General features: G+C 39.8%; 2 protein-coding genes and 2 non-coding genes across 4 annotated transcripts; 2 read left to right on the top strand and 2 right to left on the bottom strand.

The window, feature by feature from the left end:
* Positions 1-2,026: 2,026 nt before the first annotated feature.
* On the bottom strand, positions 2,027-2,134 carry LOC148568291 (small nucleolar RNA R71). The gene has a single exon (XR_015881556.1). It is a non-coding gene; the product is annotated as a small nucleolar RNA R71 (small nucleolar RNA).
* An 18,376-nt stretch (positions 2,135-20,510) lies between these two features.
* On the top strand, positions 20,511-24,264 carry LOC148568292 (uncharacterized). Its single transcript, XM_088484676.1, has 3 exons — positions 20,511-20,593; positions 20,826-23,402; positions 23,496-24,264. Exons 1-3 carry the CDS (start codon positions 20,586-20,588, stop codon positions 24,262-24,264), a joined length of 3,354 nt encoding a protein of 1,117 aa, XP_088340802.1. The 5' UTR covers positions 20,511-20,585.
* Positions 24,265-24,649: 385 nt separating this feature from the next.
* LOC110268732 (uncharacterized) lies at positions 24,650-27,453 on the top strand. Its single transcript, XM_088485267.1, has 6 exons — positions 24,650-25,409; positions 25,521-25,768; positions 25,853-26,059; positions 26,156-26,248; positions 26,340-26,447; positions 27,064-27,453. Exons 1-6 carry the CDS (start codon positions 24,650-24,652, stop codon positions 27,451-27,453), a joined length of 1,806 nt encoding a protein of 601 aa, XP_088341393.1.
* Positions 27,454-63,558: 36,105 nt separating this feature from the next.
* On the bottom strand, positions 63,559-63,665 carry LOC148568293 (small nucleolar RNA R71). The gene has a single exon (XR_015881485.1). It is a non-coding gene; the product is annotated as a small nucleolar RNA R71 (small nucleolar RNA).
* Positions 63,666-72,089: the final 8,424 nt, after the last annotated feature.

Raw genomic sequence — 72,089 nt, forward strand, 5'->3', positions numbered from 1 at the left:
GGATTGTTCGAGTTTGGACAACTGACGGTTCATCTTGTTGCTCAGATTAGGTAATTTTATTTTAATTTTAAGATTTTTATTTCTTATTTTCGAAAAAAAATTACAAAAAAAAATTTCTTCTTTTTCGTTTTTTCCAATTAATTTTTGAAAAATAAATAAAATAAATAAAATCATAAAACCAAAAATATTTTGTGTTTCTTGTTTGAGTCTAGAGTCAAGTTTTAAGTTTGGTGTCAATTGCATCTTTTTAATTTTCTGAAAATTATTTTCGAAAATTTCATGCATTGCATTCTTCATGATCTTCAAGTCGTTCTTGGCCAGTCTTCTTGTTTGATCTTCATATTTTCTTGTTTTGTGTCTTTTCTTATTTTTCATTTGCATTCTTGAATCATTAATGTCTAAAGAAAAAATTTTTTCTAAGTTTGGTGTCTTGCATGTTTTCTTTTCTTGAAAATTTTTTAAAAATAAGTTCTTGATGTTCATCTTGACATTCAAAGTATTCTTGGTGTTCATCTTGACATTCATAGTGTTCTTGCATGCATCACATATTTTGATCCAAAATTTTCATGCATTGAGTCTTTTTGATGTTTTTCTCTTTCATCATTAAAAATTCAAAAAATCAAAAAAGTATCTTTCCCTTTTTCACTCATAAAATTCAAAAATTTGAGTTGACTTTTTCAAAAATTTTTAAAATCAAGTTGTTTCTTATGAGTCAAATCAAATTTTCAATTTAAAAATTCTATCTTTTTTAAATCTTTTTCAAAAATCAAATATTTTTCAATTTTCTTTCATAATTTTCGAAAATTTCAAAATGATTTTCAAAAAAAAAAATCTTTTTCTTACTTCTATTTCATATTTTCAAAAATCTCACTAACAATTAATGTGACTGATTCAAAAATTTTAAGTTGTTACTTGCCTAGTAAGAAAGGTCCAATCTTTAAACTCTAGAATCATATCTTTTTAGTTTCTTGTTAGTCAAGTAATCAACTTTAATTTTCAAAATCAGATCTTTTTAAATCTCTTTTTCAAATCTTTTTCAAAATAAGTTTCAATCACATCTTTTTCAAAATTAAAATTCAAATCCTTTCCAACTAATCCTATCTTTTTGTTTCAATCATATCTTTTTCAAAACTACCTAACTAACTCTCTCTCTAATTTTTGAAAATCCCCTTCCCTCTTTTTCAAAATTTCCTTTTAATTTTAATTTGATTTAATTTTATTTTTTTAAATTTTCGAATTTTTATTTTAAATTTAAATTAAAAACAAAAATACTTTTATTTTAATTTGTCTAATTTTCAAAAATTCTTCTCCATCATCTCCTTCTAATTATTTATTTATTTACTAGCACTCCTCTTCATCCAAGAATTCGAACCTATTCCTCACGCTTGTGTTTGGATTCTCCTTCTTCTATTCATATCTTCTTCTACTCACATAAAGGAATCTCTATACTGTGACATAGAGGATTCTATATTTTCTTTTCTGTTTTCTTCTTTTTCATATGAGCAGGAACAAGGATAAGAACAATCTTGTTGAAGCTGATCCTGAACCTGAAAGGACTCTGAAGAGGAAGCTAAGGGAAGCCAAAGCACAACTCTCTAGAGAAAATCTGACAAATATTTTCGTAAAAGGAGACATGGCCGAAAATAATAACAATGCAAGAAAGATGCTTGGTGACTTTACTGCACCTAATTCCAATTTACATGGAAGAAGTATCTCAATTCCTGCCATTGGATCAAACAACTTTGAGCTTAAACCTCAATTAGTTTCTCTGATGCAACAGAACTGCAGGTTTCATGGACTTCCATCTGAAGATCCTTTTCAGTTCTTAACTGAATTCTTGCAGATCTGTGATACTGTTAAGACCAATGGGGCTGATCCCGAGGTCTACAGGCTTATGCTTTTCCCATTTGCTGTAAGAGACAGAGCTAGAATATGGTTGGACTCTCAACCTAAAGATAGCTTGAACTCTTGGGATAAGCTGGTCACGGCTTTCTTAGCCAAGTTCTTTCCTCCTCAAAAGCTTAGTAAGCATAGAGTGGATGTTCAAACCTTCAGACAAAAGGAAGGTGAATCCCTCTATGAAGCTTGGGAGAGATACAAGGAACTGACCAAAAAGTGTCCTTCTGACATGCTTTCAGAATGGACCATCCTGGATATATTCTATGATGGTCTGTTTGAGTTATCTAAAATGTCATTGGACCATTCTGCAGGTGGATCTATTCACCTAAAGAAAACACCTGCAGAAGCTCAAGAACTCATTGACATGGTTGCAAATAACCAGTTCATGTACACTTCTGAAAGGAATCCTGTGAGTAATGGGACGCCTATGAGGAAGGGTGTTCTTGAAATTGATACTCTGAATGCCATATTGGCTCAGAATAAAATATTAACTCAGCAAGTTAATATGATCTCTCAGAGTCTGAATGGATTGAAAGAATCATCCAACAGTACTAAAGAGGCATCTTCTGAAGAAGAAGCTTATGATCCTGAGAACCCTGCAATAGCAGAGGTGAATTACATGGGGGAACCCTATGGAAACACCTATAATCACTCATGGAGAAATCACCCAAATTTCTCATGGAAGGATCAACAAAAGCCTCAACAAGGCTTTAATAATGGTGGAAGAAACAGGTTTAGCAATAGCAAGCTTTTTCCATCATCCACTCAGCAAAAGACAGAGAGTTCTGAGCAGGATCCATCTAGCTTAGCAAACATAGTCTCTGATCTATCTAAGGCCACTCTAAATTTCATGAATTAAACAAGGTCCTCCATTAGAAATTTGGAGGCACAAGTGGGCCAGCTGAGTAAAAGAGTCACTAAAACCCCTCCTAGTACTCTCCCAAGCAATACAGAAGAGAATCAAAAAAGAGATTGCAAGACCATTGATTTAATCATCATGGCCGAACCTACAAAGGAGGGAGAGGACATGAATCCCAATGAGGAAGACCTCCTGGGACGTCCAGTGATCAACAAAGAGTTTCCCTCTGAGGAACCAAAGGAATCTGAGACTCGTCTAGAGACCATAGAGATTCCATTAAACCTCCTTCTGCCCTTCATGAGCTCTGATGAGTATTCTTCCTCTGAAGAGGATGAAGACATTACTAAAGAGCAAGTTGCCAAGTACCTTGGTGCAATCATGAAGCTAAATGCCAAATTATTTGGTAATGAAACTTAGAAAGATGAATCTCCCTTGATCATCAATGAACTGAGTGATCTGGATCAACTGACATTGCCTCAGAAGAAACAGGATCCTGGAAAGTTCTTAATACCTTGTACCATAGGCACCATGAACTTTGAGAAGGCTCTATGTGACCTTGGGTCAGGGATAAACCTCATGCCACTCCTGTAATAGAGAAACTGGGAATCTTTGAGGTGCAAGCTGCCAGAATCTCATTAGAGATGGCAGACAACTCAAGAAAACAGGCTTATGGATAGGTAGAGGACATGTTAGTAAAGGTTGAAGGCCTTTACATCCCTGCTGATTTCATAATCCTGGATACTAGGAAGGATGAGGATGAATCCATCATCCTTGGAAGACCCTTCCTAGCCACAGCAAGAGCTGTGATTGATGTGGACAGAGGAGAGTTAGTCCTTCAACTGAATGAGGACAACCTTGTGTTTAAAACTCAAGGATCTCCTTTTGTAACCATGGAGAGGAAGCATGAAAAGCTTCTCTCACTGCAGAGTCAACCAGAGCCCCCACAGTCAAACTCTAAGTTTGGTGTTGGGAGGTTCCAACAATGCTCTGAACATCTGTGAGGCTCCATGAGAGCTCACTGTCAAGCTATTGACATTAAAGAAGCGCTTGTTGGGAGGCAACCCAATGTTATCTAATTATATTTATTTTCTATTGTTATTTTATGTTTTCTTTAGGTTGATGATCATGTGAAGTCACAAAAACTACTGAAAAATCAAAAACAATAAAAAATAGAATGAAAAATAGCACACCCTAGAGGAGAACAGTCTAGCATTTAAACGCCAGAAACAGGCACCAAGCTGGCGTTTAACGCCAGAAACAAGCATCTACCTGGCGTTAAACGCCAGAACAGAGCATGGAAGTGGCGTTTAACGCCAGAAACAGGCAGCAGTCTGGCGTTAAACGCCAGGATTGCATGTCTATAGGGCGTTTTACACGTCTAAAGGGTGCAGGGATGAAAAATCCTTGACACCTCAGGATCTGTGGACCCCACAGGATTCCCACATGATCTATGGATCTCACAAGATCCCCACCACTTTTTCTCTCCCCTTTACACCTTTTCATAACTCTCTTCCCCAAATACCCTTCACCAATCACTTCAATCACTCTTGCCCATCACCCCCTCACCACTCACATCCATCTTCTCTTCCCCATAAACCCCACCTATCTTCCAATTCAAAATATTTTCCCTCCCAAACCCAACCCTAATGGCCGAAACTTAACCCTCCCCCCTCCTATATAAACCCCTCATTCCTTCTTCATTTTCACACAACACAAACCTAACTTCTCACCTTGGCCGAAAACACCTCACCCTCCATCTCCTCCATTTTCTTCTTCTTCTACTACTTTCTTTCTTCTTTTTCTCGAGGACAAGCAAACATTTTAAGTTTGGTGTGGTAAAAGTATAGCTTTTTGTTTTTCCATAACCATTTATGGCATTTAAGACAAGAGAAACCTCTAGAAAGAGGAAAGGGAAGGCAATTGCTTCTACCTCTGAGTCATGGGAGATGGAGAGATTCATCTCAAAGGTCCATCAAGACTACTTCTATGAAGTTGTGGCCAAGAAGAAAGTGATCCCTGAGGTTCTGTTCATACCCTGGGTCAAGATGTTCGACCCGGGATGTTTAGCAACAAGCCGACCGACCTCTTCAGGTCAGACTATTCGACCTCTTCTCAAAGAGCTCGGCCAATGACCGACCTCTTCACAAAGAGCTCGGCCAAAACGCTACAGAGGCCCAATGAGGGCCCAAATAGAAGGAACACAGCCCAATCCAAAGGCGGCTCAAGCCTACAGAGAGAAGGGCGGTTCCGTTGAAGATAAGCTGACCTCGCCCAAAGATAAGATAAGATAAGATAAGATGACTAACTTATCTTATCTAAGAAGGTCACTTCTCACCATTATAAATATACTGGAGCACCCAGGTATAAATCATACTCTGATTCTACAATAAACCTGTTTAATACCCATGCTAACTTAAGCATCGGAGTCTCTTGCAGGTACCCCCCACCCTCCGGTGGCCAAGGATCAGCAGTGCAGCAAGTCGGATACAACAGCTCCGGCCGTCATCAGCCAGCCGGACACGTCATCTCCGACCAGTACAGAAGATCTCATCCGAGATCGACCTCCAGTTTTAGGTAATCATCGGAACATTGGCGCCGTTGCCGGGGAACCTGGAAGTCATCCCATCACCATGGCGGACGACCATGACAACAACCATGATTCAGATCTATAGAACAGAACGCCGCACAAGAACACAGATACTACACCAAAAGATACTCCTCAACCGAACAAAGACAAGAATTTGCCAAACGAGGAGGCCATGGAGGCACTTTAAGATCGCTTAAAATAACTCGAAAAAGAGGTGGAACATCAACAAGAAGCTGAGAGAGACCTACGAAGGGAAGTTAGGCGACGCCACGAGTTAAAGGACAAGCTCCTAAAACTCGAAGCAGATCTCAAGGCCAAAGCTACTCGATCCTCTCAGGAGGACAGCTCCCACAAAGATCAAGACCCATTCACCAAAGAGATCATGAAAGCTAAAGTCCCAAAGGACTTCAAAGCTCCCGACATGACTCCGTACGACGGCACATCGGATCCAAGCCATCATCTTAGCAATTTCAGAAGCAGGATGTATCTCACGGAGGCCTCAGATGCAATCCGTTATTCTCCATCCAGAAGGATAAAGCCGAACACGCTCCAAGCTTACTAGGGATCAAGCAAGGAGATCGGAAAAGTCTTCGCAACTACATCGAAAGATTGAACAAAGCGTGCCTGGACATACAAAGTCTGCTAACAAAGCAGATATCATGGGTCTCTCATCAATGGCCTACGAGGAGGACCTTTTAGCCACTCAATATCCAAGAAGCACCCAACATCTCTAAACGAGGTACATGAACAGGCAAAGAAACACATCAATATGGAGGAAAACTCTCGACTAGGAGAGAGCTCAGAAACCGAATTCTCCTAACCCACCACAGGACAAGGATAAAGAGTCCAAGAAAAAAGAAGATCAACCTGGGAAGCCTAGAAAATACCGCAATTACACCCCTCTTCGGGTGTCTTTTGTGGAGGTTTACCGAGAAATATGCAACACGGAGAAGATCCCACCACCTCGCCCAATCAAAAACAAAAGAGGTTGGGCAAGTTGAAGGTCCACCTCACACCAAAGAGGTCGGACGAGTTGAAGGTCCACCTCACAGCAAAGAGGTCAGACGAGTTAAAGGTCCACCTCACACCAAAGAGGTCGGACGAATGGAAGGTCCACCTCACATCAAAGAGGTCGGACAAGTTAAGGTCCACCTCACACCGAAGAGGTCGGGCGAGTTAAGGTCCACCTCACACCAAAGAGGTCGGACGAGTTAAAGGTCCACCTCACACCAAAGAGGTCGGACGAGTTGAAAATCCACCTCACACCAAAGAGGTCGGACGAGTTAAAGGTCCACCTTACACCAAAGAGGTCGGACGAGTGGAAGGTCCATCTCACAACAAAGAGGTCGGACGAGTTGAAGGTCCGCCTCACACCAAAGAGTTCGGACGAGTTGAAGGTCCACCTCACATCGAAGATGTCGGGCGAGTGGAAGGTCCACCTCACAACAAAGAGGTCGGACAAGTTGAAGGTCCACCTCACACCAAAGAGGTCGGACGAGTTAAACGTCCACCTCACACCAAAGAGGTCAGACGAGTTGAAAAGGACAACGGAGTGCGAACAAGCCTTCCGAGATTTCAAAATTCTTGGGGCAACCACCCATTCTTTCCAGACCACGGGAAAGTGAAGAACTCATATTATACCTCGCAGTAGGAAGTCGTGCAATAGCCTCAGCACTAGTCGGAGAAGACGAAAGTGAGCAACAACCCGTCTACTTCATCAGCAAAGCTCTACAAGGGGCCAAACTAAACTATCAAAAGATAGAAAATGTTCGCCTAAGCCCACATACTCACCTCTCGACAACTCCACCCATACTTTCAAGCTTACACTATCAGAGTTCGGACCAACCAGCCCATAAAAGGCATCCTACAGAAAATAAACCTAGCTGGAAAAATCCTACAGAGGACAGCTCGGATAATTCGGGGGACCCTGGACAAAACCAAAGAACATCTCGGACAATTCGGGGGACCCTAGACAAAAACAGAAAACAGCTCGGACAAATCGAGGAAAATGAAGTCCGAACACATAGAATGCCCGAGCTGATACATTTTCAAAACCAGCTAGCACCAACAGCTCGGACAATTCGGGGATATGAGGTCCGACACATGCCTCGGGAGCAGAATGCCCGAGCTGATGCATTTTCAAAACTAGCCAACACCAAACCAGGGGGCAATAACAGAAGCCTCATCCAGACTACATTACAAGACCACAACAAGTCAATCTCGAAGGCGGTATAAGGGATGTACTCAGGGTCAGCCACGGTAACACGCATTAAAACTATGGAATTCAGCCAATCAGACATGCCGTCCGGGATCTTAGTATACATCTCAAAGACATAGGTCGACTATGGGATTGCTACCAAACAAATCGGGCAAATAAAGAAACAACTCGGACAATAATAGCAGAACATCAAGTGACAGACGTGGCAGTAAAAGAGAAACCCCAAGACTCACACGAAAGTCCAGGGGCACCCTTTGGAGGCAACAACAGGGCAAGAACACAGAGAAAAGAAGTCGACAATCTATACCCAAATAGTCCGAACACCTCTCAAACAAAAGGTCAAAACAAAAGCTAGAACTTTTGTACAAAAGAAGTCAGGCAACGATAAAAAGAAACAGGAACAGCAACCAAACCCTAAGCAAAGTACACATTCTTCTCAAAGGCGAATGACAAAAGAAAAGTGACAACAAACGATCAAAGATGCAAACTTTTTGCAGAAAGAACCAAAGTTCTGCAGAGCAAATACAAAGTCAAAGCTTTACATGCCAACTTCCCTATAGCCCCACCTGAAGAGCTCCCACAAGTCCTATGGGCATATCGGACAACCCCACACTCCACTACAAGGGAATCATCCTTCCGATTAGCTTACGGAATGGAGGCAATGATCCCAATAGAGATTAAAAAAGGATCCCCCAGAATGATCCTCTACAATGAAGAGGTCAACTCCCAAATCCAAAGGGAAGAACTCGACCTACTTCCAGAAGTCCGAGAAAAAGCTCGGATTAGGGAGGAAGCGTTAAAACGTCAAATGGCCTCAAGATACAATCGGAAGGTAATCTAACAACAATGATCTCATCATAATCCGAAATAATATCGGAACAACTTGACCTGGAGAAAGAAAGCTAGCAGCAAACTGGAAAGGACCCTACCGAGTCATAGAAGTACTTGGGAAGGGCTACTACAGACTGTCCGAACTCAAGGGGCGAGAGCTACCAAGGTCATGGCATGCCTGCAATCTAAAAAGGGCGCCAGGCCGAGATCTAAAAAGATTGCCCGACCTAGAAAGGTAAGTACTAACATGTACACACTCTTATCTTCATTTTAATGTTTAAAAGATTGCAGATTCCCTAAAAAGTTTCCTACCAAGACGCCCGACTACGGCAGGTCGGCAAGGTGAACACTAAAATCACCGCCCGATCACGACAAAGTCGGCAAGATGAAAACCAAATTCATCGTCCGATTACAAAGCGACAAGTCGGCAAGGTGAAAACCAACTTCACCGCCCGACCACGATGAAAACTGAATTCATCATTTGATTTCGACAAAGTGAAAACAAAATTCACTACTACACCAAGACGCATTAATCTGAAGTATTCATCATCCGATTATAAAGCAACAGATCGGCAAAAAGTGAAAAACAATTTCACTGCACGATCACGATAAAGACAATCGTCCGATTAAGGTGAAAACGCGATTCACCCAAAAGACGATCTAGAGATGACAACCACTTTCTACAAATCGGCAAAGATGAACACAGAATAATGTACGAAGTTATCGAAAGTGATCCAAAAAAGAACCTGACGAGGTCTTACGGATTGCTAAAATAATAACTTAAAGACTGGCCGACATTAAGAAGTCGGACCAAGTCAACCCAAGTTATAAGTAAACCCTGGAAAGAGGTCTGGCCAACCCTATTAAAGAGGATTACTTTAACTTAGAAGGGCCCGACATAACAAAACCAGCCCAAAATGAAAAAGTTATAAAAGTAGTCCCTGAAAGAGACCTGACAAAGGTCCAAAAAAGAGGACTACAAAAATAACTTAAAGGAGACCGACATAACGAAGTCGGACTCCTACTACTAAAAAGTTATAAAAGTAATCCCTGAAAGAGATCTGACAAAATTCCAAGAAAGAGGATTACAAAAATAACTTAGAAGAGACCGATATAACGAAGTCGGACTCCTACTACTAAAAAGTTATAAAAGTAATCCCTGAAAGAGACCTGACAAAGGTCCAAGAAAGAGGATTACAAAAATAACTTAGAAGAGATTGACATAACGAAGTCGGTCTCCTACAACAAACAAGTTATAAAAGTAATCCCTGAAAGAGACCTGAACAAGGTCCAAGAAAGAGGATTACAAAATAACTTAGAAGAGATCGACATGACGAAGTCGATCTCCTACAAAAAAAAAAACAAGTTATAAAAGTAATCCCTGAAAGAGACCTGACCAAGGTCCAAGAAAGAGGATTACAAAAATAACTTGAAAAAGGACGACGAGAAGAAGTTGGACCAACGAAAGCTACAGCTTGGACCGACATGAAGAAGTCGGACCAACGAAAGCTACAGGTTGGACCGACAAGAAGAAGTCGGACCAACGAAAGCTACAGCTTGGACCGACAGGAAGAAGTCGGACCAACGAAAGCTACATCTTTGACCGACAGGAAGAAGTCGGACCAACGAAAGCTACAGCTCGGATCGACACGAAAAATCGGACCAATGAAAAGCGTGCGCTAAAAGGGACATAGCTTTGCCCAAAAAGCCACAGCTCCACGACAAAGCTATCAAAATTTTTCAGACTGACTAAAAAGTGTTCTACAAGAACACTAAAAAGTCGTCGTACAAGTTAGCCCCAAGGACCACCTCGACCAAGCCAAAAGTGGACAAAACCAGAAATGATCAAAAGAGGTCGGACAACAAAGTACCGACACTCTACAAAGATCCACAAAAAGGGACAAAGACATCTCACAAACGCCAAGGAAAGGTCAAAAGACCAAAGCCAGAAGTGCTTCGCTGAAAAGTACGAAGTCTTGAAAAAAGACACTACTTAAAAAGCGAAAAGCACAGCCTCAAAGACAGAGCTAAAAAGTCATCCAAACAAACTATAAAAAGGTTCCCCATCGGAACACTACCTAAAAATTTGTTGGATTATGACTAAAAAGCTCGAGCAGTGAAGACAAACAAGTCGGAAGAAAGCTGAAAAGACCTCTCAACAAACTAAAAAAGGCAATACTAGACTCGCACAAAGGAGAAACTACTCAAGATCGACCAAAGTCAGGATGCTTGAGCACGACTTCCTCAAAGAGATCGAAGCTCCGAAAGCACGATCTCGCGGAAAGGTCCAAACTCAAGCAGGGGCAAAGTCGTATAGGTCGACGTCAGCTAAGAAGAGGCGCAAGTACGATCTCAAAAAAGAATAAGCCAAAAGGTTAAGAAATAACTTAAGGCTCAAATGTTCTTAGCTAAAAGGGATACAGCTCCACTCAAAGAAGGCACAATCTCAAACAGGGCTACGTACGTCATCCGAGACTAAAAAGGTTCAATATAAAGAACACTAAAAAGTCATTGGACAAGTCACTAAAAGCCCGGATATCAAGCCGTAAGGATAACTTCGCCAAAGCAGAGGGTTGTCAACACAAAAGCAAGGCGTGATCCAGAAGGCAAGGGTAGAAAACCCACACTACCACTCAAAAGAGGACGGACTGTGAAGTACCAAACCTCTAGAAAATCTGCCAGAATTACAAAGCAATGAAGAAACAAGCCAGACAGATGCTTGTGATCTCACGGAAAGATCGAAGCTCGATCTCACGGAAAGATCGAACTCAAGAAGGGGCACTGTTCATACCCTGGGTCAAGATGTCCGACCCGGGATGTTTAGCGACAAGCCGACCGACCTCTTCAGGTCAGACTATCCGACCTCTTCTCAAAGAGCTCGGCCAATGACCGACCTCTTCACAAAGAGCTCGGCCAAAATGCTACAGAGGCCCAATGAGGGCCCAAATAGAAGGAACACAGCCCAATCCAAAGGCGGCTCAAGCCTACAGAGAGAAGGGCGGTTCCGTTGAAGATAAGCTGACCTCGCCCAAAGATAAGATAAGATAAGATAAGATGACTAACTTATCTTATCTAAGAAGGTCACTTCTCACTATTATAAATATACTGGAGCACCCAGGTATAACTCATACTCTGATTCTACAATAAACCTGTTTAATACCCATGCTAACTTAAGCATCGGAGTCTCTTGCAGGTACCCCCCACCCTCCGGTGGCCAAGGATCAGCAGTGCAGCAAGTTGGACACAACAGCTCTGGCCGTCATCAGCCAGCCGGACACGTCATCTCTGACCAGTACAGAAGATCTCATCCGAGATCGAACTCCAGTTTCAGGTAACCCTCGGAACAGGTTCCTTTCAAGCTCAAGAAAAATGAGTATCCGGAGATCCGACTTGAAATCCAAAGAAGAGGTTGGGAAGTTCTCACCAACCCTATTCAACAAGTCGGGATCCTAATGGTTCAAGAGTTCTATGCAAATGCATAGATCACTAGGAACCATGATCAAAGTGTGAACCCGAATCCAAAGCATTGGCTTACCATGGTTCGGGGGAAATACTTAGATTTCAGTCAGGAAAATGTAAGGCTGGCGTTCAACTTGCCAATGATGGAAGAGAACGCACGCCCCTACACAAGAAGGGTCAACTTTGATCAAAGATTGGACCAAGTCCTCATAGACATATGTGAAGAAGGAGCTCAATGGAAAATTGACTCAAGAGGCAAGCCGGTTCAATTAAGAAGGCATGACCTTAAACCAGTGGCTAGGGGATGGCTAGAGTTCATTCAACGCTCAATCATTCCTACTAGTAACCGGTCTGAAGTTACTATAGACCGGGCCATCATGATCCATAGTATCATGATTGGAGAAGAGGTGGAAGTTCATGAGATTATACCTCAAGAATTCTACAAGGTGGCTGACAAGTCCTCCACTTGGGCAAGGTTAGCCTTTCCTCACCTCATTTGCCACCTCTGTAATTCAGCTGGAATTGATATAGAGGGAGATATCCTCATTGAAGAGGATAAGTCCATCACTAAGAAAAGGATGGAGCAAACAAGAGATCATGGACCTCAACATGAGCATGAGGAAATTCCTCACCATGAAATCCCTGAGATGCCTCAGGGGATGCACTTTCCTCCATTGAATTATTGAAAACAAATCAACACTTCCCTAGAAAAATTAAGTTCCAACATGGGACAACTAAGGGTGGAGTATCAAGAACACTCTATCATCCTCCATGAAATTAGAGAAGATCAAAGAGCTATGAGGGAGGAGCAAGAAAGACAAGGAAGAGACATAGAGGAGCTCAAAAGCACCATTGGTTCTTCAAGAAGAGGAAGACACCACCCTCACTAAGGTGGACTCATTCCTTAATCTCCTTGTCTATTTATTTTCTATTTTTTGGTTTTGAGCTTTATGTTTTATTTATGTTTGTGTCTTCACTATATGATCATTAGTGTCTAAGTGTCTATGCCTTAAAGTTATGAATATCCCATGAATCCATCACCTCTCTTGAATGAAAACTGTTTTAATTACAAAAGAACAAGAAGTACAGGGTTTCGAATTCATCCTTGAAACTAGTTTAATTATTTTGATATGGTGACAATACTTTTTGTTTTCTGAATGAATGCTTGAACAGTGCATATGTCTTTTGAAGTTGATGTTTATGAATGTTAAATATGTTGGCTCTTGAAGAATAAAGAAAAAGGAGAAATATTATTTGATAATCTGAAAAATCATAAAAATGATTCTTGAAGCAAGAAAAAGCAGTGAATACAAAAGCTTGCAAAAAAAAAACGAAGAAAAAAATGGCGAAAAAAGAGAAAGAAAAAGCCAAAAGCTCTTTAAACCAAAAGGCAAGAGCAAAAAGCCAATAGCCCTTAAAACCAAATGGCAAGGGTAAATAAAAAGGATCCAAGGCTTTGAGCATCAGTGGATAGGAGGGCCTAAAGGAATAAAATCCTGGCCTAAGCGGCTAAACCAAGCTGTCCCTAACCATGTGCTTATGGCGTGAAGGTGTCAAGTGAAAACTTGAGATTGAGCGGTTAAAGTCAAGGTTCAAAGCAAAAAGAAGAGTGTGCTTAAGAACCTTGGACACCTTTAATTGGGGACTCTAGCAAAGCTGAGTTACAATCTGAAAAGGTTCACCCAGTTATGTGTCTGTGGCATCTATGTATCCGGTGGTAATACTGGAAAACAAAGTGCTTAGGGCCACGGCCAAGACTCATAAAGTAGCTGTGTTCAAGAATCAACATACTAAACTAGGAGAATTAATAACACTATCTGAATTCTAAGTTGTTATAGATGCCAATCATTCTGAACTTCAATGGATAAAGTGAGATGCTAAAACTATTCAAGAGGCAAAAAGCTATAAGTCCCGCTCATCTGATTGGAGCTAAGTTTCATTGATATTTTGGAATTTATAGTATATTCTCTTCTTTTTATCCTATTTGATTTTCAGTTGCTTGGGGACAAGCAACAATTTAAGTTTGGTGTTGTGATGAGCGGATAATTTATACGCTTTTTGGCATTGTTTTTACATAGTTTTTAGTATGATTTAGTTAGTTTTTAGTATATTTTTATTAGTTTTTTAATAAAAATTACATTTCTAGACTTTACTATGAGTTTGTATATTTTTCTGTGATTTTAGGTATTTTCTGGATGAAATTGAGGGACTTGAGCAAAAATCAGATTCAGAGGTTGAAGAAGGACTACAGATGCTGTTGGATTCTGACCTCCCTGCACTCAAAGTGGATTTTCTGGAGCTACAGAACTCCAAATGGTGCGCTCCCAAGTGCTTTGGAAAGTAGACATCCAGGGCATTCCAGCAATATATAGTAGTCCATACTTTGATTAAGGATAGATGACGTAAACTGGCGTTGAACGCCAGTTCCATGCTACATTCTGGAGTCAAACGCCAAAAACAGGTTACAAAGTGGAGTTAAACGCCAGAAACAAGTTACAAACTGGCGTTCAACTCCAAGAAAGATCCCTACACGTTTAAGGCTCAATGCTCAGCCCAAGCACACACCAAGTGGGCCCAGAAGTAGATTTCTGCATCATTTACTCATTTCTGTAAACCCTAGTAACTAGTTTAGTATAAATAGGACTTTTTACTATTGTATTTACATCTTTGGATATCTTTGGATTATCTTTTGATCCCTTGATCACGTTTGGGGGCTGGCCATTCGGCCATGCCTGAACCTTCATCACTTATGTATTTTCAACGGTAGAGTTTCTACACACCATAGATCAAGGTGTGGAGCTCTACTGTTCCTCATGGATTAATGCAAAGTACTACTGTTTTTTTATTCAATACAAACTTATTCCGCTTCTAAGATATTCATTCGCACTTCAATGTGAATGTGATGATCGTGACAATCATCATCATTCCCAACTTATGAACGCATTCCTGACAACCACTTCCGTTCTACCTTAGATTGAATGGGTATCTCTTGGATATCTACAGGGGATCGAGTCCAAGATATTAGAATCTTCGTGGTATAAGTTAGAACCCATGGATGGCCATTCCCGAGATCCAAAAAGTCTAAACCTTGTCTGTGGTATTCCAAGTAGGATCTGGAAAGGGATGGCTGTGACGAGCTTCAAACTCGCGAGTGCTGGGCGTAGTGACAGACGTAAAAGGATCAATGGATCCTATTCCAGTATGATCGAGAACCGACAGATGAATAGCCGTGCTGTGACAGAGCATCTTGGACCATTTTCACTGAGAGGACGGGAAGTAGCCATTGACAACGGTGATGCCCAACATACAGCTTGTCATGGAAAGGAGTAGGAATGATTAGATGAAGACAGCAGGAAAGCAGAGGGTCAGGTGGAACGAAAGCATCTCCATACGCTTATCTGAAATTCTCACCAATGAATTACATAAGTATCTCTATCCTAGTTTATATTTCAATTATGTTTTAATTATCAAATCTCTATAACCAATTGAATCCGCCTGACTGAGATTTACAAGGTGACCATAGCTTGCTTCAGGCCAACAATCTTCGTGGGATCGACCCTTACTCACGTAAGGTTTATTACTTGGACGACCCAGTGCACTTGCTGGTTAGTTGTGCGAGGTTGTGATAAACAGTTGAGATTACAATTGTGCGTACCAAGTTGTTGGCGCCATTGATGATCACAACTTCGTGCACCAGCTACTGAGGGTGTTCACCCTTTTTTCTTGGATGAGAACAATGAGTCCGCCTTCCCATTAAGCTGGCAAAAGAATGTGGTAGTAGCTAGGTATTCTTGGGAAAGCTTGGATGAGGTCGAGCAGGCCTTTGTGAATGTGTTAGTGGAAAATTGGGGAGAGCTCCTGCTAGTAGAGAATTTTATAAAAATAGTCGCGTTGTAGATATAGTTTCTAAACCAACAGAAATCCCTTCGTGCAAACGTTTTGGTTGTCATAAGTAACAAACCCCTTTAAAATTGATAACCGAGTATTTAAACCTCGGGTCGTCTTCTCAAGTTACTGCAGGGAAGTATGTTCTTATTATTGGTTCTGAGTTTTGTAAATTGGGGGTTTTAAAAGTAAGGAACATGTAAATTAAACGACAAGTAAAATAAATAAATAACTATAAAATAAACTCTTGGCAAGGTATGACAATTCGGAAGTCCTATCCTAGTTCCTTATCAATGGTGATGAGACACTACAACATTTTTGGCCTAAGGTAACCCTTATTCGAAGCAACATTTAATAAAAGTTGCCTTAGATAGAAAAATACAACCTGTTTTAAGAGTTGCCTTTGAGTAAGGCAAAGATAACAAATTTTTTGGCCACCCACAAAAAATGTTGTCTTTGATATTTAAAGCAACACTTAAAAAATATTACAATATAAAATATTAAAGACAACATTTTTAAATAAAAATACAACATTTTATAAGGGTTATAAAAAAATTTGAATAAATAACTTTTATAAAAAGTTGCCTAAAATCATTCATAACTAAAAATTTTAGAGGGAAACTCTTAATCATATTCCCTCCAAATAATTATTTCCCAATCAAATAACTTAGAAAAAAAAAAAAGAAAACTACTAGCGAGATCATCACATTTCCATTGCTTCGTTCCTCACTGCCACCCACAGTTCGAAAAAAAGGAAAAGCCCTATTTCCCGAAATCAACCCAGACGGCGCGACACGACGGTAGCAGATCTCGACCCAGACGGCGCGACACGAACGGCAGCAGGTCTCCACCCAGACGGCGCGACACGACGGCAGCAGATCTTGACCCAAGACGGCGCGACACGAACGGCAGCAGGTCTCCACCCAGACGGCGCGACACAAACGGCAGCAGGTCTCGTTCGCGTACGAGAGCAGGTCTCTGTCGGCGACGGTGTGGTGCTCTCCTCCACAGGCGTCGGCGAGTTGCTCTCCTCCACAGGCGTCGGTGAGTTGCTCCTCCTCCTGTCTCAGCTCCACGTCGCAGTCACCTTCGAGAAACCCCTTTCCTTCTTCCTCCCCTTCCCCTGTCTCGCCTCCTCCTCTTCGCAAGCTCAGACAACACTACATGCAGCGGTAACCCCTTCTGCCTCCTCTGCGTATTGCTTGGTAAGAAGCTTCTGATTTTCTGATGATCTATGAATTGGATTTTCTGAATACTTTGATTTTGAAGGAAGATTATGAATGTTCTGAATTTTAGTATGAAAATAGAATTTTTGAATGCATTTATTCTAAATGTTTGCCATGGAAATGTTCTGAATGTACTGAATTTCAGTAATAAATAAAGCTGTTATATAATGGATTTCATGTTGATGCTGATTTTACATTGATTCTTGCAGTAAACCCCCAATTGAAGAGCTGCACCAGTTTCCAGTTGCCAAAGCTATATGTGAACCCATTAGGTAAACATTTTCTTTCTTGACCCTGGACATCTAGCTATTTTTTGGCTGTGTCTCTGATCCTAGGAAATCCAAGTTCATGCCCTGTGGATAGTGTTATTTAGCAATTAGCAGGAAAATAAAATATAAAGTATCATAGAAAAATTTGTAATAATTTTCAGTGTCTCTGGAATAATTTTGCAAGAAAAAATTTAGTAACTAATAAATAATTAATTAATACCTGTAGTGCAGACTTCCCTTGAAGATCCTCACTTGCTATTAACTCATGTGAAAGCAAATCTTTCTCATCGACTAGATCAAAATCAAGGTCTGGGAAGAAATTGTAATTCTCATCAATTTCCTGCTAAATTTTAACAAATTAAATCAGATATATACCACTATGAGTAATTGTTAAATTATATATATATATATATATATATATATGTTAAACTTCAAAGAAATTGTAATCCTTTACTATCTGTCCAAATTCGCTGACTTTTGAGTAATTGTTAAAGTGTTTTAGTTTCTGGACTACTATTAATTAATATATATAAACCGAGTATGAGTTTCTAATGCTATATTATTATCAATAATGTAGCTAGTATCACATCAATAGTTTTGTAAACTTAAAATAAAGAAAATAAAAAGTGTTTACTAAAACTTGAATCATCACAAACTAATCATTTAGTGCATGTACGAAACCAATTCTTTTAATGTATTTCGCAACCACTGCAAAATATTTATATTAGTCAATTTTTAGTGTACTTGTATATATATGTTATTTCAATTGACCACTTTTTCTTAACATTTAAAAATTAATATACAAATTATAGTTAAACACATGTTGATGCTGATTTTACATTGATTCTTGCAGTAAACTCCCAATTGAAGAGCTGCACCAGTTTCCAGTTGCCAAAGCTATATGTGAACTCATTAGGTAAACATTTTTTTCATGACCCTGGACATCTAGCTATTTTTTGTCGTTACCAAGCTGATTTTTTTTTGTGGGTGATGGAGGTTTGGTGCACAAAAAGTATGGTGCACACTGAATTTTATTTGAATTGTTAATATGCTGACACGTCATTTTGAATTCTTATTTTGTTGTTCTTTTCTGCCTTTCCTACAATTTTTGTCTCAAATTTTAATTCCCATGTAGGACACAAATAGAATTGTAATCTTTAAGGCCCTACACCAAGCGACTTGGATTTTCTCTATAACTATTAATATGAACTTAGATAAAACAAAATTGGAAGCATATATCAAGTATAGAGTCATCTTTTGCTTCTTACTTAGATTTTTTTCAACATCAGTTTGGTAAGAAAGCTTCTTAATTTTACTATGGAATGAATATTCTGAATGCATTGATTGTGAATGAAGAATTGGGACTGTTCTGAATTTTAGTATGTAAATCGAATTTCTGAATGCATGTCTTTTTGGGGCTTCTTAATAATTCTGAATTTAGGGATTTGCTTTCAATTTTTTTTGAATAATTTATCTTCGGTGAACAAGAATTATTCAAGGGCCAATTCACACTTGCATTGGGAACTCCCATGGTTATTTAGCAGTTTTTATATTATTTCCAAATAAAATTATCAAGAAATAAGTTAGTTCACGAATTTGTGTTTTTGAAATCTTAACCAATTTATGAATAAAGCTACATTGTGTTTGAGAATTTAGTAATTATTAAGCATGCACCGAAACCTGTCACATAAAATGTGGTAACTTATCTTTCAAAATAATGACGACATTTGAAATGTAACAGCATGCAGAAAAATTGAAACTCTGCATTAAAGAACATCCAATTGTACAGATATTAATAATCAATTACAAGTTGTTTAGGTTCTATATCAGGCTTAAGGTTCAAGGATGGATATATGTGGCATCCTAATACTTTCTCTAATTATAATGACCATTGTTTTTGACACACGGATATGACTTAGGTGCTGGGGCTGTAGAGTTTACTATATGCCATGCAGAGGTATCTGTATCCTTTGTAGAAGAAAAGAAAATACCGGATGTTCGCCTATTAAAATACCTTCTTTTTTAATATTGGTTTACTACTTTTGAAAGATTAGCTACCGTGTACAATACATTGACTCTTATCTATCTATCTTTTTCCTGAAAATGTTTCAGCTATTGAAGACATTTTCAAATACCACAAAGTATCTCAAGAGTAAGATGTTCCTTTGTTTCTATCCATTCCTTTAGATATTTGCAGTTGTTTCTTGTAATCTGATACTTATGGTTTGCATTTCCATCTTATAATTTTGGCTGGTTGATGTGTCCTTAGATTTTTAAGTCATTGCGCAACTACTTCACTGCAATTGGCAGAATTTGCATTTTATCTTTGCAGGAGAAAGATTTATAAATTGAGAAGATAGATAAAGTGAAAAGTAAAAGCTTACACATTATTTAATTTGTAATTGGAGTCTTATTTTTTTTTATTTTATCAACCTTGGTTTTTTTAGAAGAGCTTGATTCAGAAATAGTCTAGTAAGAAGAAGAAAAATTGAATTCTTGCTTGCTTAATCACCGAATGTGTTTTCCAAATTAAAATGCTCTTGTAAATGTAGTCATGACATTGCAAACTAAAAATGCTGGGACATGCATGTATTTAATAAACAAGTAGATAGACACTTAAGTTTGTGGTTGATAAATAATTAAGGGTTACTGGCACACTTATTGAATTATAATGACATAAGCAAGCTTAATGAATTAGACAGTAGTGACTCTAACAATATATTTTTAGATTGCATTACTAGTACTTCAAATATATAATTAAGTGGTTTCTCTGTTCATAATATTTTATAAAGTTGGAACATTTAAGATGGATGGCAACAACACTGGTGGAAAAAGTTGGAACATTTAAGATGCATTTAAGTCTTCATTTCTTTTATTATATATATTGTGTTCTTATGTGATATAGTTAATGGAGCAGTTTGATACTTTCATATTGAGTGTTTTCAAGCATAAAACTATCCTCCGTGTTAGCTTATCGACACATAGATATATAGTGGGTACGAAAAATAACTAGCTTTTTTTTTTTAACGTCTCTTCCAGTAGGTCAAAGACTAATTTATTACAAGTTATATATACGTATATATTTTTATTTCTCAGATTAATATAATATTACTCTTTTTCTTTTTCTGTTTTTTAAGGAAGGAATATTATTTTCCATTTCAAATATTTGGCATCGGACCCAGAGTTTCTTTCTTCCAGTAATTTTTTTTGAAAGTGCAGCATTTTTCAATGAGTAAGCAAATTTGTTATGTAAATTTGATACTTTCCTCTGTTATACAGAAATATTGCTTCAGAGGAGTTTGAAGAACATTCGTGGACATTCTAGGACTTGAAGATTGCAATTTGTTTAGCCATGACTCCGTAAGTTTTTTTTATCTTACTTATACTTGTATGTTTTCATATGTATATTATGACCTTTGTGCAGTTTTTTTTTTCATGTTGAATGTCTTTTATGTGTCTTTTTCATTGTTTCTTAATTTTAATAATAATATTTTTATGTGCCTTTTTTATGAATTTATATACTTACTGTGCATAAACATTATTATTTACATGGTTATTAGTTAAATAGTAGTAATAATATATGAATAATTAGGTTTTCCCAAGACCTAGAGAAAGATTGGATGAGTTTACCGAGAGATAAAGCTGAGTTTAGTAACGGTGTCAATGACTTCTTAGACTTTGCTTACTCCATCGGATACCCACAAGGAGAGGAAATCTTATGCCCTTGTGCAAAGTGTTGTAATTTCTTGTGGCACAAAAGACAAACAATTTATATTCATTTGATTGCCTTTGGATTCGTTAATGGTTATACGAGATGGATTCATCATGGGGAAAGCGTAGTCGGCATGGATGTTGATAGCGATAGCGATAATGAGATTGACAGTGAGAGTGAGACTAACTCGTACGACGACATGGACGCCTTGTTGAACGATAGATTTCGGGATGTGGCACAAGCAGAAGGGATAAAAGAAGGTATGAATGAAGATGCAAAGAAATTCTATAACTTGGTTGAAGAGGCTAGCAAAGAACTGTATCCCGGTTGCGACGGGTTTTCTACGTTGTCTTTCACCATCCGACTATACTTGTTAAAGTGTCAACATGGGTGGAGTAATGCCTCTTTTACTTCTCTCTTGGAGTTGCTAAAAGAGGCTATTCCTAACTTAAATATTCCTACTTCTTTCAATAAAGCCAAGACTATGGTGAGAGACTTAGGTCTTGACTATAAAAAGATTGACGCATGCCCGAACGATTGCATGCTATATTGGAAAGAGTACGAGAAGGACACATCTTGTCATGAATGTGGCGCTTCGCGTTGGATTGTGCATCCTGTAGTTGAAGCTGATGTTTTGCCTTCAAAAAAATATCACAATATTCCTGTGAAGACATTGCGACACTTTCCCCTAATTCCCAGGCTTCAAAGACTATTCATGTGCTCAGCAACAGCTAAAAGCATGAGGTGGCATGACGAAGAACGCAGAAAAGATGAGAAGTTAAGGCATCCCGCTGATGGGCAGTCATGGAAGGACTTTGACAATCGTCATACAAATTTTGCTCTCGATCCCCGTAATGTGAGACTTGGCTTGTCAAGTGACGGATTCAATCCATATCGAACCATGAGCATATCTCATAGCACATGGCCTGTTGTTTTAATGGCTTATAATTTGCCGCCATGGATGTCTATGAAACAGGAATATTTTATGTCGTCGTTGCTAATTCCTGGACCAAAGTCACCAGGAAATGATATAGACATTTACCTGCAACCTTTGATCGAGGAGTTGAAGGAGTTGTGGGAGGTTGGGGTGGAAACATATGATGCATCAAAAAATGAAACCTTCCAAATGTATGCAGCTCTTATGTGGACAATTAGTGATTTTCCGGCTTACGCAATGCTATCTGGTTGGAGTACAAAAGGGAAGCTAGCTTGTCCTTGTTGTAACCATGGGACTTGTTCTAACTATCTTAAATATAGTCGCAAGACATGCTATATGGGTCATTGTGCCTTTTTGCCCGAGGATCATCCATGGAGAGCTAATAAGAGATCTTTCAATGGAAAAGTAGAATATAGGCAAGCTCCACCATTATTGTCGGGTACTGAAGCTTTAAGTCAGTTGGAGTATGTGGATAATTCATTTGGGAAGCTAAAACCAAAGAAAGATGGTCCATGGAAGAAGAGGTCAATATTCTTTGATTTACCTTACTGGCAGTATAATACATCACGACACAATTTAGATGTGATGCACATAGAAAAGAACATAGTTGATAGTATTCTTGGAACTCTCTTGGATATTTCTGGCAAGACAAAAGATCACACAAATGCTCGATATGACTTACAAGAAATGGGCATTCGAAAGAACCTTCATCCCAAGAAAACAAATGGTAGGAAAAAGGTGAAGCTGGCAAAGGCAAGCTACTCAATGACCAATGCTGAAAAGTCAATTTTTTGTGACGTCTTGAAGACAGCAAAGTTGCCAGATGGCTCTGCTTCAAATATTTCTCGGTGTGTGAACCTTTTGGAGAGAAGAATATCTGGTTATAAGACTCATGATGCTCATTTCATGCTTCACTATTTGTTACAAATTCCTATCAAAGGAATACTTCCAGATCAAGTTGCAGTTCCTTTGATTCGACTTAGCTCATTTTTTCGTCAATTGTGTCAAAAGTCTATCACATTACAAGAGATAGATCAATTAGAAGAGGATATTGTCACAACATTATGCCAATTAGAGAGGATCTTTCCTCCTTCTTTCTTCGACATAATGATTCATTTGCCTATTCATTTGGCTAATGAAGTGAGATTGGGAGGTCCAGTTCAATTTCGGTGGATGTATCCTCCCGAAAGATACATGTGTACTTTGAAGTCCTATGTTCGAAACAAAAGTCGTCCTGAAGGATCTATTGCAGAGGCATATTTGATTGAAGAATGTTTGACATTTTGCTCGCGTTACTTACATTCTGGTGTCCAAACAAAATTGAATAGACAACCCAGAAATAATGATGAACCTAATAATTCTATGATGGAAACTACAGATGCATTTTCGAATCTATTTCCAAAAAGAGGTGTTCCTTTGGGTGCAAAGAAAGGTGAACCTTTTCTCCTTGACGACAAGTCCCGAGAGCAAGTTCATAGCTACATATTATTGAATTGTCACAAAATAGACGACTATGTTAGGTAACTCATACTAGTTCTACTATATTTTGGTATTTTAATTAGAAATTGATAGGTCTGTTTTATACTTACAAATATTATACTTTTGAGTTTTAGTGAGCATGAGACTTATCAACAAGGAACACGATGGATGAGAGCTAAAAACCATAGCAAAAATTTTTCTACATGGTTTAAAACACGTGCTTTGCGGCATGATGTTCCAAATTGGATAAAAGAGCTCTCTAGAGGACCAACCCAATGTGCAAAAAGATATTCTGGTTATTTTATCAACGGATATAGATTTCACACTAGGCAACGTGAGGTAAGACGCAAGACACAAAATAGTGGTGTTACTTTAGTAGCATTAACGACAAGCTTTGCAAGCACAAAGGATGCAAATCCAATTCATGAAAACGTTTCTTATTATGGTAGAGTGAATGATATCATTGAGTTGGACTACTATGGAAATTTTAAGGTTACATTGTTCAAATGTGATTGGTATGAGGCTAGGGAGGATGCTTATGGCTCGACATATGTGCATTTTAACAAAAAATGCTATCAGGAAGAGCCTTTTGTATTGGCATGTCAAGTGCACCAATGCTTCTATGTGCAAGATGCATTTAATAAAAATAAACATTATGTAATGAAGACTGTTCCAAGGGACCTATTTAGCATAAGTGATCAAGTCGCCATTGATGCTGAAGATACTTATGAAAATGAGCCATTTGATAATTCGACGGTTCCTTCTATACCTAATGATGATGGTGAAGTAGACTTGGTAAGGAATGATTTGAATGAAGTTCTGGTCGATGTCGCAAAAGAAGTCTATTTTTCCCAAGAGTATAACACAGGATTGGATGAAGAATATGATTCTGAAGACTTTTGAGTGACTTGTTTCCCTCTTTTATGGTATATAAGTCAAATTTATCGCTTTATGTTAGCAGTTTTCAACTTGTTTTTCCTCTTTTATGTTATGATTGTTGCTTCTTAGAATTTTCTGAATTTTTCTGCATCTTGATTATGAGTTTGTGTGGGACATATTTTTCTGCATTTTGAATTTTTCTGCATTTTTCTGCCTTTTGAGTGAAGAATATGATTCCGAAAACTTTTTGAGTTCCTTGTTTCCCTCTTTTATGGTATATAAGTCAGATTTATCGCTTTATGTTAGCATTTTTGAACATGATTTGCTGAATATTGTGATATAGAATTTGGTAATTGTTTGTTACGATTTACCTCTTCCCCTTATTAGATGCATATGCAATTGTATTTACATGGCTGTTTTAATATTTTTATACAGCAACTTAATGGAAAACGGAGCAACTTCAAAGAGAAAAAGACTGGTAAAAAAGTATCAAGCTCATGCAAAAGTTAAGGAATTTGAAATGAAGGAAGTATCTTCTGCTGCGAAACTAGTTCGGAATTTTATAACCAAAGGTGATAAAGGAAGTAATCAAGCCAAAATAGCACAACAGCCCAGGAGAAAAATTTCAGAAATTGGAGACAAATATAGTAGGGAGAATTCAATGGAAGGGAGAAATAAAACACTTGTAGACAATGTTATGAACCGGTCTTTGAGGTCTTCCCAAAACCAAGTGAGGAGTAATGTTCAACTAGAAGAACAACCAATTCCTAAGAAGATGAAGAGTAAGGCAAAGTGTCCAGCAATGGCTCTTGATGCCTTTTTGCATACAGAAGGAGTAGAAGTGGAAAGAGAAGAGGAAGATGACTTTGAGTCAATTGGTGAGGATGCTGGAGCAACTGAAAAAGAACCAGCTAACTTGACAAACTTAAAAAATAACTTAAAGCGTCCAGCAATGACTCTTGATGCTTTTTTGGGTGACCAAGGAATTCATGTGGAAAGAGAAGAGGAGCATAATGAAGTTCCAACTTCTGAGGATGCTAGATCTAGGCCATCCCCGAATAATGGAGAAAATGTTCATATCCCGTCTGAGGAAGATTATATTGGTGAACATGAAAGTGACAATTTTGATGTAGAAGGAGATCAAGTTATGGAAGAGGCTCATGTAGAAGGTGATGTAATTTAGTTTGTTGCTATTTATTTTACATTTTCTTTTTATCTATGAGCATGGGGCTGCCCTTTCCATACCTAAAGTTTGTACTATTTCTCAATTTTTAATTTAGATACTTCAAAGGTTAAAAAAACTCGTGGAAAAACAAGATGCCTAAAGATTTATGCAAGAACTTGGGAAGAAAGGGAGGAAGTGACTTTTGATCAGGGAGCAGCCGTGGGGCCAACAGCTCAAAGAGTGAAGGATTTAACTAATTTTATTGGAACAATGGGAAGGAATAGTGATTTTATTACCTTGATGTACACTAATTGGAAAGCTGTGCCTAAGCAAATCAAAAAGCGCATTTGGAAGTATATTAATGTAAGTTCCATTTATCTTTATGTTTATGCCATATGTTAATAATTATTTTATGCATATGATATGATGAAATTGATGTGTTTGTAGTCAAAGTTCATTCTTCCAAAATCTTCAAAGTTATGGGTGATGACTGGTGTTCAAGGAGCATGGAAGCGTTACAAAACAAGAATAAAAAAGAAGCATTTTGAACCCTATTCTGGAAATATTGAGGATATGTTGGTGAATCGTCCTTTGGAAATTCCAGAAATACAATTTCGGAAGCTAATTGCATATTGGAGTATTCCAACTGTCAAAGTGAGCTAGAGGATTTCAATTATTATTATTTGATATGATTAAGTATAATTCTTTCAATTTTTATATTTTTTTCATCATTGTTTATTTTAAACACAGGCCATGTGTGTTATAAATTCTGAAAATCGCAAGAAGCAACAATGGAGGCATAAAATGGGCCCAATCAATTTTGCAAGAGTGCGTGTTGATTTGGTAAGGTCACATTTGAGTTAAAATTCTCTACTTGTTACTTCTCCCTAATTTTAGTATGTTATGACTTTGTAATTGTTATCTTGATCTGTAGCGTCAGAAAAAAGAGAACAAAGAGGAACCAAATCAAGCTGAAATGTTTGTTGCAACTCGGAATGGACTAAAAGGGAAAACACTTGATGTAGAAACACAAGCTGTTATTGTAAGTTCCTCTATAATTTTCTTGTTTTAGTAGTTGTTTTATGACTGTCATGGATGCTATTTTTTTTTGCTGTTTTATACCTATCGTGATTATTGTTATGGTATCTATTTTGCGACTGTTTCATGGCTGTTTCATGGGCTGTTTCATGGCTGATTTAGTTGCTGTTTTATGGCTATTTTATGCATATTTTATGGCTGTCATGGCAGCTATTTTATGACTGTTTTATGGCCATCATGGTTGTTGTTTTAGTATCTACTTTGACTGTTTTGTGGTATCTATTTTGTGGCTGTTTCATGGCTGATTTAGTTGCTGTTCTATGGCTATTTTATGTCTGTTTCATGGCTGATTTAGTTGCTGTTCTATGGCTATTTTATCCATGTTTTATGGCTATCATGGACTGCTATTTTATGGTTATTTCATGGCTGTTTTATGGTTGATTTTATTGCTGTTCTATGACAATTTACAACCATGTTACATGGCTATCATGGACTGCTGTTTTATGGCTCTTTTATGGCTATTTTGGATTGCTGTCCCTATTAGTTAGCAATAGGTTTTTGGATTCTTTCATTGAATTTTTATCACTAAAAATAGACATATCATATATTTGTGTGTATAGGATAAACTTGATGATCTCCAAGAAGCTGGAGAAACTCCTACTAATGCATTTCAAAAAGTTTTTGGTAAAGAGAATCCAGGAAGAGTTCGATGTTATGGAAGAACTGTTACAAAAACTTCTCTTAAGAAAAATAAAGAAATAGATGAAATCAAAAAACAAAGTGAAGAGAAGGTAACAGCTTTAAAAACTGAATTAGACGACCATAAGCAACGACTGCAAGGATTGGAAGATATTGTGAAACTTATGTTGCAACAAACTTCTCCTGGTATGAATGTTGATGAAGCGCTTTCTCTCTTGCGATCTAAGCAATCGTCTGCAAATAGTGCACAAGATCCAAATTTAGTTCTTCGGCATTCTCCTCCATCGACTCATATACCAAATCATGAATAGGTATATGTATGCTAAATTGTTGTACCACTTGAGTATACATATTATTGTATAGCTGATGTTTTGACTATAATTATTTTGTTCATTTAAATTTGACTACAGCTTTCTTATTGTTGGAGGAAGTTTTCTGAAGACATAAAGACAATTCTTGCCACAATGGTGAAGCACAAAGTCTTCTTAGTTTTTAGTGAACAACTTAGTTTCTTTTTTGTTTAAGTTCATTAGCAGAAAAACATGTATTTTGCTTACTTAGGTTTATTATTTATTTGACTTGGTAACTTACTAGCAAGTATATATGTTAATTGGTACTTGGAAGACCTTTCTATATATATATGCAATATATATTATTATCTTATTCAAATGCGGGTGTTATATATTCTTCAAATATCATATAAATATAACAAAGATAAAAAAAATATTATTTTAGATATTAAAAAAGAGAATCTAAGAAAAATTTAATAAGGTGTTGCTTTAGGTATTAAAAAAAGACAACTGTAAATAAACCTACATAAGTGTTGCATTAGGTCTATAAAAAAGGCAACTTAAAAAAATTTGGACAAGTGTTGCTTTAGGTATATGAAAATGCAACTTAAAAAAACCTGGACAAGTGTTGCTTTAGATGGAGGAAAAGGCAACTTGAAAAAATTTGTACAAGTGTTGCTTTAGGTATATGAAAAAGCAACTTAAAAAACTCTGGACAAGTGTTGCTTTATATATTAGAAAATACAACTCGTAAAAAGTGTTGCCATAGCGTTTCATATAAAGCGTTGTGTTTGGGTGCTCTAAGGCAACCCTTTCGCGGAGTTGCTTTATTTGCGGAAAAGGCAACGTTTTTTGAAGGTTGCCAAAAAAAGAGTTCCCTTTAATATACAAAAGCGTTGCCTTAGACCAAAGGTAACGGCCGTATAGCCAACCCCCCAAAAAGCATTGCCTTTTGTCGGAAAGTGTTGCCTTTTATCAAAGGCAACACTTTCTCTTATTATAAGCAACGTTTTTAAAGGGTTGCTTCAGCCCGAATTTGTTGTAGTGAGAATTGAGTTTAATCCCACTTAGTTAACCTTTACTAAACAAAAGGAAAATCAAGTAGACTAATCAGTTTGATCCTCAGGTCCTAGTCAATTCCTAAGGAAAGACTAGAGTTATTGGAATTCGATTTGATTAGCAAAAATAACAATTATCAATCACGATGAGTTTGATAACTCAAGAGTCTCCAATTGATCAATTGAAGCCAAAAGGGGAAAATCTAAATTATTTATATAAATAAAGGAAAGCAATCACAATTCTGAAATACCTCAAGTTGCACTAATAAATATATCAAATGTAACATAGAAGAGTTCATAAATTAAATTAAGAAAATAATAAAAAGGAATATTGAACCTGATAAAGAGTCCGAATGCTAACTTGAATTAATAAAAAATCCTAATCCTAAAACCTAAGAGAGAGGAGAGAACCTCTCTTTCTAAAAACTACATCTAAACTATGAAAAGTGAATAATTCAATACATGCTAATGAATGGATGCATTCCCCCACTTTATAACCTCTAATCTGTGCTTTCTGGACTTGGATCTGGGCTAAAAAGGCTTCAGAAATCGCTGGGAGCATTTTCTGTAATTTCTGGTGCGTGGCGTCTGTCACGCGTCCACGTGGGTCACGCAGTCGCATCATCTGGAGTTTACCTTGTCACGCGTTCGCTTCGGTCATGCGTCCGCGTCATCTGTATTCTGCTTAAGGCGCCCGTCCGCGTCAGTCTCGCGTTCGCGTCGCTGCCTTTTTGGCGCTGGGCATGGGCCGCGTCGTCCATGCGTTCGCGTTGCTGCCAATTTCTTCAAAAACTCCATTTTGTGCTTTCCTTCCATTTTTGTATGTTTCCTTTCCATCCTTTAAGTCATTCCTGCCTTAAAGGATCTGAAACTTCTCAACACACAAATCACGGAATCGAATGGTAATAAAGGGTAATTAAAATAAATAATTTCAAAGCATAGGAAACATGTATTTTACATATATCACATAATAAGGAAGAGAAAGTAAAACCATGCAATTTACATGAATAAGTGGGTGAAGGATTGAATAAATCTCTTGAATTGAGCACAATATATGTCATAAAATATGGGTTTATCAACCTCCCCATCTTGATACAAAAAAATTTCTAGGGGATCCTTCCCTTTTTAAGGCTGAATTGGGTATAGCGACTTCTCTGTATTTGTTTATTTTGCCGATATACCTTTCTTTCTTGCGACATGATTTCACTTTTTTCCTTTTCTAGAGATGGTGAAGTCTACGGATTCAATGAAACACTTCCGTTGGGCTAAGAAAGCAACAGCTGCGCAAAATATCTCGGCAAAGGTTTATGGAGAAGGATCTGCCCAAGTTCCTCCTAAGAAAATGACCTCAGACACTTCTGGGCCGAGGAAGATCATCCCGACTCCTCAAGTTCGTGTGGTTCCTTCTGCTCCTCTCCAGTCATCCTCGGGTGCTGCCTTCTCTCCTATTGCTGGTCCTCCTCCTAAAAAACAGAAGACTGTGGAGCCTTATGACTTGGACGCACCTAATTTTGATGATGTGGGGTTTGTTGATAATCAAATTGCTCCTTATGGTCGACTTCTGATGGATGATGTATCCCTCCTTCATCACATGAATTTTATTACTAATAACATTATTCGGATGGCCCATATGGGAGCAGCTCTATTCCGCACTGTTCAGGGCTCCCCAGTCCATGCGATGAAAGATTTTCTTGAGGATGCCAAGTCGGAGTTTAATAGAATTAAGGGCTTGAAGGACGAGCTGGATGCTAGGGTGGCTAAGCTAGAGCTGAACTTGGAGAGGGAGAAGTCTTGGGCTATCAAGGCTGAGGCGGCTGCAAACTTGGCTGAGGAGATGGCAAAGAAACACAAGGAAAGTTATACCCGCACTTATGCTGAGGTGTTGGAGCTGAGGGAGAGGCTTGAATCTGCCCTTGTGAATTACGCCGATCTCCAGGGTCATCTGGTAGACACTGTGACGGGTGCTTATAAAAATTTAAAGGCACAGGTCCGAGTTCTTGCTCCTGAACTTGACCTGACTCTCTTTAGCCTGGACAATATGGAAGATGGTAAAATAGTGCCCTCCCCGGATGATGAAGATGACGAGCCTCCTCCTCCTGCACCCCCAGCCAATGCTTCGGCAGCCACGACTTCGTCAACTCCTTCTGCTGAGGTCAGCCATCCCGAACCTGATCCGGATTGTCAAATTCTTAATCGGGATGATGGGACTGTGGACGCCACCCCTATGAACATTATTCCTCCGTCTTCAGCCACCGATGCTGCTACCGGGGAGACCTTGAACCCCTTATGATTTGTTTGGTTTTGCCTGTACAGCCTGATTTGTGGGCTTTTTAAACTTTGTCTTTTGTGATGGTAGACTTCTTGACTTTTAGTTGCTCCTATGCAACTTAAGTTTTTGAAAACAAAACACGTTTAAACTCTTGAGGCTTGCCTCTCAGGTGGCCTTTTGAGTCTTTTAAATATTTTTATTTTGATGCGTATATTTCTATACTGTCCGTGCCTTTGCAGCTTTTGTAGATCTTTATAGACTATTGGTACTCTACTATCCAACCTCTTTTTGATTAGATCTTTTAAACCATCTTCTGTTTGGGGCGAGATGATCCTTGGGGCTAACTTTGTCCGATAACTTTGTCATGGAGCCGTGGCTTTTTGGGCTAGGCTACGTCCCTTTTAGCGTACGCTTTTCGTTGGTCCGACTTCTCTTGTCGGTCCGAGCTAAGTTATTTTTAATATTCCATTTTTAGTCAGACCTCGTCAGGCCACTTTTTTATGGATTATTTTTCATAACTTCTTGTATTAATCTGTTTTTATTGCTTTCATCTTTGCCGACCTTGTCGAAATTGGGCGATGAATTTGGATTTCATCTTGCCGACCTTGTCGTAATCGGGCGATGAATTTTTGTGCTCAGATTAATGCGTCTTGGTAGGAAACCTTTGAATCTGAAAAACTTTTATTCAAGTAGAAAATAGGCATATAGATAGGGATATATATACATATGAGTGCTTACCCTTCTAAATCGAGCAATTTTGTAGATCTTGGCTTGGCGCCTCATTAAAAAACCTTTTCAGGAAAAAGAGTGCACCTTGACCTAAGATCTTTATTACTTTCTAACTATAGTACCTTCTTAGGTTACAGGCGTGCCATGACCTTGGTAACTCTCATCCCTCGAGGTCGGACAACTTGTAGTAGCCCTTTCCCAGTACCTCTATAACTCGGTAAGGTCCTTTCCAGTTAGCTGTTAGCTTCCCTTCTCCTGATCAACCTGCTCCGATATCATTTCGGATTAGAATGAGGTCATTGTTGGTGAAGCTTCACTGAATTACCCTCTGATTGTACCTTGAAGTCATTCGACGCTTCAACGCTTCCTCTTTAATCCGAGCTCTTTCTCGGGCTTCTGGAAGTAAGTCGAGTTCTTCCCGTTGATTTTGGGAGTTGGCCTCTTCATTGTAGAGAATCATTCTGGGGGATCCTTCCTCTATCTCCACAGGGATCATTGCCTCCATTCCATAAGCAGGTCGGAAGGGTGATTCTCCTGTGGTGGAATGTGGAGTTGTCCAATACGCCCATAGGACTTGTGGGAGCTCTTTGGCCCAAGCTCCATTTGCATCCTGTAGTCTCCATTTTAACCCAGCTAGTATGACTTTGTTGGCAGCTTCTGCCTGTCCGTTAGCTTGTGGGTGTTCTACGGATGTGAATTGGTGCTTTATTTTCAAGTCAGCTACCAAGTTCCTGAAACCTGTATCAGTGAATTGTGTGCCATTATCTGTGGTAATGGATTAAGGGACCCGAAACCTTGTAATAATGTTCTTGTATAGGAATTTCTAACTTCTTTGGGCGGTGGCATTAGCTAGGGGCTCTACCTCGATCTATTTTGTAAAATAGTCTACCCCTACAATGAGGAACTTGACTTGTCCCGATCCTTGGGGAAAAGGTTCGAGGAGGTCTAGCCCCCATTTTACAAACGGCCAAGGTGACACTACACTGATAAGCTCTTCTGGTGGAGCGATGTGAAAGTTAGCATGCTTCTGACATGGTGGACATGTCTTGACAAATTCTGTCGCTTCCTTTTGTAAGGTTGGCCAGAAGAATCCAGCTCGGAGTACCTTTTTGGAAAGAGCTCGTACCCCAAGTGGTTGCCACACATGCCACTGTGTACTTCTTCCAAGACTTCCCTTGCATTTGAAGGCGCTACGCATTTTAGGAGGGATGTTGAGATCCCTCTCCTATATAAGACATTACCCACTATAGTGTAGTGCTGTGCTTCTCGTATCAACCTCTTTGCCTCTTTTTTATCTATGGGGAGTGCCTCTAACCTGAGGTAATTGATTATGGGGGTCATCCATCCTTGATCCTGTCCTGATATGGTTAGGACATTTTCTTCCTCTGAGATTGATGGGCTCTGCAGCATTTCTTGAATGAGGCTTCTATTATTGCCCCCTGGTTTGGTGCTGGCTAACTTTGAGAGTGCATCATCTCGGGCATTTTGTTCTCGGGGTATATGTTGGACCTCATATTCCCTGAGTTGTCTGAGTGATAAACCCCATTTTTAGGGTTTATCTTGTGTTGAATTTAGAGGGTTTTGTCAACTTTTCTCCCATGTATCTAATGAAATAGCATGGTTTTGTAAATTCTCCTTTAATTGTGCTTAAGAGTGAAAACATGCTTTTTGGGTCTCAAAATAGCTAAATTTAATTCACCTTGATTCCATTAGATGCCTTGATGTGTTTGCTAAGTGATTTTAGGTTTAGGAGGCAAAGATTGGATTGAGGGAATGAAGAAAAAGCATGTAGAAATGAAGAACTCATGAAGAAATGAAGGAATCGTAAAGCTGTCAAGCCCGACCTCTTCGCACTTAATCAATCATAACCTGAGCTACAGAGGTCCAAATGAGGCGGTTCTAGTTGCATTGGAGAGCTAACATCCGGTGCTTCAAAATGATCTAAGATTTTCCATAGTTTCTTGAAGCGTGGTGGAAACTAACCGATTAAGAAACTGATATAAGAAATACGTTGCGAGTATAGTTTTTAACCAGCTAAAATCCGCTCATCAATTTAGAAAGGTTGTCACAAAATTAGAATAAAAATACTGGGAGTATGAGTCTCAGGTCATCTCCCAACGAGTTAACAAAACGGTGCTATCTTATTAATCAGGAGTTTTCTGGGAAAATTTGAGTTTAGGCAATGGGCACAAGCATATGATTGTAAATTAAAGCAATGAAAGTTAAAAGAGATTTATATTATTCTAAATAAAAAGCCTTGACTGGGGGAATGATTAATTGAAAGTTCTATCCTTGTTGGAATTTTCTCAAGTGTAGTATAAAGAGGTTGTTGTTTTCACTTAGTTAACCCTTACTAAATAAAGGAACGTCAAGTGATTGAGCTAACTCTTATTCGCAAATCCTAGTCCTCTCTGTTGGGAAGGTCTAGCGTTAGTAAATAGAGAATTAGTCAACAACTTCCAATTTAACTAATCACTTGAGCATTCCAACTCTAGTGTCTCCTTTTAATCAACCCCCATGTCAAGTTGGGAGTCTACTCCATCAACATGGATGCCATCTTCGTTGTTGGGAGTTTGGAGTAGAAAAGAGACATGATAATTCAAATAAAATAGGGATTGAAAATTAATTAAAGGTAAAAGTAATTCTCTGTATTAATAAATCCAAAATAATCCAATTGCAACTCTAAGCAAGAATTAAGAATATGGAATAATAAGGGAATAAGAAAACAAACTAGAATAGTAACTTCAACGGAGGTGATGACTCTTCTCAATATCCAAAGCAAAAGCATAAACTATAAAACTATGAATGTAAAAGAAAACCTAGAGGAAGAGTGATTTCTCTCTAGATTCAGATCTTAAAATCTAAAACTATGCTAATGAGAATGTGTCTTGAGTCTTTGCATGTTCCCTGGCTCTAGTCTGTGTTTCTGGGCCAAAACCTGGGTCAAAACCCAGCCCGAAATTGCCCCTAGCATTTTCTGTTAATTCTGCAGATCGTGCATGTCACGCGTACGCGTCAGTCACGCGTACGCGTCACTTACGTATACGCGTCGCTGGTCATCTTCGCTTGTCACGCGTACGCGTCAGGCACGCGCAGGCGTCTTTCTACAAACTCCAATCCACGCGTGCGCGTCAGGTATGCGCACGCGTCACTGCAAAATTTCTCCATGTCGCGCGCACGCGTGAGCCATGCGTGCGCGTCGATGCTCGCTGGTTATCTCCTTAGTTTCTTGTGTTCCTTCCATTTTTGCAAGCTTCCTCTCCATTCTCTAAGCCATTCCTGCCGTATAAAGCCTGAAACACTTAACACACAGATCACGACATCGAATGGTATAAAGGAGAATTAAAATACACAAATTAAAGACTTCTAGGAAGCAAGTTTTCAACCATAGAACAAAACTAGGAAGGAATTGTAAAATCATGCAAATCATATGAATAAGTGGGCAAAGGATTGATAAAAACCACTCAATTGAGCACAAGATAAACCATAAAATAGTGGTTTATCAACCTTCCCACACTTAAACATTAGCATGTCCTCATGCTTAGCTCAAGGAGATAAAATAAATGAGTAGGAAAAAGTAAGACTCATGCAATGCAATGCAATCTATGTATGAATACAACTATATGCTAAGATGATTCTGTCTACTTGGTTAAAAGTAAACAAGTTCTCTAAGACAAAAGTAATTCAAATTCCACTAATTCAAATCATATAATAAAAGACAAGTAAACTTGTAAGAAGATAGCTCATAAAAGCAGGGAACATAGAATCAAGCATTGAACCCTTGCTGATAGTATATGTGCACTCTAATCACTCAAGTGTATAGGGTAATAACTCTAGTCTTCTCTAGTCATGCTTTTTAAACTTTGTTCCTCACCTAACCAATCAACAAATATTTAAAGTACCAATGCAAACATCATGAGGTCTTTTCAAGGTTGTAATGGGGCTAAGGTAAAGGTGAGGATATATATATGGGTAAGTGAGCTATAAATTGAATCCTTGATTAACCTAAGCTCTCACTTATACACACACACACTCTATATAACTTCTAAAATTATGCCTAGCTACCCAAAATTCCCACTTTTGCATTACATACTCATGCATCAACCCTTCTTTTAATTTTATCACATATGCATTGATCTTTTCATTAACTTAACTTAGCATTGGGGTAATTTTGTCCCCTTATTTATTTACTTATTTATTGAATATTTTTGGATTTTTTTATAATGGAAAAATAAACATAACTTATCAATGCACATGGATTTTTAATTTTTCTAGTCTCACATGAGTAGGTACCCAAATTCCCAATATTTTATCATTTAAGCACTGTACACTTTTATTAACCCAAGTTCCCACAGTTTTCCCACACTCAATTAACACACAATCTCTATCTTAAGCTAACCAAAGATTTAATTGGGGTGTTTAATTGTTTTTCCGCTTAAGGCTAGTAATGTGGTAAAATATAGAACAAATGGGGATTAAAAGGCTCAAAGTGGCTAACAAAGGTAATTGAAAGTGAGCTCAAAGTGGCTATTTGGAATAAGTGAGCAAAAACAAGTAATGGCCTCAATCATATGCATGCATATAAATATATTAAACATTGGACATATAGGATGGAACAAAATAAAAATTACAATCATGGAGAAGAAAACACACAAGAATAAAATATTATGGTTAAATAATGTAACCATGTAATTAAGCGCAAATCTCACAGGTTGTGTGTTCTAGCTTTAAAACCATGTTCCAATTTACATTCTTCAAACAAGTTTTACTACAAAAGTTTTGATTTAAATTATTGAAAATTTTCAAAAATAGGGTCTTAAGAAGAAACTTATTATTTTCCAACCAAATAGAACATGCATGCAAAAACCTATTACTATGCAATCTATCATGTCCTAACAAAAGAAAAATAACTTATTGGTGTTAAGAAAAAAGAAAAATTACCTCCAAAGGTCAGGTACTGACCGACCTCCCCACACTTAAAGTTTTGCACCGTCCTCGGTACCATCAGTCAGGAACAAAGGCGGGCTGGTAGCAGTATCTCCACAGTCGGGATTGTCATGGATCCCTGTGCTGGTAGATGAAGTGGAGTTCGGAGTGTTTGAGTCTTTTTCAGGTGGTTGGTTGCCAACAATCAGCTCCTTGAGGTATGTAAATTGGCGCTTGTTACGGCACTCCCTTCGCTTTGCCTGTCGGTCAAGCCGGTCCAACCTCTCCAGTATCTGAAGGAGCAGTTGATTTGTTGAAGGAGCTTGTGATGTGGAAGGAGAAGGAATATCTCCGGCCGGGTCTGCAGGCCGGCTAGTAGTTGCCGCTGGAGGTCTGATGTACTTCCCATTGGGGACAATCTGATCGTCCCGCGGAATCATGGCTTTGGTGTCTCCAGCTCTGTAGGAGACTCCAGCTACTGAGACTAGATCTGAAACCAGGGCAGAGAAAGATAGGTTACCCGCAATCTGTACGTGTCCCATGTCATGCCGGATGTGTCTTGGTAAGTTGAGAGGCTGGTCTGTAAGTATACACCAGAGGAGAACAGCCATGTTTGCAGTGAAGGAGGACTCGTGAGTGCTCGGAAAGACGTAGTGGGACATAATCTGTGCCCATACGCGAGCCTCCAAGGTGAGTGCTGAAGCCAATATGCCCTTAGGTTGGGATCGATGGTATCCATAGATCCATTTGCTGCCAGGTTGTGCTATAACTCTTAGGACGGTGTCCCAGTCAAATTGGTATGTCTGGCACTTAAAGGAGGCTTCTTGGAATGCGTCCAATCCTTCTGGAGCAGGGGAAAGATCTAAAGCTTGCTGAATGGCCTCTTCAGTTTTGAGGACTTGCTTCTGATGGACATAGACAGACTACAGGGTTGGCAAGTGAAAATTGGAGTAGAATTCAACTACCCATGAGAGATTAACCTGCCGTGGCTGTCGCCGTAAGAATCCCCATTGTCTGCGCTCAATCCGGGGCTCAACAAAATCAACAATATGGGTAGGAAGGATTAGTAGGTGCTCATTGTTATAGTTCTACTCAGCCAAGATGGGGAACATCTGCTCACAATAGCTGTTAGTGAACCATGTAGTGTCCCTTGCTGGAAAGGCTTTCTCTGTTTCAGTGACCTTGATGATCCTCTTGACCCTCTTTGTTGTCTGTTTGACTGCTGTTGAGGATGGTTCTGCAGCTAGTGCTCTTTTTGTTCCTCTCCTTGCTAGTGGCTTGGGAGCAGCTTTCTCTTTACCTTTCTTGGTGGCCATCCTGAAAAGTGAAAAGGAAAGTAACATGTAAAGCCAAGGGTTGAAGCAAGGAAGAGCACAGCACAAGTGATAATCAATGCCAAGGTAAAGAAGGATGTCGTTAACACATGGTCGTGACTACATGTGATCAGTTCATCCATGGAAATATAGCAAGTGCATATTATGGCAAGTAGATGCAAGATGTTTATTAGCATTCCGGCAAAGGCATGAGTAGCATAGATCAATCATTAATTGCCTAATTTGATTATCAAATGTTTCAAACTAACAATCTGTTTGTATTGACAATTATACTCAATCAATAAAATATTGAAAGGGGTTTTGTGAAAAACAGGCGTTAGGGTAGAAGGATAGAATAATTTTAAAAATGCACAATGCCATACGGCCATTTTCACAAACACTTAGCATGCATAGTAAATATGTTATTGAAAGTATTAAATTTGAACATGCAAGCAACCCTTAATATTAATTGTCAAACAATGCCTCAATATATTCACAAGCAAAATATAGAAGAAAACAATCATCCAAATAAATTTCTAACACCAATTAAAAGGATGTAAAAAGAAAAAGAAAGAAAAGGAAAACATAGATAATGAAAGTAAAAAGAAAAAGAAGAAGAAAACATAAATAAAAGTAATAATGGAAAAGTAAAAAGGGAAGAAGAAAAGAACCTTGATGAAGAAGATGAAGAGGGAAAGAAGAAAGGAAAAAGTAAGGAGGAATAAAGAAGAGAGAAGGAAGAAGAAAGAATTAAGAAGGGAGAAGAAAGAATTAGGATTGGGGAAGAAAAGATAAGAGTTCTGGTGCAGTTCTAGTTAAACTGTGCGTCGCATGCGACCGTGCGCGTGGAGCACGCAGACGCGTGGATCGCGCTAATTTCAACCGACGCGTGCGCGTCAGGGACACGTACGGGTGGCCTGGGTTGTGCGTTTGGCTTGGAGGCAGCCGCGCGCACGCACAACTCTCTGTTTCAATACGCACGTTGCCAAAATTGGAGGCGACGCGTGAGCGTGAGGGACGCGCAGGCGTGAATGGCCTGATTTAGAAAATGACGCGTACACGTCAGGGACGCGTATGCGTGATAGGGCTTGTGCTTCCAGCACAATTCCTGCCCCACACCATCATAACTCTCTGGCCATACACCCATTTTTGCCGATTTTGCAGGGGCACGTGTGCGCGTGGGTGACGCGCACGTGTGGAACGTTGATTTCGCAAGCGACGCATACGTGTCAGGGACGCGTACGTATGGGCGTGTTTGTGCCTAAGGCACGCTGATAAACCACTATTTTATGGTTTATCTTGTGCTCAATTGAGTGGTTTTTATCTACTCTTTACCCACTTATTCATACTATTTGCATGGTTTTACATTTGCCTTCCTAATTATGTGCTTTAATTGAAAAGATATTTCTTTGGACTTATCTTTGCTAATATTAATCCTCTCTTATTACCATTAGATGTCTTGATATGTGTGTTAAGTGCTTTCAGAGATTACAGGGCAGGAATGGCTCAGAGGATGGAAAGGAAGCATGCAAAAGTGGAAGGAATACAAGAAGTTAAAAGGAATTGCAAAGCTGTCAGCCTGACCCTCTCGCACTCAAACGGCTGTAACTTTAGCAATAGAGGTTCAAACGATGCGGTTCCAGTTGCGTTGGAAAGCTTACGTCAGGGGCTTCGATTTGATATATAATATGCCATAGTTACCCTGACGCTAGGCGACGCGAACGCGTGATCCACGCAGACGCGTCGCAGTGACGAAAAACCAGCGTGGCAGATTTCTCCTCCAGCAATTTCTGGGCTGTTTTCGACCCAGTTTGCGGCCCAGAAAACACAGATTAGAGGCTATAAAGTGGGAGAATGCATCCATTCATAATCTGGCTTTCAAATTCATAATTTTAGGAGTAGATGTAGTTTTTAGAGAGAGAGGTTCTCTCCTCTCTCTTAGGATTAAGATTTAGGACTTCTCTTAGTTTTAGGAGTGACTCTCAATCCCCGGTTCAATGTTCTTTTATTTCTTTTCTCAATTTTGTTTATGACTCTCTATGTTTAGATTGATTTCCTATTTAATATATTTTGAGGTATTTCAGACTTATGATTGCTTTCTTTCATTTATATAAATAATTTGGATTTTTCCCTTTTGGCTTTGGTTGAGTCATTGGTAACACTTAAGTTATCAAACTCATTGTTTATTGATAATTGGAATTCTTCAAGAATTACTTCGAGATCCAATAACTCTAACTTTTCCCAAGGAAAGATTGGGACTTGAGGATTCGAATTAATTCGTCCACTTAACTTACCTTCATAGTTAGAGGTTAACAAAGTGGGAGAAAAATCCATTCTCATCACAATTGATAAGGATAACCAGGATAGGACTTCCAGTTCTTATACTTTGCCAAGAGTTTATTTTACAGTTATTATTATTTTATTTTACTTGTCATTGAACTAACTTTTTACCTTAATCCAAAACCCCAAAACATACCTTTGCATAACCAATAATAAGAACATACCTCCCTGCAATTCCTTGAGAAGACGACCCGAGGTTTAAATACTCGGTTATCAATTTTAAAGGGGTTTGTTATTTGTGACAACCAAAACGTTTGTATGAAAGGACTTTTGAAGGTTTAGAAACCATACTTGCAACGAGGATTTATCCGCAAATTTCTAGACCACGCAAAAGTTCTCTCATCAAAATGGCGCCGTTGCCGGGAAATTGCAAACGTGTGCCTTATTATTAGTTATTGTAAATATTTGCTTTTTACTTGTTTTTATTTTTGTTTTTATTTTTGCTTTTTCGTAAATTAAGAGGTTATTGGTTTTTATTTTAAAATTTTTATCTTATCTTATCTTATTTCAAAAATTAAATTTCAAAATTCAAATTTAAAAATTTTCAAAATTCAAATTTAAAAAGTTTCAAATTTCAAATTTCAAAAATTCAAATTTCAAAAATTTAAAATTCAAATTTCAAAATTTAATTTTCAATTTCAGAATTTAAATAACCTTTTAATTTAAAATTATTTTTATTTTTGTTTTTAATTTTTATTTGCTACTATGAACTCTCACCCCTTTAGCTATGAGTCTGGTTACAATTATGTTGCAGGAAGAAGAAATTACAATGAGAACAGGCATCAAGGTTGGAACAATCAAAGATGGGAGGAGCCACAAGGATTTGATCAACCCTCATGGCAACAACCACCTCCAATGGACTATCAACAACCACCACCATATGCCTATAAACCCTCTCCTCAACATGACTTTGGACCACCATACTCACAAGCCCCTCACCACCAAACACCACTATATGACCCTAACCCACATCCACCATACCAACCACCCTATGAACCAAATGAACCATACATAGATCCACCCCAACCTCCATTGGATAATAATACACTCATCTCTAACATCATTGGTCTCACCTCTACACTCCAAAATCTTATATCCCGCATGAACCAACCCTCTACCTCTAATATTCAACCCTCAAGCTCTAGTGCACTTCCTTTTCAACCACATAATAATTTTTTCATCCCATCACCACCCTCCATGGAAGAGCACCCACATCCATCAATCCAAGAGCAAGATGATCCCAATTATGCTATTGATATGGAACAGGAAAGAAGAAATCATCTTCGCGAATCCATACTTCATAAGGAGCTAGAGGAGGCCCTATGGGTAAAGGTAGGAGAGACCCTTGAAGATGAAAGAGTAGTTGAAAGGAGTTGTCATGGAGAGAAAATCATCAAGGATGAGTACGATTTTATATTAAAATTACTGGACAAAGCAGTAATTATTGAAGAGGAAAAAGTGGTTGAAGATTTAGGAGATGCAGAACATCTATGGGAAAGTCAAGTTATCAAGCCTCCTTCAAAGACGTTTGAAATTGATGTTGAGGAGGGTGTACAACCTCCAAGGCATATCATGGCTAAAGACTTTGAAGAGGTTGATCAAGAGATGGATATTAAAGAAGAAGAAGAAGCTTGCAAAGAGGTGGAAGTTGTCAAAGAGCACAAGGGAGTGGAGCTTGGAATCACCTTGCCAAAGTTATTGGAGACCCCTCCCCCTAAGTTGCCATCATCCTTCACGACATTCAAGTGGGTAAATTTCATATCCCTTAGCTTTCTGATTCCACTTGAATATGGGCTACTGGAGACGGATGGTCAACTTAGAGCTCTTTGTGGCATTAAGAGTAAAAGGAAGATGGTCAGTGGTAAGAATTGTCCTGCAAGGTTCATTATGGTTGGAAGCTTTAAGTTTAAACGCAAGGGTTGGTGTAAAGCTCAATTGAATGGATCTAGGAAGTTGTTTGGACGCTTCAGTGAGAATTCTAAAGCTGAACCACCCGGATGGAATCATGATAACCAACTTGAAGACGGGTGTAAAAGAAAGATTTGGGATCCTGGAATCTGTTCTGACATCCAACACCCCGGGAGCCTAAGAATCTATTTGAAGCTGCTCAAAGGCTTTACTTGCCTAGTTTGGGATCCCGGAGGCTATTGGAATTACAAACATTGGTGGAGATTCCTGGATGAGTTCAAACACAAGCCACCATAACAGGAAGCTCATCAAATGTCCAACTTAAGGACTTTAACTAAAAGTGCTAGGTGGGAGACAACCTACCATGGTATGATCGTTCCTTTTTCATTTTTAGTTAGTTCTTTTTGTTTTTGAGTTTTATTTTATTTTATTGAACCTGGAGTTTTACATCACATTCATATTAACACTGCATTCTGCATTTTTCATGCATAAAAAAAAAGAGAAGCACGCACGCGATGCAGCAGCGTCGCTGACGCGTCCGCGTCATGTGGAAAAAATGGCCCCCACGCGACCGCGTCACTCACACGGCCGCGTGACCTGGAAATCAATGTACGAAGGGTGCACGGCCGAAAGTTATGCGAGAGTGGTGCTGGACTGGTGCTGACCGCACACGCCTTACCACGCGGATGCATGGCTCACGCGTCCACGTCAAATCCCCATGATGGCCATTCATGCGATCGCGTCGACCACACGACCGCGTCACCCTGGATTTTGGCAATACCAAGTTTCGAACAGAGAGTTGTGTGACCGCGAGGCTGCACTCGCGCCACTAGCACAAATCAAGTCACGCAATTGCGTGCCCCACGCATCCGCGTCGCCTGACCTTATTGCGCACCACGCGACCGCATCACCCACGCGACCGCGTCGCGAGCGTCACACAACCTATCCAGATTAGTGCCAATTTTCTTATCTTTTCTTCTCTAATCCTAATTTCTTCTATCTTTTCTTCTTTCTTCTTTTTTTCTTACTTTATTTCTTTCCCTTCTCATTCTTCTTATCTTTTATTTTATTTTATTTATTTGCATACTTTCATTCATTGCATATTTTTATTTTTCTAAATTTATTATTTTACCATTGGTGTTCAAATATTTTTATTCAACTGTTACATCTTTTCTGGTATTTTCTTGGTACTTAATGACTTGTTTAATTCTGATTGAGTAATATTATTTAAATCAATGCCAATATTTTATATCGGTATTACTTTTGCATTGACATGAATTTATCTCTCCTTCCCCACTCTCTTCCCCATTGTTGTACATTTTGTACCACTGGCATGCCATGGCTTCTATTGTTTTCTCACTTGCATGTTGTAGCTACCATGTAATTGAGATCCTTATTATTTGGCATTAACCCACCCATACTGTATTTATTTTCCTATCTTTATTTCTGGGTTACTCTTCTTCCCTTTTTCTTTCAAGATGGCCACCCGGAAGAGAACCGGAAGACGTTTACATGGGGAGACAGGCAAGTCAATCTGCACAATCTATAGAGAAAAGCATCAGTTGAAGCCACCCGTCCACTTGCACATCTTAGCATGCACCGAGGACGGTGCAATCTTTAAGTGTGGGAAGGTCGATACCGATCTCCATAGGTTAGTACCTTTCTGTTTCAACACCAATGTTTAAATTTTCTTTGTTAAATTAGTTGCTGTATTTGCATGTTTAATTGCATGTTTATTTGATTTTGTGCATTTAGCTACTACTTGGTTGAAGTAATATTTTCTTTTTCAATAAATTTTTATAGTATTTCACTAATTTAAATTGAAAATTTTTTATGTTAAAACTTGTTTGAAGTTGTATTTGGAACATGGTTTTTGAGCCAAAGAACACACAACCTGTGAGATTTTGAGCTTATTTACATGGTTACGTTATTTAACCATAAAATTTTTATTCTTGTGTGTTTCTTCTCTATAATTGCAATCTTTGCTTTGTTCCATTCTATATGTCCATTATTTAGTATATTTACATGCTTGCACATGATTGAGGCCATTGTTTGATTTTAGCTCACTTATCCCAAATAAGCCTACCTTTTAAATCACCCTTGTCAGCCACTTTGAGCCTTTTAATCCCCATTTGTTCTATATTTTACCACATCACTAGCCTTAAGCGGAAAACAAATTAATTATCCCAATTGAATCTTTGGTTAGCTTAAGATAGAGATTGTGTATCAAATAATTGTGGGAAAATTCTGGGAACATGGGTTGATAAGGGAATGTATCATGTTTTTAATTTATTTGAATATGGGAAATTTGGGAACCTACTCATGAAAAATCAAAATAGAAAAATAATGAAAAATCCATGTGCATTGATAAGTTATGTTTGCTTTTATGATTAAACAAATAAACAGAAAACGAGAAAAAGAAAAAAAAAAAAATATATATATATATATATATATATAATATAAATAAATAAATAAGGGGACAAAATTACCCCAATGTTGAGTTAATGAAAAATCAATGCATATGTGATAAATTAAAAAGAAAAAGTTGATACATGAGTATGTGATGTAAAAGTGGGAATCTTGGGTAGCTAGGCATGAATTAGAATTATATAGAGTATATGTATGTTAGGTGAAAGTTTAGATTAATTAAAGATTCATATTATAGCTCACTTGGCCATACATATATCCTTACCTTTACCTTAGCCCCATTACAACCTTGAAAAGACCTCATGATGTTTGCATTGGTACATTAAATAATGTTGATTGGTTAGATGAAGAACAAAGGTTTAGAAAGCATGACTAGAGAAGAGTAAAGTAAATAACCCTATACACTTGAGAGATTAGAGTGATATACACTAGTAGTGAGGGTTCAATGCTTGATTCTATGTTCCCTGCTTTCATGAGCTGTCTTCTTACAAGTTTACTTGCTTTTTATTGTATAATTTGAATTAGTAGAATTTGATTTATGTTTGTCTTGGAGAACTTATTTACTTTTAACCAAGTAGGTAGAAACATTTTGCATTCATATACATAGGTTGCATTTCATACATTTTACAATTCCTCTTCACTTTTATAGTTCTCTCGAGCTTAACATGAGGACATGCTAATGTTTAAGTGTGGGGAGGTTGATAAACCACTATTTTATGGTTTATCTTGTGCTCAATTGAGTGGTTTTTATCTACTCTTTACCCACTTATTCATACTATTTGCATGGTTTTACATTTGCCTTCCTAATTATGTGCTTTAATTGAAAACATGTTTCTTTGGACTTATCTTTGCTAATATTAATCCTCTCTTATTACCATTAGATGCCTTGATATGTGTGTTAAGTGCTTTCAGAGATTACAGGGCAGGAATGGCTCAGAGGATGGAAAGGAAGCATGCAAAAGTGGAAGGAATACAAGAAGTTGAAGGAACTGCAAAGCTGTCAGCCTAACCCTCTCGCACTCAAATAGTTGTAACTTTAGCTACAGAGGTCCAAACGACGCGGTTCCAGTTACGTTGGAAAGATAACGTCCGGGGTTTTGATTTGATATATAATATGCCATAGTTATCCTGACGCTAGGCGACGTGAACGCGTGATCCACGTGGATGCGTCGCAGTGACAAAAAACCAGCGTGGCAGATTTCTCCTCCAGCAATTTCTGGGCTGTTTTCGACCCATTTTGCGGCCCAGAAAACACAGATTAGACGCTATAAAGTGGGAGAATGTATCCATTCATAATCAGGCCTTCACATTCACAATTTTAGGAGTAGATGTAGTTTTTAGAGAGAGAGGTTCTCTCCTCTCTCTTAGGATTAGGATTTAGGACTTCTCTTAGTTTTAGGAGTGACTCTCAATCCCCGGTTCAATGTTCTTTTATTTCTTTTCTCAATTTTGTTTAAAACTCTCTATGTTTAGATTGATTTCCTATTTAATATATTTTGAGGTATTTCAGACTTATGATTGCTTTCTTTCATTTATATAAATAATTTGGATTTTTCCCTTTTGGTTTTGGTTGAGTCATTGGTAACACTTAAGTTATCAAACTCATTGTTTATTGAAAATTGGAATTCTTCAAGAATTACTTCGAGATCCAATAACTCTAACTTTTCCCAAGGAAAGACTGGGACTTGAGGATTCGAATTAATTCGTCCACTTAACTTACCTTCATAGTTAGAGGTTAACAAAGTGGGAGAAAAATCCATTCTCATCACAATTGATAAGGATAACCAGGATAGGACTTCCAGTTCTTATACTTTGCCAAGAGTTTATTTTACAGTTATTATTATTTTATTTTACTTGTCATTGAACTAACTTTTTACCTTAATCCAAAACCCCAAAACATACCTTTGCATAACCAATAATAAGAACATACCTCCCTGCAATTCCTTGAGAAGACGACCCGAGGTTTAAATACTCGGTTATCAATTTTAAAGGGGTTTGTTATTTGTGACAACCAAAACGTTTGTATGAAAGGACTTTTGAGGGTTTAGAAACTATACTTGCGACGAGGATTTATCCTCAAATTTCTAGACCACGCAAAAGTTCTCTCATCACATGCCTCCAGCCATGCTCCCGCGCAACTCTCTGTTTCTTTTCTTCTTTGTTTCGAATGCACGTGTGACACGGACGCGTCAGCGACGCTTGCGCGTCGCGTGCATTTTTTTGTTTTTTGTTTTTTTATATGCAGAATACAGAATACAGAATACAGCAAGCAGATGAATATGCAAAAATTATGAGAAGAATCACTTAAGAAAAATAAAGTAGAATAAAATAAAATAAAACTAAGACTGAAACAGAACGATCATACCATGGTGGGTTGTCTCCCACCTAGCACTTTGCTTTTACGTCCTTAAGTTGGACAGTCTTCAGGCTCATTCTACCTCTGTTGGTGGGTCCTCCAAGAGGAAGACCTCTAGCTCTTTGTGTTCCTTCATCTTCTCACCATGATAAAGCTTTAGGCGATGTCCATTGACCTTGATAAATTTGGAGCTAGAAGGATGACACAGGTGAAAGACTCCGTATGGCTCTGCCTTTTCTACTCTGTAGGGACCTTCCCATCTTAATCTCAGCTTGTCTGGCATGAGTCTCAGTCTGGAGTTATAAAGGAGAACCAACTCCCCCAGCTTGAACTCTCTCCTTTTTATGTGCCTATCATGCACAGCCTTCATCTTCTCTTTGTATCGCCTGGAGTTGTCATATGCTTCTAGGCGAAGGTTCTCTAATTCTACTAGTTGCAGCTTTGTTTCAGCGCCAGCTTCCTCGAATCCCATGTTGCACTCCCTCACAGCCCAGAAATCCTTGTGTTCCACCTCTACTGGAAGGTGGCAAGCCTTTCCGTACACTAAGCGGAAGGAGCTCATCCCAATGGGTGTCTTGTACGCTGTCCGATATGCCCAGAGCGCATCAACAAGTCTGGTTCTCCAGTTCTTCCTATGAGGCTTGACTATCTTTTCCAGAATGTGCTTTATTTCTCTATTAGACACTTCTACTTGACGATTGGTCTGGGGATGGTAAGTTGTTGCCACTTTATGAACAATCCCATGCTTCTTCAGTAATCCGGATAATCTCCTGTTACAAAAGTGAGTGCCTTGATCATTCAGGATTGCTCGTGGTAATCCAAAGCGACATATAATATGGTTTCTAACAAAGAAAACAACAGTGTTAGCATCATCAGTACGGGTAGGAATTGCTTCCACCCATTTGGAAACATAATCTACAGCTAACAGTATATAAAGGTAACCACTAGAGTTTGGAAATGGACCCATGAAGTCAATGCCGCAAACATAAAAAATTTCACAGAATAGCATAATCTGTTGGGGCATCTCATCCCTCTTGGATATATTACCAAACCTTTGGCATGGAGAACAAGATTTACAAAAGTTAGCAACATCTTTTAAAAGAGTGGGCCACCAGAATCCACAGTCTAAAATTTTTTTAGCTGTTCTTTGAGAGCCAAAATGTCCTCCACTTTCAGAAGAGTGGCAGGCCTCTAAAATGGACTGGAATTCTGATTGAGGCACACACCTCCTAATTATCTGGTCAGCACCATACCTCCATAAATATGGGTCATCCCATATATAATATTTGGACTCGCTTTCAAGTTGTTTCTCTAATGCTTAGTAAAATTAGGAGGAAAAGTATGGCTAACTAGATAATTAGCTACAGGTGCATACCAAGGAACTACCTCAGATACTGCATGCAAGCTATCAAATGGAAAAGCATCATTGATAGGAGTTGTTCTGAGGGTTACCTTAAACTGGAGGTCGATCTTGGATGAGATCTTCTGTACTGGTCGGAGATGACGTGTCCGGCTGGCTGATGACGGCCGGAGCTGTTGTGTCCGACTTGCTGCACTGCTGATCCTTGGCCACCGGAAGGTGGGGGGTACCTGCAAGAGACTCCGATGCTTAAGTTAGCATGGGTATTAAACAGGTTTATTGTAGAATCAGAGTATGAGTTATACCTGGGTGCTCCAGTGTATTTATAATGGTGAGAAGTGACCTTCTTAGATAAGATAAGTTAGTTATCTTATCTTATCTTATCTTTGGGCGAGGTCAGCTTATCTTCAACGGAACCGCCTTTATCTCTATAGGCTGGGATTGCCTTTAGATCCTGGGTCGTGTTCCTCTATTTGGGCCCTTTTATTGGGCTTTGCTGTCGATTTGGCCGAGTTCTTCGTAAAGAAGTTGGTCCGCTTGACCTGAACAGGTCGGTCGCTTCGCTACTGAACATCCCGGTTTGGACAGCTCGACCCAGGGTATGAACAGTGCCCCTGCTTGAGCTCGGTCTTCTTTTTGAGGCCGAGTTCTTGACTTCAGTCCTTCTTTAGTGAAGCCAAACTCAAGCATTTTGTCGATTCCTTTGTAGAAGCTTTTTTGAATGTAGAACGTTTTTTCCTCTAAAAGCGCGCGCTTTTATTTCGGCGCTTTGGGAACGTGCGTGGTTTTAATGCCTTCATTTAATTTTAACATTAATTGCCCCGTTTCCCTTTTGGTTTTTTTTATTTTGAAAAACCCAGAAATGGTTTCTCTCCCTCGCCCTTTTCGTAACTTCTTCGCACTTATTCCTTTATTCTCTGCTTTTCACCCTTGTTTCAATTTTTCTTGCGTTGCGGCGTCTGAAGCTTCTGTTTTCTCCTGGAGTTTCGCGTTTCTCTCTGCGATATTGCTTTTGTTCGTACTTTCTACTCGTGAGGGGGCGATTCCAGATTTCGTCTTTTCATTCTCAATTTTCTTGAAGCTTGCGGCTTTTTCCAAGTTGGTGCTAGCTTTCTTGTTTCTTTTATGGCTTCGTCTTCAGTTTTGATTTGCATTTTTGAAAGTTTGAATCTTTTTCTTGGTCTTGTATTTGCTTGTCACTTATAATGCCTTCTCTTGGTATTTTCGTCGAGGCTTTCTAGGATTTTGTTGCTTCTGGTTATTTTCTGTCTGGTACCGATAGAAAGTCTGCCTTTTCCTTGCTTTGTTTGGAGATTTCTTTTTCGTCCGATTCTGAAAAAGTTTGCATCTTTGATGATTTCCTCTTAGCGTTCTTTGATTTTGGAAATGCTTTTTGCTTGGTAGACTGTAATTTCTGTGTTTTACTGTGATGAAAAAATGTTTGCTGTTTGAATGCTTTCTGAGAGATGCTGGGATGCGAGCTGTAGATTTTTCCTGAAAACCTTGCCTGATTATTGCCTCCAAAGGATGCCCCAGGACTTTGGTTTGGGTCTTGGGGTTTTCCTTTTTCTGCGTGTTTGTCTGTATCGTGTTTGAGTTGTTTTCTCCCTTGTCCGAGATGTTTTTAGTAATCCCATCTTTTTTCTTACTTGTAGGATTAGTTGGCCTCATGTCTTCTCGCAATAACATTGTAGAGATGCCTTCCAGAGTTCCCGAGGGGATGTCCGATTGGCTGGACTCCCTTGTCTTGTTGTGTGTTTCCATTGTGGATGCTGAATTTTGCACAGAGCTGAGGAAGCGCCATAGGATTTGTGGTAGTAGTGCCCGCGAAGGGGATTATGAGCTTGTTGCTCCTGATTCTGATGAGAGAGTTTGTTTTTCGACCTCGTCGAGGGGGAGCGTCCTTCCTTCTATGCTTATGAATACTTCTTCAGTCAATTAAATGTTACTTTCCCTTTTACTGCTTTTGAAACTGACTTGTTGTGGTCCTGTAATATTGCTCCGTCCCAGCTTCATCCAAACTCCTGGGGTTTTATCAAAATATTTCAACTTCTTTGTCAGGAGTTGGACATAACACCTTCTGAAACTCTTTTCCTTTATCTTTTTGTCTCGGCTAAACCTGGAGGTTCCTCCAAAAAGAAAGCTTCCTGGGTTTCTTTCAGGTTGGCCTAGGGGCATAAAGTTTTTGCCATGTATGATGAGTCGTTTAAAGATTTTAAGAACTACTTCTTCCGGGTCCGTGCCATTGAGGGGGTTCTCCCCTTTTTTCTTGATGAAAATGATGAACCTGCTTTTCCTCTAGAGTGGCAAAAGAATGTAAGAGTGCCACGTTATACGTGGGAAATGCTTAGTGAGGTTGAACGGGCCTTTGTGGTCGTTCTTGAAGATTTGTGGGGGAAGCCACCCCACCTGGACACGAAGAGATTTTTGAGTGATCCATCGTTGGTTCGGGCTGCTTTGGGTACTGCCTGATTTATTTTTATACTTGCTCCCGGGCTGTGTTTCTCCTGTGTTATAACTTGTCTTTGTTTTTTGTCTTTTTCAGAGATGTCAAAGAATAACGATTCTATGAGGGCCTATAAGAAGGCAAAGAAGGCGACCGTAGCACTAAACCTCTCGGCCAAAGCGGCTGGAGAGGGATCTTCTCAGCCTCTGGTTAAACCTCCTATACCGAGTTCTCCCGGACCGAGGAGAGCAATTCCTACTCCTCAGGTCCGTCAGGTTGATCCTCCACAATCTTCCGTTGCGGCTTCTGGTCCCCCTCCTAGTAAGAAGCAAAGAACAGCTGAACCTTTCAACCTTGACGCTCCTGACCTTGATGCAGTTGAGTTTGTAGATCAACAAGTTGGCCCTTATGGTGTTCTTCCTATGGACGACGTGTCGATTCTTCATCATTTTGATTATATCACCCGGAGTGGCATCAAGTTGGCACACATGGGGGCGGCCCTATATCGGACTGCTCAAAGTCTTCCTCTCCATGCCACTAAAGCTTTTATGGAGGAGGCCAAACAGGAGTTTGATCGGATGAAGGATTTGAAGGGGGAGCTTGAAGTAAGGGTGGCCAGGTTGGAGAAAGATTTGGAAAATGAAAAGGCTATTTCTGCTTCCTTGGCTGGCTCTCTGAAATTGGCCGAGGACATGGCTATGCGGCATAAGGATAGTTATTTGACGTCCTACCGGGAGGTGTTGCGCCTAAGGGAAGAATTGGAGAGTGCCTGGGAGAATTACTCTGAACTTCAAGGTCACCTTGTTGGCAGTGTAACTGCTGCCTATGAAAACCTGAAGGCACAAGTTCGGGTTATTGCTCCCGAGGCTGACCTGAGCCTCTTTAGCTTGGAGAACGTTGTCAGGGATGGCAAGGTTGTCCCTGATGACGAGGATGAGGATGATATCGATCCTCCCCCTGTAACCTCTACCAAGGTGTCGACTTCTGCTGCCCCTGCCGAGGTTGGCCCTCCTGTTTCTGATCCCGACTGCCAGATTTTGAATCGGGATGACGGTACAGTAGATGCCGTTCCTCTCCAGACTCGGCCTTCGTCTCCTCGGCCTGATGCTGCTAAAAAATCTTCTGACTCTTAGCTTTTTATTCTGAAAATGTGGTTGGCCCGGCTTGTGGGCTTTTTTAAACTCTTTATGTTTTGCTGACGCTTTCCTGTTGCTTGCCCAGCAACTTTTATTTTTTATAAAAACAAATGGTAGCATGCTTTAGCTTCTTTGCGGTAGATTTTGGTTGCCTCCGAGGCTTTTTAGCCTTGATAACTTTGTCTTTTGCGCTTCACTTTTCTTTTTCTGTGAATGTTGGAACCCTACAGCTTAACCTCTTTTGGATTGTTTTCGTATTTTGTATTTTGAATCCTTTGTGGTTGTGGCTAGGTAGGTCTAACTTGATTTTTTTGGTTCGTTCTTGCTCTGGTTTATTTCTGACGATTCGTAACCGATTCTTTCAAGTTGGTCCCCGAGTTGTTTTCGCAGTCTATTTCTGAGTTATATTTGTAATCCCTTTCCTGGGTCTTTTGTCAGGTCTCCTTTGGGATTTGTTTTGATAACTTGTTTGTAGTAGGAGTCCGGCTTGGTAATATCGGTCTTCTTTAAGTTATTTGTAGTTCTCTTTCTTGGATCTTTGTCAGATCTCTTTCAGGGACTACTTGGATAACTTTTAGTAGTAGTAGGAGTTCGACTTGGTTATATCAGTCTCCTTTAAGTTATATGTAGTCCTCTTTCTTGGATCTTTGTCAGATCTCTTTCAGGGACTACTTGGATAACTTTTAGTAGTAGTAGGAGTCCGACTTAGTTATATCAGTCTCCTTTAAGTTATTTGTAGTCCTCTTTCTTGGATCTTTGTCAGATCTCTTTCAGGGACTACTTTGATAACTTTTAGTAGTAGTAGGAGTCCGACTTGGTTATATCAGCCTCCTTTAAGTTATTTGTAGTCCTCTTTCTTGGATCTTTGTCAGATTTCTTTCAGGGACTACTTTGATAACTTTTAGTAGTAGTAGTAGGAGTCCGACTTGGTTATATCAGTCTCCTTTAAGTTATTTATAGTCCTCTTTCTTGGATCTTTGTCAAATCTCTTTCAGGGACTACTTTGATAACTTTTAGTTTTGGGCTGACTTTGTCGTATCGAGCCCTTTTAAGTTAAAGTAATCCTCTTTAATAGGGTTGGCCAGACCTCTTTCCAGGGTTTACTTATAACTTGGATTGACTTGGTCCGACTTGGCAATGTCGGCCAGTCTTTAAAGTTATTATTTTAGCGATCCGTAAGACCTCGTCAGGTTCTTTTTAAGATTGCTTTCGATAACTTCTTGCATTATTCTGTGTTCATCTTTGCCGATTTGTAGAAAGTGGTTGTCATCTCTAGATCGTCTTTTGGGTGAATCGCGTTTTCACCTTTATCGGACGATTTGTCTTTATCGTGATCGTACAGTGAAATTGTTTTTCACTTTATGTCGATCTGTCGCTTTATAATAGGACGATGAATACTTCAGATTAATGCGTCTTGAAATCTTTGTAGAATATCTCAAAAATATTTTATTTAAAAGAAAAGGTAGAAATATATACATATGGGATCGTCTGAGTCTCAACTTGGTGCCTCCTTAAAAAACCTTTTCAGGAAAAAGAGTGCATCCAATGATGAGATCTTTTTTATACTTTTTTCTAACTGTAGTACCTTCGGAGGTTGCAGGCGTGCCATGACCTGGGAAGCTCCCGTCCATCGAGTTCGGACAGTCTGTAGTAGCCCTTTCCAAGCACTTCTATAACTCGGTAGGGTCCTTTCCAGTTTGCTGCCAGCTTTCCCTCTCCTGGTCGAGTTGTTCCGATATCATTTTGGATTAGGACGAGATCATTTTCTATGAAACTTCTCGGCACCACCTTTTGATTATATCTGGAAGCCATTCGACGTTTTAGAGCTTCTTCCCTGATTCGAGCTCTTTCTTGGGTTTCGGGTAACAAGTCGAGCTCTTCTCTCTGAAGTTGGAAGTTTGCTCCTTCATTGTAGTGAACTACTCTTGGCGATCCTTCCTCGATTTCTACTGGAATCATTGCTTCTGTTCCGTATGCTAATCGGAAAGGGGATTCCTTCGTGGTTGAATGTGGAGTTGTTCGATATGCCCATAGGACCTGTGGCAGCTCTTCTGCCCAAGATCCCTTTGCATTTTGTAGTCTCCATTTTAGTCCAGCCAATATGACTTTGTTAGCCGCTTCGGCCTGTCCATTGGCTTGTGGATGCTCGACGGAGGTGTACTGGTGCTTTATATTCAGGTCGGCTACTAGTTTTCTGAAGCCTGCGTCTGTGAATTGAGTGCCATTGTCTGTAGTTATTGAATATGGAATCCCGAATCTTGTGACGATGTTTCTATATAAGAATTTCCGACTTCTTTGAGCGGTGGCATTGGCTAGGGGTTCTGCTTCGATCCACTTTGTAAAGTAATCTACGCCCACTATGAGAAATTTAACTTGTCCTGACCCCTGTGGGAAGGGGCCGAGAAGGTCGAGTCCCCATTTTGCAAATGGCCAAGGTGAAGTCACGTTGATGAGCTCTTCTGGTGGGGCGATGTGAAAGTTGGCATGTTTTTGACATGGTGGACATGTCTTTACAAATTCTGTGGCTTCTTTTTGTAAAGTTGGCCAATAGAATCCTGCTCGGAGTACTTTTTTGGTGAGAGCTCGCGCTCCGAGATGATTACCACAAATGCCGCTATGTATTTCTTCTAGCACTTCCTTTGTGTTGGAGGTTGGTACGCATTTTAGTAAAGGTATTGAGATTCCTCTTTTGTATAGGATGTTGTTTATGATGGTGTAGTACTGTGCCTCCCTTTTTAACTTCTTTGCCTCCTTTTCTTCTGCGGGGAGTGTTCCTTCTTTGAGGTAATTGATTATGGGAGTCATCCATCCTTGGTCCTGACTTGTTATGGCCAGGACTTGTTCCTCTTCCGAGATTGATGGGTTTTGCAACATTTCCTGGATGAGGCTTCTATTGTTGCCCCCTGGTTTGGTGCTGGCTAGTTTTGAGAGTGCATCAGCTCGGGCATTTCGTTCGCGGGGTATGTGGCAGATTATATATTCCCCAACTTGTCTGAGCAGTTCCTTGGTTTTATCCAAATATTTTTTCATGGTGGGATCTTTGGCTTGGTAGCTCCCTGTTATTTGTGATGTGACTACTTGTGAATCGCTGTAAATGTTGAGTTTTTGAGCTCCGACTTCTTTAGCCAGCTTCAAACTCGCTAACAGTGCTTCATATTCTGCCTGGTTATTGGAGGCCGGGAACCCGAACTTGAGGGAGAGCTCAACTTGGGTTCCTTGGTTGCTTTCTGTTATTACGCCTGCGCCGCTTCCAGTTTTATTTGAGGAGCCATCCACGTAGAGATTCTATTCTGTGGGAGTTTCCGGGGTGTCTGTGAATTCTGCGATGAAGTCGGCCAGATATTGTGATTTGATGGCCGTCCGAGCTTCATATTGGAGGTCGAACTCTGATAACTCGACTGCCCATTGTAGGATTCTGCCTGCTAAATCTGTTTTCTGCAGTATGCCTTTTATGGGTTGGTTAGTTCTGACCTTAATGGTATGAGCCTGAAAGTATGGGCGGAGTCGTCGAGATGGCAGGATGAGGGTATAGGCAAATTTTTCTATTTTCTGGTAATTCAGCTCAGATCCCTGTAGTGCTTTGCTAATGAAGTAGACGGGTTGTTTCCCATTTTCGTCTTCTCTGACTAGTGCTGAGGCTATCGCCCGGCTTCCTACCGCGAGATATAATATAAGTGGTTCTCCTTCTTGTGGTCGAGATAGGATAGGTGGCCGTCCTAAGAACTCCTTGAAGTCCCGGAAAGCTTGCTCACATTCTGTCGTCCATTCGAACTATTTTCCCTTTCTTAAAGTAGCATAGAAGGGGAGAGATCTTATCGCAGCTCCTGCTAAGAATCGGGATAGGGCGGCCAATCTCCCGTTGAGTTGCTGTACCTCTTTGACACAGGTTGGGCTTTTCATGTTGAGTATAGCTTGACATTTGTCTGGATTTGCCTCGATTCCCCTTTGTGTGAGCATGAATCCCAAGAATTTGCCTGCTTCAACAGCGAAGGTACATTTTGCGGGGTTGAGTCGCATGTCATGTTTCCTTATAGTGTTGAATACTTGGGACAGGTCGGACAGTAATGTATTTTCGCTTTGTGTTTATCAACATGTCGTCCACGTAAACTTCCATGATTTTCCCGATGTGAGCAGAGAAGACTTTATTCATTAACCTTTGATAAGTAGCTCCCGCGTTTTTGAGACCGAAAGGCATCACGATGTAGCAGTAGTTCGCTTTTGGTGTCAAGAATGATGTTTTTTCTTGATCTGGTGGATACATGGGGATTTGGTTATATCCTGAATAGGCGTCCATAAATGATAGGTATCTATATCCGGAGGAAGCATTTACCAGGGCGTCAATACTTGGGAGTGGATATGGATCTTTTGGGCAGGCTTTGTTGAGATCGGTGTAATCGGTACACATGCGCCACTTCCCATTTGATTTTTTCACCAGAACAACGTTGGCTAGCCATAGTGGGTACTTGACTTCTCTTATGAATCCTGCCTCCAGTAGCGTTTGCACTTGTTCTTCCACAGCTCGGGATCGCTCTGGTCCGAGTTTTCTTTGCTTCTGCTGCACCGGCCGAGATCCTGGATAGACCGCCAACATGTGGCACATTAACTTAGGGTCTATGCCTGGCATGTCTGCGGCTTTCCATGCGAAGAGGTCGGCATTATCTCGCAGGAATTGTATCAGTGAGTTTTTTGAATCTCCTCCTAGGACCGTGCCAATATTAGTCGTTTTATCCAGGGTATCTCCAATCTGAACCTTCTCTATCTCGCCTTTTGGGTGCGGACGAAGTTCCTCCCGACGCTGAGCTCCGCCAAGCTCAATTGTATGAAACTCTTCTCCTCTTCCTTTGAGGTTTGAGCTCTCGTTATAGCAACGACGTGCCATCCTTTGATCTGCTTTTACAGTAGCTATACCCTCTTTAGTTGGGAATTTCATGCATAGATGTGGGGTTGAGACTATTGCGCCGAGTTGATTGAGTGGTGTCCGACCTATGAGCATTGTAGGCTGAACTTACGTCGACTACTATGTAGTCTATTTTGAGGGTCCTAGATTGGTTCCCTTTTCCAAAAGTAGTGTGTAGCGATACGTATCCCAACGGTTGTATCGGGGTGTCTCCTAGTCCAAACAGATTGTTCGGGTATGCTCTAAGTTCCCTTTCGTCTAAACCGAGTTTGTCGAAAGCTGTTTTGAATAAGATGTCGGCAGAACTCCCTTGGTCCACTAGTGTGCGGTGTAGATTGGCGTTTGCTAATATAATTGTGATGACCATGGGATCGTCGTGTCTCGGAATAATGCCGGATGCGTCCTCTTTAGTAAATGTTATCGCTGGGATGTCGGGTGCTTCCTCCTTTCCCTCAACGTGGTATACTTCTTTGAGATATCTCTTTCGGGATGATTTGGAGATCCCACCCCCTGCGAATCCGCCATGTATCATGTGGACGTGTCTTTCTGGTGTCCGAGGTGACCATTCAGTTCGTCCATTATCTTCGTCTCTCCGTCTTTTTCTTTGGTCATCATCCCGGGTGGCCAGGAATCGATCTAATTTGCCTTCTCTTACCAATTTTTCTATGATGTTTTTCAAGTCGAAGCATTCATTGGTAGAATGCCCTTGAATCTGGTGGTATTCACAATATTCCTTCCGATTTCCTCCTCCCCTTTTGCCTTTGAGTGGTCGCGCTGGGGGAATTTTCTCTGTATGGCAGACTTCTTTGTATATGTGGACCAAGGATGCTTTGAGAGGAGTATAGTTGTGGTACTTTTTGATCTTCTCACCTTGTCGATCTTCTTTCTTTTTGGAGTCCTTGTCTTTGTCTCGGTAGGAGGCCCCATATTTTGAGGTTTCTCCCAACCGAGCGTTCTCTTCCATGTTGATGTATTTTTCTGCTCGCTCTTGTACTTCGTCTAAGGAGGTAGGATACTTTTTTGATATGGATTGGCTGAAAGGCCCTTCTCGTAAGCCATTGATAAGCCCCATGATGGCAGCCTCTGTTGGTAAACTTTGTATGTCCATGCACGTTTTGTTAAATCTTTCCATGTAGTTGCGGAGGCTCTCCCGATCTCCTTGCTTGATCCCTAGTAAACTGGGTGCGTGCTTGGCCTTATCTTTCTGGATGGAGAATCTGGCCAGAAACTTTTTGGCCAGGTCGTCGAAGTTTGTGATGGACTTCGGAGGTAGGTTGTCGAACCATCTGATCGCCGTTTTTGTGAGAGTTGTTGGAAAAGCTTTGCAGCGAACGGCATCTGAGGCATCGGTAAGGTACATCCTGCTCCTAAAATTGCTAAGATGGTGGTTGGGATATGTGGTGCCATCGTACAAAACCATATCCGGAAGCTTGAAGTCGTTTGGAATTTTGGTCTTCATAATTTCCCTGGTGAATGGGTCCTGTTCTTTGCGTGAAGTTTCCTCAGGAGTGGTCCGAGGAGCTTTCATTTTGAGGTCGGCCTCTAATTGCTGTAGTTTTTCTTCTAGTTCTCGTCGTCACCGTACCTCTCTTTGCAGATCTTTTCCGATCTCCCGTTGTTGCTGGGTTTCTTTCTCAAGTTGTTTTAAACGTTCTTGGAGTGCTTCCATGGCTCCCGGATTTGGTGAGTTTTTGTCCCCGTTGGATTCCGGGGTATCCTTTAGCGTAGTGTTCGCGTTCTTGTGCGGTGTTCTGTTTTCTAGATCTGAATCGTGGTCGTTATCATGGCCGTCCGCCATGGTTTTGGGATGACTTCCAGGTTCCCCGGCAACGGCGCCAATGTTCCGAGGGTTACCTGAAACTGGAGGTCGATCTCGGATGAGATCTTCTGTACTGGTCGGAGATGACGTGTCCGGCTGGCTGATGACGGCCGGAGCTGTTGTGTCCGACTTGCTGCACTGCTGATCCTTGGCCACCGGAGGGTGGGGGGTACCTGCAAGAGACTCCGATGCTTAAGTTAGCATGGTTATTAAACAGGTTTATTGTAGAATCAGAGTATGAGTTATACCTGGGTGCTCCAGTGTATTTATAATGTTGAGAAGTGACCTTCTTAGATAAGATAAGTTAGTTATCTTATCTTATCTTATCTTTGGGCGAGGTCAGCTTATCTTCAACGGAACCGCCTTTATCTCTATAGGCTGGGATTGCCTTTGGATCCTGGGTCGTGTTCCTCTATTTGGTCCCTTTTATTGGGCTTTGCTGTCGATTTGGCCGAGTTCTTCGTAAAGAAGTCGGTCCGCTTGACCTGAACAGGTCGGTCGCTTCGCTACTGAACATCCCGGTTCGGACAGCTCGACCCAGGGTATGAACAGGAGTGGAGTCATCCTTAATGTGCTCAAGGTGACTCAAGTGGTCTGCCACAAAATTCTGGTTGCCACTCCTATCCTTAATTTCTAAATCAAATTCTTACAGCAACAGTATCCAATGTATTAGCCTTAGTTTAGACTCTCTTTTAGCTAATAAATAATTTAGAGCTGCATGGTCCGAGTACACTACCACCTTAGTACCAAGTAAATAGGCTCGGAATTTATCCAAAGCAAAAACAATAGCCAGAAGCTCTTTTTCAGTGGTGGTGTAATTAGACTGAGCAGCGTCTAAGGTCTTAGAAGCATAGGCAATTACAAAAGGATCCTTACCTTCGCGCTAGCCAGCGCCGCTCCTACTGCATGGTTGGAGGCATCACACATAATCTCAAATGGCTGGCTCCAGTCTGGTCCTCTCACAATTGAAGCTTGAGTTAAGGTGATCTTCAGCTAATCAAATGCATTCATGTAGTCCTTACTTAGCTCGAACTCAACATCTTTCTGCAACAGTCTAGATAAAGGAAATGCTACCTTACTGAAGTCCTTGATAAATCTCCTGTAGAAACCTGCATGGCCCAGGAACGAACAGACTTCTCTCACAGAGGAGGGGTAAGGCAAACTAGAAATGACATCTACCTTTGCTGGATCTACAGAAATACCAATATTAGAGACAACATGTCCTAGTACAATACCTTGTTTTACCATAAAGTGACATTTTTCAAAATTCAATACAAGGTTTGAACTAACACACCTGTCTAACACTCTAGCTAAACCATCCAAGCAAAGGCTAATTGAATCACCATATACGCTAAAATCATCCATAAAAACTTCTATACAGCTTTCAATAAGATCTGAAAAGATACTTGATGCGGGGCGGAAGTCGACTGATTAAGAAATTAATATAGAAATACGTTGCGAGTATAGTTCTTAACCAACTAAAATTTGCTCATCAATTTAGAAGGGTTGTCACAAAAATTAGAATAAAAATACTGGGAGTATGAGACCCAGGTTGTCTCCCAACGAGTTGACAAAAGGGTGCTATCTTATTAATAAGAAGTTTTCTGGGAAATTTTGAGTTTGGGCAATGGGCACAAGCATATGATTGTAAATTAAAGCAATGAAAGTTAAAAGAGATTTATATTATTCTAAATAAAAAGCCTTGACTGGGGGAATGATTAATTGGAATCCTTGTTGGAATTCTCTCAAGTGTAGTATAAAGAGGTTGTTGTTTTCACTTAGTTAACACTTACTAAATAAAGGAAAGTCAAGTGATTGAGCTAACTCTTATTCGCAAATCCTAGTCCTCTCCCTTGGGAAGGTCTAGCATTAGTAAATACAGAATTAGCCAACAACTTTCAATTTAACTAATCACTTGAGCATCCCAACTCAAGTGTCTCCTTTTAATCAACCCCCTGATGCTAGGGCATTTTGGCCAGTTTCACTGACCTTTTCTTTATGGTTTTAGGGTAGTTTCATGCACTTTCTTAGGAAATAAGCAAGTTTTGGGTAGAATTTCACTTACATCTTGATTCAAGCTAACATTGTGATTTTTATATGAATTCATGAGAATTATGCATGAATTGAATGACAAATTGGATGATGCATGTCTCATAACTTGGACTAGAACTTTGATGCACTTTATTGCTTGATTTCAGGACAAAGGAAGCAAGGAAGAACCACGTTAGCAGCCACGTTAGTCTAACTAACGTGACCTCTAACGTGGAAGGGGAGCTAGCTTGCAACGTTAATGAGAAAAGTAATCGCCAATAACGTCCTCGAAGCCATCATAGCCCACGTTAATTGCCACGTTAACTACATTAACGTGGTAGTTAACGTGGAAGAAGAAAAAGCAGCCAACGTTAGTGACACTCACCTTTGTCACTAACGTTGGACCAAGCTCATATTGGCCATGTTAAGAGCCACGTTAACTCAGTTAACATGGACTCTAACGTGGGGAAACAAAAGAATGACCAACGCTAGTGACACTCACCTTTGTCACTAACGTTGAGCTAAGCCACTTTGAGCCACGTTAGTTGCCACGTTAACTCAGTTAACGTGGACTCTAACGTGGAGGGAGCAAAGAATCGCCAACGTTAGTGATACTCACCTTTATCACTAACGTCGGGATGAGCCACTATGAGCCACGTTAACTCCCACGTTAACTACATTAACGTGGAAGCTAACGTGAGTAAAAAGGATGATGAGCCAATGTTAGTGACACTCACCTTTGTCACTAACATTGGAGACGGATAGCAATACCACGTTAGAAGCCACGTTAACCTAGTTAATGTGAACTCTAACGTGGGAAGTAGGGGCATTTTGGAACGTTAGTGACAAAGGTAAGTGTCACTTACGTTCTCAAAGATGTGGCAAGCCTACGTTAAAGGTCACGTTAGCCACACTAACGTGAACTCTAATGTAGGGAGAAAAGAGGATTCTCAACGTTATTGGAAAAAGTAAGTCCCAATAACGTGTGCGAAGGACCAAGAGGCAACGTTAGTGGTCACGTTGATGCCACTAACGTTGAAGTTAACGTGGAGCATCCTTGGGTTAGGAACGTTAGTGAAAAAGGTGATTGTCACTAACGTTCTCGAACCCACACTTTCACTTAATGTTAACGCTACTAACGTCCTAAGCTAGAATCCCTGCCTACTTCACACTTTCTCTCTGCAAGTAAAGCTAAGCCCACTGAAGAAGATAACTACTTCAACTACAGATCCAAAGGCCTATATCCAAGACTTGAAGAGGCAACTAGAAGATCAAAAGAATAATATAAATAGGGAGAACTTTGAACTAGAAGAGAGCTTTTTGGCATTATTAGAATTACTCTCTGTATTTTACTTTCTCTGCAACTTTTAGTTTAATTCTCAGAATGTACTCTCCATCTATGCTTTTCATTCCCAGAGCTATGAACAACTAAACCCCTTTTATTGGGTTAGGGAGCTCTGTTGTAATTTGATGGATCAATAATAGTTTTCATTATCCTTCTTCTCTCTTTTCTCTTGATTTTACTAGAAAGCTTTCAATCTTCATCCAATTGAGTAGTTATCTTGGAAAAGAATCTATTCATACTTGGATCTCTTCTGAACCTTGGAAGAGGAATGAAGAGATCATGCTAGAATTACTTTCTCATGTTGGACCAAATTGGGGTTTGGGCAGATATGGTGACATATAATTCTCCCAATACTTTGATTTGGAAATACATGTGGTATAATCAGTGACCACACTTCATCTCTTCTCATGAGCAATTAGACCAAGGAATTGGCTATTGATCTGATTTGAGAGATTGAATTACCAAGGAATTGGAATTCAATCACTTAAGATTGCCAAGGAGATCAATGAATGCATTGATTGAGGAAGAGATGAAAATGAACTTGATCCAGAGAATGCAACATCTCCTAAGCCCAATGAACTCCCCATTTCTGATCTTACCCATTCTCTTTACTTTCTGCTATTTACTTTCATGCTAAACCCCCCTTTCCCATTTAAGATTCTGCAATTTACCTTCCGTCGTTTATTTTCTGCAATTTATTTTCCTGCCATTTAATTTCCTGCAATTCTCAACCCAATTTCTGCTTAGCTCAACTAGAACATTCTTCCAATTAAAGTTGCTTGACCAATCAATCCCTGTGGGATTCGACCTCACTCTATTGTGAGTTTTTACTTGACGACAATTTGGTATACTTGCCGTGGGAGATTTGTTAAAGGACAAGTTTTTGTGCATCAAGTTTATGGCGCCATTGCCGGGGATTAATTTTGTATCAACAATGATTAAATTGGTGGATAACTAGATTGGGCATTTGTTTTTATTTTGTCTGATTTAAGTTCATTTGAGTAATTTACTTTCTGTTCAGTTATTTTCTTCCCTTTCCCCTACCCATTTTTCTTAGTTGTTTATAATTCAGTCACCAACCCACTAACTGTTTGATATATTGCATCACTCACACTAACAGCATTTCTGTAGAAATTACTATCTGCATCTATCTTTCTTGCTTTTGCCTTGTTGATTGTATGACAGGTAGAAGAAGCGGGGCTTCAACTTCCTTTGATTCTGAACCTGAGAGGACCTTCCTTAGATTAAGGAGGGAAGCAAGAGGAAATAGAGTAGTTGGTGCTGAGGAAGAGGAGGAGTACTTTGAACCAGATATGGATGAGAATATGGAGAACCATCATGAAAAAGAGGCTCACAACCATGGCCGAGAAGGTCCAACACATTAAGCTGGGCAAGAGAGAAGAGTTCTGGGTTCTTACATCAATCCAAACCCAGGAAACTGTGGAAGTAGCATCCAACGACCAACCATACATGCCAACAACTTTGAACTAAAGCCACAGCTGATCACCCTTGTTCAGAACAATTGTTCATTCGGAGGAAGTGTCCAAGAAGACCCCAATCAACATCTAACCACCTTCCTGAGGATATGCGATATAGTGAAGTCTAATGGTGTTCATCCTGGCACTTATAGACTACTTCTGTTCCCTTTCTCACTCAAGGATAAAGCATCTTAAGGGCTGGAATCCTTTCCAAAGGAGAGTTTAGCAACCTAGGAAGATGTGGTGAACAAATTCTTGGCAAGATTCTATCCTCCTCAACGGATCAACAGGTTGAGAGCTGAGGTACAAACCTTTAGGCAGCAAGATGGTGAGACTCTATATGAAGCATGGGAGAGGTTTAAGGACCTGACAAGAAGATGCCCGCCAGATATGTTCAATGAATGGGTGCAATTGCACATTTTCTATGAAGGTCTTTCGTATGAATCAAAGAAGGTAGTAGACCACTCATCCGGGGGATCTCTGAACAAGAAGAAGACCATTGAAGAAGCCATAGATGTCATTGAGACTGTAGCTGAGAATGACTATTTCTATGCTTCCGAAAGAGGCAACACTAGAGGAGTGATGGAGCTGAACAACGTAGATGTACTGCTAGCTCAAAACAAGATGATTACCAAGCAATTAGCTGACCTCACCAAGAAGATGGAGAGGAATCAAGTAGCAGAAATCACCACTTCAGCAGCAACTCAAGAAAGAGTGAATGAAGAGGCAGAGGGTGATCAGGAATAAGCCAACTACATTGGAAATTCACCCAGGCAGCACCATGACCCATACTCCAAAATATATAATCCTGGTTGGAGGAACCACCCAAACTTTGGGTGGGGAAATCAACAGGATCAAGGCCAAGATCAGAGACGCCACAACCCCAGCAACAATGCAACTCACCAACATTCCACACAGAGATCATATCAGCACCCACCTAACAACACACCTCAACATCCATACCAAAGTCAAAATGGCCCTTCTCACCCCTCCAATCTTAACTCACCATCATCTAAAGATAGACTCTCCAGGATTGAAACCCTACTTGAAGGCATATGCAAGGAAATTTAAGATAACAATGTGTTCAAAAAGGAGGTGCAAGCCAATATCAAGAATCAGGGAGACACCATCAAGAGGCTGGAATTTCAAGTGGGATACCTATCTGAGAAGATTCCCAAACCTACTGATAGATTCCCAAGTGACACAGAGAAAAATCTGAGAGGTGAAGCAAAGAAAGTCAGATGGGAAGATTGTAAGATGGTTACTATAAGTGATAAGGAGACTGAAGAGGAGCCGAACAAACCATCAGAACAACCTGAAGATACATCAACAGGAAAGCAGGAAGAGAATCATCAAGAAACCACAATTACGCAGAAAGAGTTGCTGAGGCTCTATGCACCCTTTCCCCAATTACTAAATGGTGGTGTAGAGAAGAGAATATACTCAAGGTTTCTTGACATATTTGCATCCCTCCATGTAAACATACCATTCATCAAGGCTCTCCAACAAATGCCCTCATACACCAAGTATATGAAGGAGCTGCTGACCAGGAAAAGCTCACTCAAGGGAGGACAAACCATAGTGATGAACAAGGAGTGTAGTGCTCTCATTCAACCAGAGCTGCCTACAAAAAAGAAGGACCCAGGGAGTTTTCACATCCTCTGTGCCATAGGAGAAACAATGTTTGACAAAGGACTCTGTGATTTGGGAGCAAGCATCAACTTAATGCCTTTATCCCATATGAAGAGGCTGCAAATCAATGAGCTGATGCCTACAGACGTAGTCATCAGGCTGGCGGACAAAACTCAAAAACAAGCAATTGGAGTGGTTGAAAACGTGCTGGTAAAGATTGGGAACTACTTCCTTCCCACAGACTTTGTCATACTGGAAATGGAAGAAAGTCACCTTCACCCAATCATATTGGGAAGACCATTCTTAGCTACAGCCAGAGCGCTCATAGATGTGGAGCGAGGAGAGCTAATACTGAGGATACATGACGAACAACTCACCTTCAACGTCTTCAAACCCTCACCAGAAGCAAGTTAAGAAGGTAAGGAACTAAGGGTAGAGCATGACAGAGAAATGGTGGGAGAAAAAAGCATTGAAGCACAAGTTGTACACCCTGGAATTCCTTTGGGTGATGAACAAGAGAATCAGCAGCTGTCACAGCTAAAGAAAACTCAAGTGGAGCCAAAACCACCAGAATCATATGAGACTAGCAACAAAATCTCCCTAGGGAAAGAGACCACAAAGAGCAGGATAACAGCAAAAGAAACAAAGAAGAAAGTACCAAGGAGATGGAGGAATAAAAAGATCCCTACAGAAGATTTCTCTCCAGGGGATAAAGTGATCTCAGCTTACTTCCTAGATATCCCACCTCATCTCCCCACCATCCCATCTCAGTTACCTAAGGTTTTCACCATCAACAAAGTTCTCTCCCTAGAACATGTAGAGATCATTGATGAAGCCAATGGAGATAGGTTTACTGCAAGGGGGGAAGATTTGAAGCATTACCAACCACCCTGACAAAGGAAGAACGTCAAGCTAGTGACGCTAAAGAAGCGCTTTATGGGAGGCAACCCATGTTTTACATGCTTTTAAAGTAGTTAATAAAGCAAGGTTCATGGATCGCAAATCAACTTTGACATATCCTTGAATAAATCCTTTTATGCAACATATAGTGAAGAACAATTTTGGTGTTCAAGGCACACTAAGAGGACATGAATGCAACTTATAGCATGTCACTCTTAGTACCTTGAACAAATCATCTTACACCACATTGCCACAAACTAAGTTTGGTGTCACCAAGGTTGCATATATGGAAATTTAATTAGTCAGTTGGTTTGCATTTGTGAATAGCATTTAGTAGTTAACAACAAAAATTTTAAAAAGTAGTTACTCTTTCTTGTCTTTTAAAGTTTGCCGCCACTTCCCACAATTTTATTTTTCTTTTATTTTGTAGGAGGATTAATGGGACATTTGAAGGGTTCGGCCACTACAAAAAGAGAAGACTATACACGTGTCTTCAAGGGGATTGCATTGGGAATTGTTGCCATGCAACATTGGAAGGAGAACAAGCTTGGAAACTGAACCAACCCCATCATTAAGATGATGATCCTTGTGCTCATCCTATGCTAAACCCCATCCGTCCATCACACAACTACCCCATCAATCCACACCTTCCATTCACTCATCACTTTCCTATATAAGTGAGTCCTAGTCCGTACTTCCCTTCACATTCCAGCAACCACTTCTTCAAACTTCTCACTCTCGAAGTACAATTCTCCAAGCCACACCCTATCCAAACCCAACCGAATTCCACCACTCATCACTAATCTCAACACCTTCACTTTTCAAAAGTCACTTATGGCATCATCAAGCTCCAAGAGGCAAAAGAGAAAGGAACCGGTTGAGAGTAGCCCTTTTGATGAAGGAAAGTTCAAAATTGCATTCCATGAACGTGAATTTGAACAGATAAATCTCAAGAAGATATTGCCTGAGTTAACATTCCAATTCAACGAAGATGAATGCCCACAGATTCGAGAGAAGATCGAACAAAGGGGTTGGCAAAGGCTTACGAACCTAGAAGCAAAGATAAATGCAAACCTCATCAAAGAATTCTATGCAAATGTGGTCAGAGAAGACAAAACCAAGGCCCCCACCTTCAAAAGTTACGTGAGAGGAACAGAGGTAGACTTCAACCCCAATGCCATAACAAGGGTTCTTCAGCTGAAATCACCACATTTTGATGAGCCCAGTTATCACGTGAGAATAAGTAATGGCCCCGACAATGATGAACTTGAAGAAATTGTGAATGATATGTGTGTTATAGGATCTGACTGGGAAAGATATTCAGATAGAAGACCTCGGTTCATCAGGAGAGGAGACCTCATCCCGGAAGCCAAGGGATGGTTTGAACTTGTGAGGAGATCTATCCTCCCAGCTGCAAATAATTCTGAGGTCAACGTCACTCGAGCTACTATGGTACACTGCTTAGTAAAGGGTGGAAGCATCAATGTGAACAAAATTATAGCTGAGGAGATTCAAGAATCAGCCAAGAAGAATGATCCAGGTGCTAGACTTTGGTTCCCCAGCACCATCCTTAGGTTGTGTACGAAAGCCAAGGTAGTCTTCGAGGACAGCAATCCAACTTGGGTAAACTCTGGAAGGATGGTTACACTCCAGCGTATAACGCATGTGACACCCGCCCCAACAACAAAGAAGGCCTCAAATAGGGAGAAGAACACCACAAGAAGAACCTCACCAAGAAGAACCTCAACAGGAAGAATATCAGCAAGAAGAGTACTATGATCCAACTAACATCAACTTGAATCACATTCACGGAGCCATTGAGGAGCTAGCGAGGAGTTATATGGAGGGACAAGAACAACAACTGCACATTCAAGCCCAAAGGATGGATCGTCAAGAAGAACTGTTTTCTAATTGGATGAATCAACAAGGGGAGTGGTAGAAACAGCAAATAGAACACTACTCCCAGCTCACTCAAGCCATCAATCAAGTGACTGAAAGGCAAGAGCATCAAGACAAACGCCTTCAAGAACTCAATCAACGACAGCTAGCTCAGACGAAGGCATTCAATGAGTTCAGCGTACTGAATGAAGGACGGCAACTACATAGGGAGGAGTTCAACATAAACACTCAAGCTAAGTTGAACTATATGTCTAGTCATATGCATAATCTACACTCTACAATCCCTAGGTATGATGAGGTCCAAAAAGATCTCACAGAACAAGAGGAAAGGAAGGTGAAACAGCAGAAGGAAACATTGAAAAAGAAGATGGAAGATGCTGGCTTCTGGAAGAAGTTGATTGGAAAAAGCAAGGGAAGTGGGAGTGCAAGCACTTAAGAAAAACACAAGGAGGACAAACAGGAAGGAGAGCATGAGCACCCCCAAGAGTAAAAGGTGGTGGAGTTCCCTCATTGTTCCATCTTTCTTTTTCAAGTCTTTTAAATAAGAAAAATCATGTATGAAATAGAACATGCTTCCATAGTAGCTTAGGAATTTTCAATTCTATCTTTAAGTTTGCTTTTGCCTAGGTCTATGCTTGCTAGTCAAATTGCTTGCCTTCATTTTCATCTTGCTTATTGTATGCTTGTCCTTTTAAGTCCAATAAAAAGAGATGTTATGAAAGACCAGAGTGATGTTCAAGTTGTGGAGTAGGTCCTTAAATTTGTGGTGTAGTAATCACTTAGCTAAGTTGGTTCACCAATAAGGTGGGAAGGCAACTATCTGTCCTAAATCATATGCTTGAAACACACCCCATGAGACTAGCTAAATAATAAGATCCTAATAAGAAAAAGGAAAAGAACAATAAGAGTTGAAAAAGAAAGAAAAGTTAATAAAGAATAAGGCTAGGCACCAAGGGCTTGAATCTTGAGGGATGTGTCTGTGGTGCTCTTGTACCAAGGATCTTCTTGGATGAATAAGTTCTTAGGAGTGCTTCATCACTTGGTAACTTGGGTTAACTAACCCGGGATTATCAACTGAAAATCCACTATCAAGAGCAACCTTGCTACAGAACATTTAGTAACACAAAGAGGTGCTGGACACCAAGACTTCAAGGGAAGAAAATAACAAACCATGTGCCTATAGTGTGCATGTATGAGGGAGAGAGACTTGAGGGAGTAAGTCCTTAGGGGTGCTTCAACACCTAGCACCTTGAACCAACTGGTTCGGGAGTGTTGGCTGAAAGCTTATTTTAAAGAGTCGCCCCCTCACAGAGCACTTAACCTAAGGATGCAATAGACTTTGGAAAGACAAAGGGATCAATGAATAACAGTCTCAAGGGGTGCAATCAAGTGAGTATTCCAAGGCATGATAAAGGTCTGAAAGCCAGTAAAGGAATGAACCTAAGTTGCTATGCATGAAACCCCATAAAACCAAGAACATGACTTCCACAATAATGATTCATTCATCTTGTCATTTCATTCATTATTCTCTTGTTCCAGTACTTGCTTAGGGACAAGTAAGCTTTAAGTTTGGTGTTGTGATGCCAGGGCATTTTGGCCAGTTTCACTGACCTTTTCTTTATGGTTTTAGGGTAGTTTCATACACTTTCTTAGGAAATAAGCAAGTTTTGGGTAGAATTTCACTTACATCTTGATTCAAGCTAACATTGTGATTTTTATATGAATTCATGAGAATTATGCATGAATTGAATGACAAATTGGATGATGCATGTCTCATAACTTGGACTAGAACTTTGATGCACTTTATTGCTTGATTTCAGGACAAAGGAAGCAAGGAAGAACCACGTTAGCAGCCACGTTAGTCTAACTAACATGACCTCTAACGTGGAAGGGGAGCTAGCTTGCAACATTAATGAGAAAAGTAATCGCCAATAACGTCCTCGAAGCCATCATAGCCCACGTTAATTGCCACGTTAACTACATTAACGTGGTAGTTAACGTGGAAGAAGAAAATGAAGCCAACGTTAGTGACACTCACCTTTGTCACTAACGTTGGACCAAGCTCATATTGGCCACGTTAAGAGCCACGTTAACTCAGTTAACGTGGAGTCTAACGTGGGGAAACAAAAGAATGACCAACGTTAGTGACACTCACCTTTGTCACTAACTTTGAGCTAAGCTACTTTGAGCCACGTTAGTTGCCATGTTAACTCAGTTAACGTGGACTCTAACGTGGAGGGAGCAAAGAATCGGCAACGTTAGTGACACTCACCTTTGTCACTAACGTTGGGATGAGCCACTATGAGCCACGTTAACTCCCACGTTAACTACATTAACGTGGAAGCTAACGTGAGTAAAAGAGATGATGAGCCAACGTTAGTGACACTCACCTTTGTCACTAACGTTGGAGATGGCTAGCAATACCACGTTTGAAGCCACGTTAACCTAGTTAACGTGAAATCTAACGTGGGAAGTAGGGGCATTTTGGAACGTTAGTGACAAAGATAAGTGTCACTAACGTTCTTGAAGATGTGGCAAGCCTACGTTAAAGGTCACGTTAGCCACACTAATGTGAACTCTAACGTAAGGAGAAAGGAGGATTCTCAATGTTATTGGAAAAGTAAGTCTCAATAACGTGTGCGAAGGACCAAGAGAAAATGATAGTGGTCACGTTGATGCCACTAACGTTGAAGTTAACGTGGAGCATCCTTGGGTTAGGAACGTTAGTGAAAAAGGTGATTGTCACTAACGTTCTCGAACCCACACTTTCACTTAACGTTAACGCCACTAACGTCCTAAGCTAGAATCCCTGCCTACTTCACACTTTCTCTCAGCAAGTAAAGCTAAGCCCACTGAAGAAGATAACTGCTTCAACTCAAGATCCAAAGCCCATATCCAAGACTTGAAGAGCCAACTAGAAGATCAGAAGAATAGTATAAATAGGGAGAACTTTGAACTAGAAGAGAGCTTTTTGGCATTATTATTATTACTCTCTGTATTTTACTTTTTCTGCAACATTTAGTTTAATTCTCAGAATGTACTCTCCATCTATACTTTTCATTCCCAGAGCTATGAACAAATAAACCCCTTTCATTGGGTTAGGGAGCTCTATTGTAATTTGATGGATCAATAATAGTTTTCATTATCCTTCTTCTCTCTTTTCTCTTGATTTTACTAGAAAGCTTTCAATCTTCATCCAATTGAGTAGTTATCTTGGAAAAGAATCTATTCATACTTGGATCTCTTCTGAACCTTGGAAGAGGAATGAAGAGATCATGCTAGAATTACTTTCTCATGTTGGACCAAATTGGGGTTTGGGCGGATATGGTGACATATAATTCTACCAATACTTTGATTTAGAAATACATGTGGTATAATCAGTGACCACACTTCATCTCTTCTCATGAGCAATTAGACCAAGGAATTGGCTATTGATCTGATTTGAGAGATTGAATTACCAAGGAATTGGAATTCAATCACTTAAGATTGCCAAGGAGATCAATGAATGCATTGATTGAGGAAGAGATGAAAATGAACTTGATCCGGAGAATGCAACATCTCCTAAGCCCAATGAACTCCCCATTTCTGATCTTACCCATTCTCTTTACTTTCTGCTATTTACTTTCATGCTAAACCCCCTTCCCCATTTAAGATTCTGCAATTTACCTTTCGTCATTTATTTTCTACAATTTATTTTCCTGCCATTTAATTTCCTGCAATTCTCAACCCAATTTCTGCTTAGCTCAACTAGAACATTCTTCCAATTAAAGTTGCTTGACCAATCAATCCCTGTGGGATTCGACCTCACTCTATTGTGAGTTTCTACTTGACGATAATTCGGTATACTTGCCGAGGGAGATTTGTTAAAGGACAAGTTTACGTGCATCACCCCCTTGTCAAGTTGGGAGTCTACTCCATCAACATGGATACCATCTTCGTTGTTGGGAGTTTGGAATAGAAAAGAGACATGATAATTTAAATAAAATAGGGATTAAAAATTAATTAAAGGTAAAAGTAATTCTCTATATTAATAAATCCAAAATAATCCAATTGTAACTCTAAACAAGATTTAAGAATATGGAATAATAAGGGAATAAGAAAACAAACTTGAATAGTAACTTCAACGGAGGTGATGACTCTTCTCAATATCCAAATCCAAAGCAAAAGCATAAACTATAAAACTATGAATGTAAAAGGAAACCTAGAGGAAGTGTGATTTCTCTCTAGATTCAAATCTAAAAATCTAAAACTATGCTAATGAGAATGTGTGTTGAGTCTCTGCATGTTACCTGGCTCTAGTCTATGTTTTTAGGCCGAAAACCGGGTCAGAACCCGGCCCAAAATTGCCCCTAGCATTTTCTGTTATTTCTGCAGATCGCGCATGTCAC

The sequence above is a fragment of the Arachis ipaensis genome, chromosome B4, assembly GCF_059453495.1.
Source record: "Arachis ipaensis isolate K30076 ecotype BB chromosome B4, ASM5945349v1, whole genome shotgun sequence".
Taxonomy (NCBI): Eukaryota; Viridiplantae; Streptophyta; class Magnoliopsida; order Fabales; family Fabaceae; genus Arachis; species Arachis ipaensis.

Excerpts from the sequence above, each read along its gene's own strand:
- LOC148568292 (XM_088484676.1), top strand. Across the intron at positions 23,403-23,495 it reads AAAATAGACGACTATGTTAG|TGAGCATGAGACTTATCAAC; the intron begins GTAACTCATACT and ends TTTGAGTTTTAG.
- LOC110268732 (XM_088485267.1), top strand. The coding sequence starts at position 24,650 with ATGGCTGTTTTAATATTTTTATACAGCAACTTAATGGAAAACGGAGCA. Across the intron at positions 26,249-26,339 it reads CAAGAGTGCGTGTTGATTTG|CGTCAGAAAAAAGAGAACAA; the intron begins GTAAGGTCACAT and ends CTTGATCTGTAG. Across the intron at positions 26,448-27,063 it reads TAGAAACACAAGCTGTTATT|GATAAACTTGATGATCTCCA; the intron begins GTAAGTTCCTCT and ends TTGTGTGTATAG.